Source organism: Lathyrus oleraceus, chromosome 6 (assembly GCF_024323335.1).
Source record: "Lathyrus oleraceus cultivar Zhongwan6 chromosome 6, CAAS_Psat_ZW6_1.0, whole genome shotgun sequence".
Classification (NCBI taxonomy): domain Eukaryota; kingdom Viridiplantae; phylum Streptophyta; class Magnoliopsida; order Fabales; family Fabaceae; genus Lathyrus; species Lathyrus oleraceus.
This window is the reverse complement of record NC_066584.1, coordinates 24,595,085-24,667,173: the sequence shown is the minus strand read 5'-3', so window position 1 is coordinate 24,667,173 and position 72,089 is coordinate 24,595,085. Positions and strand designations below refer to the sequence as shown.

General features: G+C 31.9%; 2 protein-coding genes across 3 annotated transcripts; one reads left to right on the top strand and one right to left on the bottom strand.

Annotated features, from left to right (window-relative positions):
• Positions 1–24,402: 24,402 nt before the first annotated feature.
• Positions 24,403–25,955, bottom strand: LOC127091607 (zinc finger protein CONSTANS-LIKE 4). Its single transcript, XM_051030293.1, has 2 exons — positions 25,063–25,955; positions 24,403–24,980 (listed from the first exon to the last, which is right to left on the bottom strand). The coding sequence occupies exons 1-2, from the start codon at positions 25,681–25,683 to the stop codon at positions 24,663–24,665; spliced, it is 939 nt and encodes a 312-aa protein (XP_050886250.1). The 5' UTR covers positions 25,684–25,955; the 3' UTR covers positions 24,403–24,662.
• Positions 25,956–50,776: 24,821 nt separating this feature from the next.
• Positions 50,777–52,281, top strand: LOC127093330 (B3 domain-containing protein At3g18960). 2 transcript variants are annotated; one of them, XM_051032241.1, is made up of 5 exons: positions 50,777–50,914; positions 51,056–51,440; positions 51,544–51,656; positions 51,743–52,005; positions 52,111–52,281. In XM_051032241.1, the coding sequence occupies exons 1-4, from the start codon at positions 50,828–50,830 to the stop codon at positions 52,001–52,003; spliced, it is 846 nt and encodes a 281-aa protein (XP_050888198.1). In that variant the 5' UTR covers positions 50,777–50,827; the 3' UTR covers positions 52,004–52,005; positions 52,111–52,281. The 2 variants fall into 2 exon arrangements, with proteins under 2 accessions (XP_050888198.1, XP_050888196.1); XM_051032239.1 differs by having other exon boundaries at positions 51,541–51,656.
• The last annotated feature ends 19,808 nt before the right edge of the window (positions 52,282–72,089 follow it).

Genomic DNA, 72,089 nt, shown 5'->3' with positions numbered 1-72,089 from the left:
AAAGTAATTGTACACATAAACATTATCACGTAAAGGTTTTGCAAAATCACATGACATTTTTATGACTTAGGTCGAAGAGACGTGTTGCTAGATATTGTTCCATATTTATTATATTATATTTATAATTTTGATATAATTGTCAATGTCACGAGAATCTATAAGATCACACACATAAGGACAAATTTACGAGAGAAAATAAATAAGTGAAGTTTATTCGATTGTGAGGTCTTGCAATGCACAATAGTTAATTAGAGAAACGTGGTACACCATAAGGTACGGTATAATCAAGTGCAAAATGGAACACCATAAGGTCAATGTACTTAAGTGAAATAAGGAATACCGTAAGGTACGATGTACTTAAGTAAAACATATAATAACATAAGATATAATACACTTAAGTGAAATAAAATACATTATAAGGTACTCTATGATAAGTGGTCTTATTTAGCTTTCAACCCACACACGTGGTTCTGTAAATAGAATCCTTGTGCTCAAGTATTTGATTCTTGACCAAATTTGACTTGTGAAACCCTAGCCACACTTTCTCCCTCTCAAAGTCTTCATTCGTAGTGGCTAGTACTGAGATTGACGACACTCTATTGTGGACTAAATAAAGGTGTTGTTCTTTTTCATCGCTCATGATCATTCTCTTGATTCTGCATCAACGATTATTTGCCACAAGAGATAAACACTTTATCACTGATCATGTCAATTAGTAAGGATCAACTTAAGAGAATTTTTTGTTTTCTTCCGCATTTCATATCGCGATTTTCCTACATTACCCACCCGTCTCTTCTGACTTTTGCTTGCTCCATCATTGATTTTTTGTTGTGATACTGATATAGGGTCCATTATTTCTACATAAATAAGATCAAAAGAGTTAGAAGAAGGCTAATATGTAGAAAAAGTAAATGATTACAATAAAGTGATGTAAAAAACTATCAAGATTTTGTTTATCTTCTATATAGTTAATCAATTCTCTAACACTTATATATTTGAATTGCTCCAAAAATTCGACACCATATTTTTCTGCCTCACTAAAAGTTTCAAATTCATAACCCATGTTGACATGTGCTTGCTCATCCAATAAAGTGGAAATCGATGACTCGTGGCCTTATTAATGATGACATAAGAGTACTCGATGTTACCTCAAACTCAAACAAACCTTTCCTTTCAATTTTTGTAGTTGGAACTGTGAGGATTGAAAATCTTTCTACCACTTATTGAAACCGAACCACCCTTATCAACAATTTTTGTCTTGTAGAAAGAAAATAATGTGCCTATAATAGGCCTAATTTCTATATCTCCAAATAGAGTATTATAGCCTTTTATAAACGCCCAACTATTTGGATGTAACTAAGACGGGGCAACATTGATAGCCTTAAAAACCTCAACCTCAAACACAGTAAATGAAATACCTATTCCAAAGTTTTCTATGAGACCATATAATAATAAAATAAATTGTTCCTTACTCCTTGCGAATGCATCATGCAAGCTCTCTCACCTTCCACACAAGGTTCAACCAAGACATCATCTTTATCTCTAGAATTTGATATGTATAAGCCTGAGAGAAATGATCTTCATGCTGGGGCATCACTATTATACAATGAGTTGATGCTTACTGCCTCTTTACAAAAATGTTATCATTCTTCCATTCGAAACCATCATAAGAGGTATAACTGATCATGTGCAAGAAGATGCATAAACAACGTCATTATTCTTAGGTTGGTCCCTACCAGAGATGTTACTATAACTCCCAAACATCTCTGTTTCCACAAATATAAGGGTTCAAATAAGTTACACTTGAATCAAAGTCTCTAATAAATACCATCCTACCAAAATGAAATGAAACATAAAAATGATGAATGAGATATCTATAGTTAGGCTTTGTGAATGGTCTATAAGAAAAAAGTTGTAGAATATGAAACAACGAGAGGTAATGTTGGAAGAAGAGAACTAGTTACTCCCTCCGTTCCTTTTTAAGTGTTATTTTTTGATTTTTTACGCATATCAAGAAAACTAATTATTATTATTATCTTTTCAACAACAATTCTCTTTTTACCTATAATACCCTTAACTATTTATTATATTCATTTTACTTTTTCTCTCTCTGTAATAATTATCTAAGGGTAATTTTGACAAAATAGAATTAATACTATCTTGAAGTTCGTAAATGTCGATTAAAAAGAAACAATTTTTTTCCAAAAAAGAGACACTTAAAAAGGAACGAAGGGAGTATTACGCAAGAGAGTAATGAGAGAAAAAGGAAAATGTTCTAATATTTATATGTTAATGATTGTGTTTCTCTACTATAGTTTCCATCATTAGCATGGAAGAATATGAGGTCTAACCGATCTTGTGCAAGAATATGCATAAACAACATCATTATTCTTACGCTAGTCCCAATCAGAGCTACTACTATAACTCCCGAACATCTTCGTTTCCACAAATATACAATTTCCCTTACCAACTAATTGCCCAAAATTCTCAATAGAATGACACAATAACTCCCATTTTCCTCGTGAGTATTGGGCTCAAATATGTTACACTCGAATCAAAATCTCGAATAAATACCTGTTGGTGTAAGCCCTAGAGGCCAATACTTTTGGTACTTGTATCGAATAATAAAAGGCTTTTTCTTTATTACGCTTGTTTAATAAAGTCCCTAGAATAGCTAGTCCGTTTAATGTATCAAGTGTGACTTGATCATGAGATCACATTAAACATAAGGACATTATTCTTAAAGTATCCGTAGTCGAGCTTTATTGTGAAGTGGGATAACACTAAAGCATAAAGACTATTATGTATATAGACTGATGATCACATCTCATGGATCATGGATAAAGGAGTTATCAAGTGTTAAACATAGGTATGAATATTAAGAGTAATATTTATACTGGATTGACCCGCTATGAGAATACTATATAGAAAGTTATGCAAAGTGTCATAACTTATTCTCATGGTGATAATGGTGTATACCACTCTTCGACCTGAAACCACTATGGACCCTAGATGTAGAGTCGAGTGCTTTATTGTTGATCAAACGTTGTCCGTAACTGGATAACCATAAAGACAGTTGATGGGTACTCCACGAAGCATGCTGAGGGACATGAGTGACCTAGATGGAATTTGCCCATCCTGCATAACAGGATAAATGTCTATGGGCCCAATATTGAACTGGACAAGGATGACACGGTCTATGCCTTGTGTTCAATATAGGCATAAGAGCAAAATGGTAATTATACACATAAGTATTATCACATAAGGAATTGTCAGATCACATGACATTTTCGGGTCTTGGGTAGCAGTGATGTGTTGCTAGATACCGCTCACTGTTTATTATGTTAAATACGTGATTTAATATAATTGCCAACGCCGCGAAAACCTACAGGGTCACACACAAAGGACGGATTGATGAGAGATAGAGTAACTAAGGAACACCGTAAGGTACGGTGCACTTAAGTGAGTTGTAGAACATCGTAAGGTACGGTGTACTTAAGTAGAATACGAAATATGGTAAGGTACCATGGGCTTAAGTGATTTTGGGCATATTATAAGATATGGGCCAAAATACACTTAAGTGGGCTTTTAGCTTGAAGCCCACACAAGTGGTTCTATAAATAGAACCCTTGTGCAGAAGCACTAATTGCGGTTGCATTATTTTCGTTTTCTCTCTCTCTCTCTCTCTCTCTCTCTCTCTCTCTCTCTCTCTCTCTCTCTCTCACTCAAAGCCTTCATTCGTACCAGCTAGCACTGAGATTGAAGGAATCCGTTCGTGTGGACTGAGTAGAGACGTTGTCATCGTTCAACGTTCGTGATCGCTCCGTGGATCTGCATCAAAGGTTTTGATCGTCACAAGAGATCTGCACCAAAGGTTTCAATCGTCACAAGAGGTAAATATTCTATCACTGATCATGACCATTCGTAAGGATCTCTAAAGGAGAAAATTTTAATTTCCGTTGCATTTTGGATCGCAATTCTCCTTCAATACCATCCTACAAAAATGAAATGAAACATAAAAATGATGAATGAGATACTTATAGTTAGGCTCCGTGAATGGCGTATAAGAACTAAGTTGTAGAATATGAAACAACGAGAGCTAATGTTGAAAGAAGAGAAATAGTTAATATGCAAGAGAGTAATGAGAGAAAAAGGAAAATGTTCTTATATTTATACATTAATGATTGTGTTTCTCTATTATAGTTTTCATCATTAGCATGGAAGAATATGAACGATTCTACTTGCAGACATTCAAACTAATGGGTGGCCTCGATTAAAAGGTCATTCTCATGGAAAACTTAGTCTTCACAACATTAAAAGTGAAGTTTAAAGGATTTTATAAATCTTTCCCATTTAAGAAATTGTAAAGTGTCACTCGAATTAAACGAATGGAATGGTAATAATGTGATGCTAGCAATCTTGATAGGCCTCCTTACTAAATCACTTCACCCTTATATGCCTTCTGCATGAAGGACTATGAACTATCAATTATTTCTTAAATCAATTCTCCCTTACATGCCTCATGCTTGGGGATTAGACTTGCTGGATTTTTCTTGATTCTTAAGCAATTTCCTTTTCTTTTTAATTTTCTAGTTTAGAATAAGATGTAGGGGCTGTTTCGAATGATGAATAACAAAAAAAATTAAAGTACATAAAGTAAATAACACAAAGATGTACACTAATTTCCCTTTCCAACCAAGGATACATCTAGTCTCCTCACACCCTGTGAGAGGTTTTCACTATTGTTAGATCTTTGTACAAGACTACTACTAAGAATTATCTTACAATTTTATAACAACAACAAATAAGCACACCACTTCCTTGATTTCCAAACACCAACAACTATGATGGACTTTGAATCAACCAATTCAAATGACCTTTTTACAACAATCATCAACAACTTGATGATCACACCAAAAAACAATAGTGAACAAACAATACAACCTTGTATAGAATTTTGAGTAATTTTTGAAGACTTGACTTGAATTCCAAGAATAAAAAATTGATCTTCTTTTTATCTTGATCACAATCCAAAAATATATACTTAAGTGTGCAGAATAATACGAATGAAATTGTTTTCAATGAAATGAAAGTTATTCACAAAGTTTAATTTTTGATGGATATATGAACACTTGAAAAATTTGTTTGAATTATGTAAAAATGATGTATGAAAGAGGTAAATTTGAATTCTGATTTTTTAACCTTTATATACATCATAAAATACTTGTATGAATTGATACATATGTTTGGAAACATTATCATGAAGATTTGCAACCTTTTAGACTCATGCTGGTTCAAGTAAAAACATTCTACTTTAGGTGTAATTGGTTACCAAAAACCTGTAACCCATTACAACTCAGAAACGTTAAAATTTTAAAGATTTTTTCGTACCTATAACTTGTTACAGGTTTTGTGTAACCGGTTACACTTGTGCTGAAAATGATAAAAACTTGTTTTTCATGGCATGGATCAAAAGGCTTAATGCAATATGATGTAAGAAACTTTGAGATGAATATGCATGATAATTTCTTAGCCATTAAGATATATAATATAAATTGTAATGCATACTTTAACCATCTAGATTCTTTCCTTTAATTTATAAAAATTATGATGACTTAAGCTTGATTGTGCTAGCCTTCAATATTTTCTTCTTAGATAAGTTTTTATCTTCTTTTTGTTGATGTGTTTATCTTTATAAAAAATTTAACCAAAAACAAGAAGAACTTTTCTTCTCATTATCAATTATTTTTTAAATCACTTATCCTTATAGGTCTCATGCTCGAGGGATTATAAACTACCAATTATAGATTTCGCCCTTACATATCTCGTGCATTGGGGATGTGTACAAATATTTTCGTAATGGCTCAAATATTCCTTGAATCAATATATGCGAGGTGATTCTAACATAGGACTGTAGTTACTAGCTCGCCGCAGTATGACGAGAGGTGAGATCACCCAACTACGTGATCAACTCAACTATAAAAATAGGGAGTTGAGTCAACCATGAGTCACATAACAATTTATTAGGTATTATGTATCGAAATATCAAGAAAACAAACACGATAGTGGTTTCATGAATATGCAATCATCATTACAAATATAAACAACCATAAGTAGTAAACACCATGAATGTATGTCGTGCAATCAACTCTCTGATATATACTGAACTGGATATTGAAAGACAATAATTATGTAATGGAATTTTAATAACCATATTAGGTCGGAGTGGCTATAAGTAGGAATGTCAGTGGTCAAAACAAGGTATCATTGATTCACATATTTATACAGATTAACACTTTACTTATCCTAGACAGAAGGATTACACTCACCTCCTGATCAGTCACCATGTTCATTAAGTTTTCGTTACTGATCCGATAAGAAACCGAGGATTTTGAGACACTGTGCAAGCATTCTAGTACTTTTCAAGGCAATTTTACTTCCATTCTAATAATCAAGCATTTCTATTCATTGTTATATTTTACTTATATTTTTGTGATTTTACGCGTGAGATATCTGTGTTTTTGTCCGACAGGTCCAGGTAGATGAACCGAGGAACTCAGAGCGGGACAGTGCGGAATTCCGGAAAGCAAAGGAGTGGAAAAACCCCAGTACAGGAGGCCTGACACGGGCCGTGTCAGGTAGAAGGAGCTTGAAAGGAAAAACAGTAGCCTGACATGGCCACCCGTGTCAGTTGACACGGGCCGTGTCAGGCAGTAACCCCAGCCGTGTCAAGGAAGCCATGGGCGTGTCACAGAAACAGTAGGCTGACACGGGCCGTGTCATCCCAGGACCGAAATTTTCCCTTTTCACCGGGCTTTTAAGTATCGGGCTTGCAGAGAGATTTTTGGACATGTCCACCTGTTTCTTGGAATTTTCATTATAAAAGAGGACCTTCTACCTAAGAAAAGATCATCTTGGAACGAGGAGAAACACAGTATTGTCAAGCAATCAAGTATTATAGAGAGCAAGGCGTTCAGAGAGCTGAAGGTTTTCATGAGCGGAAGCGATTGAAGATCGAAGTCATCCAAATACTTATAATGTGTAATTTTTATCTTGCATTCATTTTGAACAATATGAGTAGCTAAACTCCCCAATGCTAGGGGGTGTCGCTGATTTAGATTTGTAATGAATTTGAGTATACTTTTGCATTTATAATATTATTCTTACGGTAACCTTGTGATGTGTTTAATGCTTTCTCTTTCGGACCAATCGAGATTGTTTTGTGGTTATCAATTAGGCTGGACCGCCATTGGTAAGGTTTTCATAAAGTTACTCTGCAGTAGATATCACCTAGGACTATGAACCAGAGTGTTCTTGATATAATAAAGTAACTCCACCTTAATTGCCTATGGACATAGAAAATAGGGTAAATTGATTAAAGGTTTTCTCACCAAGGACTTGGGAGAAAATACCCTTGAGAACTGGTAGTAATTGATATTTGTTGTTGCAATAAGTGACTTAGAGTTGTTACAGGGATAAATCATACACCTTCCATGGTATTGTTCCTCTTACCCTGCAAACCCTTATTTTCATTCTTATTTGCCTTTGCCTTTATTTTTATATTTCTACATCTAAAAACCAAATTCATACTTTTTGTTTAATTGAATGATAATTTGAACTCGATATTGACGTGCAGTCCTTGAGATCGACATTCGGGGAATTTCCCCATTATTACTATAATAGGCAAAATAGTACACTTGCTATTTTTCCGATCAAGTTTTTGGCACCGTTGTCGGGGACTTTCAAAATAAAGAGTTTAATTTTAAATTCAATTAAAATTTTGTTGCTCTGCAATAAAATTATTTTTCTGTCATTTATAATTTATTAATTTGTGTATGCGAGGAGAACCCTCAACTGAATTTCTTTTTGACGCAGAGATCGAGAGAACCCTTCACCGAAGACGTAGGAACCAAAGAGTGGATTCCAAAGAAGAAAGCACCTCTGATCAATCCAAAGTCCAAAAACCAATGGCTGAGGTTCCTCCAATTCCATCTCCTCCACCTCCGAAGAGACTCCTAGGTGACTATGGAGGTGCAAACGCAGCGGGTGGTCAACTGACCATTGTCAACCAACCGGTGAATGTGACAAATTTTCAACTAAATCCTAGCACAATCAATCAATTGGAAAGAAAACCTTTCACCGGAAAGGTTAATGAAGATGCCAACAAACACCTACAAAGATTTCTGACCATGAGCACCACGTTGAAAATTGATGGTCATACTGATGAAGCAAAAAAATTAAGAATGTTCCCGTTCACTTTAGTTGAAGATGCGGAAGAATGGTTCTACTCTCTTCCAGCCGGAAGTATCACATCATGGGAAGAGATGGAAACTACATTCTTAAATGAGTACTTTCCAGCATCAGTATTCCTGAGAAAAAGGTATGAAATCCTTAATTTCAAATAGAAGGATGGTGAATCATTGGGAGACGCCTACAAAAGATTCAAAAGGGTCTTAGTAGCGTGTCCAACTCATAATATGGATCAAACCGAACAAATGCAGATGTTCGTTAACGGGCTGAAAATAAAAACAAAACAGTTGATTGATACAACAGCTGGTGGCTCAACAAATTTCTCAACAACCATTGGTATTAAGAGGATTATTGAAGCAATAGCTGCCAATGAGCATCTAGAATTATACGATAGGTGTACTAGTCAGCCAAAGGGGGTGATTGATCTAAAATTAGAGACAAATAAAATCCGTCTGGAAGACACAGTTGCTGCCGAAGTAGACAAGAAGTTGAAAGCTATGAATATAGGTACTCAACAGATAGCTCAGGTCTAGCAGGCTAGAACTTGTGAAATCTGTAATGGACCTCATCACACAGTCTATTGCTTTGCTACCCCCAAACAAATTGAAGAGATCAAATTCTTGAAGCAAAATAATCCCTACTCTAACACTTACAGCCCAGGTTGGAAGAATCATCCGAATTTCTCCTTGAAAGATCAGAGAGGGAATGTTTCGCAATAAGGTACAGGGAAATATCAGACTCAGTATCAACAGCAGCAACAACAGGCACCTAAAAAGGCTGAATGGGAAATCGCCATTGAAAAATTAGCCGCCCACAACATGCAATTTCAAGAAGAAATTAAAACGAATTAGAAAAACACCACTGCCTCCATAAAAAATCTCGAAGTCCAAATGGGTCAGATAGCACAACAGTTAGCTTCAAACTCTCAAGCCCCGGGTACCCTACCCAGTGGTACGGTAACAAATCCACGGGAACCTAACACTGTTAACGCTGTCGTAACTTGAAGTGGGAAGTCAACAGAAGAAAATAGTATGGAGAAAGATGGATTGTTAGAAGTGGATTTAGAAATCAAGGAAACCAAGGACCAAGATGAAGAAGGGGTACTACCACCTGTCAAGGAGAAAGAAAAGGTTCCAAAACCAGTCATCAAACTCGCTTACCCTCCAAGACAGAAGAAGAAAGATCAACATGAATTTTTTTTTGAGAGGTTCCTGGAAATGTTCAAAAAGCTTGAAATAAACATCCCTTTTTCTGAGGCATTAGAATAAATTCCAATATATGTCAAGTTCATGAAAGACATCATCTCCAAGAAGCGTTCCACTGATATAGACCCGATCATCCTAACTGAAACATGCAGTGCCATCCTTCAAGATATGAAAATCCCAGTGAAAAAGAAAGATAGGGGATCGGTTACTATTCCATGCACTATTGGTGATAGAAAATTCAAGAAGGCTCTGATTGACTTAGGAGCAAGTGTAAGCTTGATGCTGCTATCCATCTATAAGAAATTAGGCATTGGCACCGTTCAAGATACTCGAATGACACTTCAGTTTGTGGATCGCTCTGTTAGGCGACCTTACGGGCTGTGTCAGGCAGTAACCCCAGCCGTGTCAAGGAAGCCATGGGCGTGTCACAGGAGCAGTAGGCTGACACGACCAGCCGTGTCAGCCCAGGACCAAAATTTTCCCTTTTCATCGGGCTTTTGAGTATCTGGCTTGCAGAGAGATTTTTGGACATGTCCACTTGTTGTTTGGAATTTTCATTATAAAAGAGGACCTTCTACCTAAGAAAAGATCATCTTGGAACGAGGCAAAACACAGTATTGTCAAGCAATCAAGTATTACAGAGAGCAAGGCGTTCGGAGAGCTGAAGGTTTTCATGAGCGGAAGCGATTGAAGATCGAAGTCATCCAAATACTTATAATGTGTAATTTTTATGTTGCATTCGTTTTGAACAATATGAGTAGCTAAACCCCCCAATGCTAAGGGGTGTCCCTGATTTAGAGTTGTAACAAATTTGAGTATACTTTTGCATTTATAATATTATTCTTACGGTAACCTTGTGATGTGTTTAATGCTTTCTCTTTCGGACCAATCGAGATTGAACCGCCATTTATAAGGTTTTCATAAAGTTACTCTGCAGTAGATATCACCTAGGACTAGGGATACCCTGTATGAACCAGAGTGTTCTTGATATAATAAAGCTTAACTTCACCTTAATTGCCTATGGACATAGAAATTAGGGTAGATTGATTAAAGGTTTTCTCACCAAGGGCTTGGGAGAAATTACCCTTGAGAACTGGTAGTAATTGATATTTGTTGTTGCAATAAGTGACTCAGAGTTGTTACAGGGATAAATCATACACCTTACCTGACATTGTTCCTCTTACCCTGCAAACCCTTATTTTCATTCTTATTTGCCTTTGCCTTTATTTTTGTATTTCTACATCTAAAAACCAAATTCATACTTTTTGTTTAATTGAATGATAATTTGAACTCGATATTGACGTGCACTCCTTGAGATCGACATTCGGGGAATTTCCCCATTATTACTATAATAGGCAAAATAGTACACTTGCTATTTTTCCAATCACCTCCCCTGAGGTATATTAAAATGGAACTAACACCTCTTATAATTTTAAAATATGCACTATATATGTAACTATGGGCTTGCATGTATGAATTTTGCATCAACCTATTGATCTAGTTTTGATGTTGACAACATTCTTAAGAGAAGTCTTAATCAATCTTGTAGTACAAGGCTTAGTGGTTCATATAATATAATCTGATATTTTGATTAAGTAGTGGTGCTTGATATGTTCAAGTGGTAGTGCTTAAAGATCTTGTGTTGGTCAGTTGTAGCTGAAGTATCTGTAGATCATCTGATGTAGTGATCATGTGAGTGTGCTTGAAAATCAAGTTTTTATGATCTAGATGGGTTAATCAAGTTGCGTCGATCAAATTGTGTTAATTAAGTTTTGGTGATCAAGTTGGTGGTGCTTGTAGATTAACTCATCTTGCATATATGTGGATAACAGCACCTGATGTCAAGCAGCATTCGATGAAGCCAACGAAGATCTTTGATCATGCAGTTTATTTCATGATAGAGGTTATCATGAAGAGTTATCTCGAGCCTTACCAGAAGAAATTTCAAGGTTCCAATGAAGTGCTAAAGTCAAAGATGAAACATGAAAGTTTGTCGAGTTTGTGTCGAGTGATCAAAGTCTGTAAAAATATTAGACTAACTCTTGCTTTAATTAGGGTAAACCACACACGCACTTAAAAAACTTTGGAAAACCTTTCTCTTCTAATTAAAATCACCAAAGAGTGTTTTTGTGCCTAACTAATTGGCCAATAACTTGAAAAGTTGTTAATTAAGGGTTTTTGCACTGGATAATCGATTATCTCTTAAGCATAATTGATTATTCCTTTTGTAATGCCTTAATAATCAACTATTAGGGTTAATAGTCGATTATACAATGGCTCTTTTGAAATCCTTCCACTTTTGTATCTCATAATCGATTATTGAATATGCATAATTGATTAGGAGATTTTAAAACCCCATGGTTTGTTTCCATTTTTGAGTCACATCTTATATTATAAGTATAGGAAGCCTTTCTTGTTTCTCACACACCAGAAAACATATTGAAATACCTTTATCTCACTCTCCACTTTCTCTCCTTATTCACATTTTCCTTAGTACTTTTGAGAGTGAAATCTTTATATTAGTGAAGTGTTTTTGTATGATGCAATCACATAATTATAATTTCTTATTGGGGGAAATTTGAATTGGTTATGAGTTAAACCAATTAAAAATCTCTTGTTTGGTTGTTGAGGTAAACCAAGTAAAGCATCTGATTGTTTTGGGAGGTCTCCATATTTAAAAGTCTCAGTCTATTCGTGAGCTTAACCAACTGTTAAAAGCTCTTAATCAATTTGTAAGCTTAGCCTAATTTTAAAAAGATCTCAGTTGGTTGTGAAGTACTCTATAGTTAAAACTAAATATAGGTTGGGAAGTTAGCCATTGAAAAACTCCAATCCTTATATAAGGAGTTTCTTAGGCATAACATGTCGAAAGCTCTCATCATAGTGAAAATTATCAAGAAGGAATTCTTCACTATAGGAGTATGTCACTTCATTATACCTAACCTCTATAATTATGGTGATTCTATCTCATCCCTTAACTCTTTACTTTCCCATCACTTATTTCTGTTGCAATTCCACTATCTTATTTATGCAACTTTTATCGGTTTGTTTTACAAAAGCCTTTTAAATTTTGTTTTTGTGACAAATTTTGTTTTGAAAATGTAGTTTCAACCCCCACAATTCACCTCCTTGTGTTTGGAGTCTCATGTCCAAAAAGTTACATCAGAGCCTAAATCTTGTTTAAAGACTAATTGACTTAGGAGAAATATGATGACTACAAAAATTTCTGCTTTTAGCAAGAGTCATTTCATGTATACACCTCCACCATTTGATGGTGATAGATTTTACTTATCGAAAGCAAGTTTTGAAACCTTTATCTAAGCTAATGATTTTGAAACGTGAGATATTTTAAATAATGGTCCATTTATTCCTACCTTATCCTTTAATGATAAGGTAGTAAATAAACCTGATTTTGATTGGAGTGAAGAGAATTTGAGAACAATCAAACTTGGTTTTAAAGTGCAACATATTTTGAGAAATGCTTTAAGTTTCAAGGAATTATATCTTTTGTTTACTTGTGATCCATCTAAGAAAGTGTGTGACACTTTTGAAATAATTTATGGAGTCTTCTAAGGTATCAAGTAAGAGGGAATGAGCATACAAATCCAGGAAGTTGAAATATCAAATGAAGGTAAAGGTTATCTTCACAAATGATGCTCAACCATTGGAAACTTTGGAGGATATGTTAGAACTTTCATATCTGATAGATATCTAAGAGTTAAGATTTGGAATGAAAAACCTGATCCAATCCTTAAATAGAGAGATGAAAATGTTTTTTATTTTCAAGAAAAATCTAAGAATGAAGAAATCTTTGAATAGCTCAACAACTTGATTCAACTGTTGAAGGATGAAGGAATGAGTTAAAAATCCCTAGAATAATCTTCATCAAATTCATCAAGATATTATTTTCAATAAGAAATTGTGAAAGCAACCTTAGTAGTGGTTTCGTTTGAAAGAGTAACATCAGTAGATGAACAATCTTCCTAGGATTTATCTTCTGATAATGAAGAAGCTTCATCAAGTATAATATTTTTTTCAAACTATGGAAATGATGAAGAAGCCTCAGTCAGTAGAATCTTTGAAAGGAGAAATGATAAACGAGCTTCATCAAGTAGAGTCTTAGGAGATTCATAAAGCAAAGAAGATGAAGAATCATGTAAGAACTTCTTTAACAACATCCCAAATAATACTTCTGAAGACTTATATAAGGAGTCTTCAAAGGCGTCTGAAGAGTATGAAAATGTTTCCTTGAAAACGATGAAGAAGAAAAAGGTAGTGAGGTAATAACTTTAACTTACAAACAATTATTTAAGATAAATGCTAAGTTAATTGAGTAACATGATAAATTGGAAAAGAGTAAAGTAGAACTTAAAGAGTATATTGAGTTTCCGGAAAATAGAAATCAAATGCTAGGGTATCAAATCATTGATATTAGAAACCAATATAAGAATTTCGAGACTTGTGTCTCAATGAAGAAGGAAATGAAATATTTGAATGAAACCCTAAGTAGATTTATAAAGGGGAAATACAATCTAGATTTGATTATATCAAAGCAAAGGTCTTCCCTTAATAAAAATGGATTAGGTCTTAACCCATATAGATCATTTGGAAAGATAACTAAAAATAAGAAGAAATTGAATCACCCTATTTATAAATTCTCCTTATAGAATAAGTTTGGTCATTTAGAGCCTTTTTTCTATGATAAACTAAGACAGTCTAAGGGAAATAAATGTAGACCTCTTAGAGCCACTGACGCACCAGGACCCAAAAAGATTTGGGTACCAAATGTGAAAACCTAAATTCTATTTTGCATGGGTCGCTTTATAGCTATGAAGGTGCTTATTGCAAATCTAATAAATCTGTGCAAAACAATGTACACTATAAGTATAAAATAAATGTTTGGTTCTGACTGTGTCTGGTTAAAGTATAATGATGTTCAACAATGACTTATTGATCAAGGTGTTTTTTTTCATTGACGGTAGTGCTTAAAAGACACAATTTTGGCATTGATGGAAGTGTTCGACAATCATGTTAGATCAATTTAGGTGTGTCCCAACTATTCGTTGACATTGATGGTGATGCTCAGTAGTCATGGTGATCTTGATGATTTTGGAGTCTGAGGATCTTTGGAAATCATATAACTCCTAATGCTGTTAGGTAGCTTCCTGATCAAGGGATCAGTAGAGAATGGTCTTTGACGGTTGTTCACTATTCCCTCATGATAGGGAGTTTTCTCAAGTTATCTTGAGGATTTGAGGTGGTACACTAAATAGAGGTTGAAAAAAAACTCTGATTGGTCCTCTATAATGTTGTTTGTTAAATGTCTAGTCTTTTAAATTTATTTTTACTAACCTTTCAGTTGAGATTAAAGTGTTTATTGACCAACATGGTACAATATGAAAGCAAAAGAGGTGCCAAAAGCAATTTGCCAAGGCTCAATATCAATCCAAGGCCCAAAAGGAAGCAGGGAAAGCTAAAAAAATTGTTTGATAATCGATTAGAAGACCCGATTTTGGAAATATTTTTCAATCATATCGTTTATGGAGCAATTCACCATTAATTTCATATACTTTCTCGTGAAAATAAGCCCACAAGCTGCACTATATAAATATATGCTCTCATTCATTCTTTTGAACCCCTTTCATTCTTCTTTCTCTGTATTATCTTATTAGTTTCTACTATATGCCATTAGTATCATCATCTATTGGTAAAATAGGTAGTCTCCTTATTGGAACCTCTTCTTCAAGAAAGTCGTTCTTGGAAGGATCGTGTTGGACATGTGACTTCGCACATAAGAGAAATGGGGTGAATTATGTGTTTCAAAAAAACTTTAATTTGAAAAAATTTGAGGATTAAAATCAGAGTTCTAAAACATTTTAGAAAAGTTTAGAGTTATGCAGCGGAAAATAAAATTGCAGAAGATAAAATGCGAAAATGTAAAGAGTTAAGGGAAGAGAGAAAACACCCGAAATTATAGAGGTTTGGTCGAAAAAGAAAAAGACATACTCTTCTCCCGAAGAACTTTTATTGAGAGTGTCCAATAAAATTAATAGCTTTTAGTAGGTTGAAACTCTTGAACCCCTTATAGAAGGAAAAATGAAGTTTATGGCTAACTTCCAACCAAACAACAAAAATGGGAGAGAAGTAATGAGTCTTCCTTCCAAATGATGGATTAAAGCGGTTAGTATTCTTTCCATAAGAAACTTGGAACGATTAGTCTTAAAGCTTCAAACAAACCTTGAGAGCTTTTAACACCGAGATAAGCTCACGAACCGAAACTTGGTTTTATACCAGGCTAACCAAAAAACTGTGAGATTTTACCACCAGATTGATCTTGAACAGAAACAAGCTTTAAACACTAGGTTGAGCCTTAACTGAAACTTGGTTTAATCACGGGTTAACCAAGAACCTATTATATTTTATCACAGGATGATCTCAAAATTTGAAAGCTTTTGAATGGACTAAACTTTCGAACCTAATTGGAGACTTGATCACACAATCCCCAAACCAAAACTTATTATGAGTTTAACCTAAAACCCAAAAAAATAATCCCTAAGTGGATAAAATGTTCAACCAAGGTAAAAATAAAACTTCCTTAGTGAACTTACAAAACTACCCATCCAAAATTACAGATTCCTCACTCGCAAAATGACTTTCTTAAAAAGTAGTACGACTAAACTTTTAGTGAGAGAAAGTAAACAAAAAGATTTTTTTTAGAGAGAGAGTAAGAAGTGAGAAATGAAATCAAGGCACGTTTCTAGATGTTGAAGAAAATGGGAAGAGACCTCTATTTATAGGCTAAAGTTTGACACAAAAAAAGAAAAAGAAAAATTAAGGCCAATAATGATGTGCCAATCGATTGGTATCATGGCCCAATTGATTGGTAGGCCTGAGTTAATTGATTAGTAAGCTCAAAAAGGTAAGAAAAGATATATAGTCATTACCAATCATTAAGGCGTTTTCCTAATCGATTAGGGAGTATTTTTTAACTTCTCCAATTGATTTCATAAGGTGTGAATCGATTGGCAAAAGCAAAAATTTACCCATATCTTTTCTGACAGTTCCTAACTTGTCTGGCATGACTTCAAGGAATTTTTAGATATTTTTTCTTGATAAAATAAGTTTTAAAACTTGTTTATGTGTGTGTGTGTGTGATTTAGCCATGCACTTTTATGAAAAAGCCCTTATGCTTTTACAATGTATTCACTCAGACGTATCGAGGCAGACTTTCATATACTTCAAGACTTGCCAGATGTTTCATCCTTATAGACACTTTCTTAAGTTTAATTTGAGATGAGGCTTGATTTATATTCCATTTAGCCTCCATCATCAAAGAGTCAACTTCATCAAACCCTAATATCCTTATTTGCATCTTTAACCGCTTAACCTCTTTATGCTTGACTTTAGTTGTTGTCATTATCAATGGTGATAACGCGAAAATGTATCGTATATTTGACTTGACTTGCATTGATTTTTACTTGATTTTCATAGCATTACGCCTTACTTTGTGTTTCATTTCAGGTATTTATCGAATAAGAAGTGTTTATGCAAGCAAAGCGGGAAAAGAGCAAAAAGGAAAGAAAAAACTGAAGAAAATGAAGCTAATGAAAGAAGGTGGTGCCCACCACCACAAAGCAAGGTAACGCCGACCACATGAAGCCGAAGTGGTGCCCACCACCAAAAGAAACATGGGGTGGCGCCCACCACATGAAGCAAGGTGGCACCCACCACCCAATGAAAGGTGTGGCGCCCACCACCAAGCAAGAGTGGCACCCGCCACCAAGCAAGGTGTGGCGCCCACTACCTAGGGTTGTTGCAGCCGCCACCAAACCCATTCCTCCTTGTTTTTCTCCATGTTTTTCTCCACCTCCCGTTTAGCTCGTTCAACCAACCGCTCTCCACTAGGAGATCTTAAAGGCTACTTTCAAGGAAGGAGTGGGGAGTATATATTATGGCTTTGGTCTTCAAAGACCGGTATGCACTTTTAGCCAGATTTTGTTGTTAGCATTTTAAGAAGATATTTACTTGTAAAGTGATAGATTCTCCATATCGGGGACTATTATGACTTTAGTTTTAGCAACTGAATTTGATTGTAACTATGTACCCGATTTGTCAAGCGTGTCAGCATTATTTGAATTCAAGAACCAGCATTAATTCCAGTTTTTCGGTATATATTCCAGGTTCTATTTTAATTGCTATTTTAATTGCTTATGCCTTGTCTTATGCTTAATTATCATAATATCATGTTTGTTCTCGAATCCATGTTCGGCTAAACCAATCGATATCGGTATGTAAAGACCGTCGAAACGACAGGATTCGTAAATAATTGGTGTTGACTTTTATAAAATATTATTTTCTGGTTATAGTTTCTTGTTCCAAATTTAAAACTGTTTTCGTACGAGAGTACAAAGCAAACAAAGGTTACGGTCAATAAAAATGAGAGTTTGAGATTTTAACCGGATAGCTGAAACTAGGCATTAATTCTAAATACAGCAAGAGCGCTTTAGGATTAATTAGACTCTATTTATTTCCAAAAATTACTTTTAATTCAAATGAGACAGCGAGAGAGAAGCATTCTGGTTTAAGAGTATAGTCAGAATCAATAAACACGAGAGTGTGAGATAAAGTCTTTTAAATAAATAGTTTCTACTGAAGAGTATTTTGACGTTTAAGATTACACCAACTATTTATCAAATCCCCGAAGTTTGATGCGTTACATACCGATATCCCACTATTAAATATTTTTATTAAAATTCTATTTTCGTTAGTAGTTATTTTTCATCGTCCCTAAACCCCTAGAGAAATCCACAGCCTTAGATTTATGTAGTAACATTAGATAACGGTAAGTTCGATTATTAGTCCTTTGGGTTCGATAATCTTTAAAACTACGCGATACGACTGTGCATTTGCAGTCACGAATCCTATAGACATACTAGTCACGCGATCAAATGACATGTTCATCTTTAATAGTTGACATCGACAAAAGCATGTTCTATGACCTGCAAAATAAGGTTCCATATATCATTTTCAAAAGAGAAAGAAAAAATATGTCCAACTGCAAGGTTTTGCATCCCATCGTCATGAAAGGAACTTTCCTTAGAACCATGAGAACAACTGTTAAGGTCTACTAAGAGAATTCTTCACTTAAATACCATACCAGTCTTTCCATATCTTGTTAAGGAATTCTACACATATCTCAAAATTGAAGATTTGTCCCTGAAGACTTCAGTGAAAGAAACACATATTTCTATTCATAGAGATCAGTTTGGTGGAATGTTTAAATTACCCTTCTATGGAGTATCATATCCCTATGATGGGCCAATAAAGTTCAAAATTTTCAAACTCTTTTCCTCCATCTTTACCTTCGCCTTGAATCTTATGGGAGAAAAAAAGCTCTCTCTTAAAACAACATTGTTGAAGGCCAAGATCCGTGTGGCACATTATTTGCTCACAGACATATTCCTCCCAGACAAGATAATCTCGAAGTCATCTAGAGAACATGTGATTCCTTTGTGGCTTATAACCCAACAATTTTAGACAAATTGGATCAAAAAGATGCTTCTCCACATGGTCTTCTACAAGCCATCACAATCTACAGGGTTACTGTATAAAGCATTGATCACTAAGATTTTGGCTGCTGTCGGAGTCGACACATTGGGGGAATCAGTGGATCCAATTCACTATAAGGTTAACCACTTATCTCTCAGCTATGAATGTTTGTCTCTTTTGAGGAGAGTCGAGGAATGACTCCATGGATGAAGTTGAAGATTTGGTCTAGCCAACTGCAGCAAATGATGAAGTCATCAACAATCTTATGGAAATCACTCAGCAAAACACTTTAGAAATTTAGAACTTGGTAAAGGATGTGGCTATCATATAGAACAACACATATAAAATCCATAATCAGAGATGATGATATTAATGACAACAAGGAGTTGCTCACTTATGTGTTTCTTGATTTTTAGAGTTTTTGATTCCTAGTTATTTCCCTTTCTGTACTTTGAATTCTAGCATTTAAGTAATGAAGTATGTTTTGTGCTTATTATTGCCTTTGGTGATCTATGTGCTTGAATTCCTTCCATATTTGTTTATTTTTCTTGCCTTTTTGATAATGTAAAAGGGGAGAAGTATACTCTCAAGGGGAGTATGATATCCTCTCTATATGTGTCAAAGGGAGTTTAAACACTCAAATTTATCACACTTGTTTATTATTTTTGTCCACCTCCCTGAGAGATGCATTTTCATCCTTAAAAGGAGGGAGAATATGGACTTATGTGCTTCCATGTATGAAGTCTGCCGCAACATGTTAATTTGGTTTTGATGTTGACAACACTCTTAAGATAAGTCTTGACCAATATTGTTGTTCATGACTTAATGGTTTAGATAAAATCATCTAATATGTTGATCAAGTAGTGGTGTTTCATATGTTCAAGTGGTGGTGTTTGAAGATCTTGTGTGTGTCAGTTGCAACTGAAGTATCTAAAGATCATCTAATGCAGTGACCAAGTGAATGTGCTTAAAGATAAAGTTGTGGTGATCAAGATGTGTTAATCAAGTTGGGTTGATCAAGTTATGTTAATGAAGTTTTAGTGATCAAATTAGTGGTGCTTGGAGATCAAGTCATCTTGCCTATCTAAGAAGGACAACACCTGATGTCAAGAAGAGTTTGGTAATGTCAGCAAAGATCTCCAATCAAGCGATTTGTCTAATGATGGAGGTTATCATGTACAATTATCTAAATCCTTATTAGAATAAGTTTCAAGGTTTTAGTGAAATGCTAAGGTCAAAGATAATGTGGCAAGAAATCAGAAGCTTCAGAGTTGTGAAAGTGATGAAACGTGAAAGCTCGTTGAGTTTTTGTTGAGCGATCAAAGTCTATAAATGTATTATACTAACTCTTGATTCTACATACACACGCATAACACACACACACACACACACACACACACACACACACACACACACACACACACATACACGCACACACATATGGACGCGCATGCGTGCGCATGCACACACACGCACACACACACACACACAGACACACACACACACACACACGCGCATGCACACACATACACACACTCACACACACTCACACATACACACACTTTGTAAATTCTCCCTCTTCTCATTGAAATCACCATGAAATGTTTGTTTTTATTCCTAGTTAATTGGCTAAGAGCTTGGAAAGTTGTTTATGACGAGTTTTTGCATTGGATAATCAATTATCTCTTGGGCATAATTGATTATTCCTTTTGAAATGCCTCAATAATCAACTATTAGTATTAATAGTCGATTATGCAATGACTCTTTTGAAAAACTTCCAATTTAGTATCTCATAATCAATTTTGAATGTGCATAATCGATTAGGAGACTTTAAAAGTCCATCGATTATTTCCATTTTTGAGCCACCTCTTGTCCTATAAATATAGGGAGCCATTCTTATTTCTCACACACTAGAAAAATATTGGAATATTTTTCTCTTACTCTCATATTTCTCTCCTTATTTCTCACATTTGTATTAGTGCTTTTGAGAGTGAAATATTTATACATGTGAGGTGTTTTTGTATGGTGTAAGGGCATAATTACAATTTCTTATTTAGGGAAAATTTGGTTTGGTTATGAGCTTAACTAAGTAAAAAGATATTGTTTGATTGTTAAGGTAAACCAAGCAAAACATTTGTTTTGTTAGAGAGGTCTTCATATTTAAAACTCTCAGTCAGTTTGTGAGCTTAGCCAATTGTTAAACGCTCTTAGTCGGTTCGTGAGCTTAACAACCTGTTAAAAAGATCTCAGTTGGTTATGGATTGCAGCATAGTTATAACTCCGTATTGGTTGGGAAGTCATCCATTGAAAAGCTTCAATCCTTATATAAGGAGTTTCATTGGCATAACCCGTCAAAAACTCTCATCATAATGGAAACTCTAAAAAACGTTTCTTGGGGAGAGGAGTATGTCACTTCATTAGACTGAACCTCTATAATTCTGATGCTTTTCTCTCACCCCTTAATTCTTGACATTTGGCTAGTTTATATCCTCTACAATTTCATTTTCTTATTTTCGCTTCTTTTACTCTGTTTGTTTTACAAAAACCTCTTAAACTTTGTTTTTGTAAAATATTTTATTTTGAAAATAGATTTTCAGTCCCATATAATTCACCATTTTCTTGTGTTTGAAGTCTCGTATCATACACTAACCTCCTCCGATGTCTATTAAAATTACAATGACTCCTTTTCTAATTACTAGTTACAGGGGAAAACCGCAAGTATAAATGACATTTATCTACCATTATTTGTTTGACGCTAAATTTTTTCGTTGATATATATAAGTTTAAGGGAGATTAGTGCATTTTCTAAGTGTGTCATTTTAATGCATTTTCTAAATGTGTCATTTTAAGAAGATGAGTATAACTGATTTTTGATATACTAAAGTAGACTCGGATAGACTCACACAAACTCTTATAGACTCACGACTCTATGGAGACTTTACGAGTTTATATATTTTTATTAATTTTTTAATAAAACCCAAAAAATGGCCCAAATTTCCAATTTTTATTTTAAAAAAACCCTTAATTTAGTACTTGTACAATAATCTGTTTAGAATTAGAAATGCACCTCTTTTAGTCTCTTCCTTTAGCAACGACGAGTCAACAACGTCTCAGAAGATTCTCCCCCTTCATAGATGTTTCTTCCTCCCTTCGTTGACGGTGTCGTCACACTTGTATCTTGTTGTGTTCGCAATCGCCTCTCATCCTTCATATTTGCATTATGTTCTCTCTTTCTCTTGTGTTCTCTCGTTGTCTTTCCTAAAGTTTTTTGTTGTTGCTCTATTCTATTTGTTTCTTTACTATTCTTTTCATAAAGTTGTTCGTTGTTGATCTATTTTGTTCATTTGCGATTATTTATGTTATCGCTCCGTTCGTTGTGTTTGTTATCTTAAATCAATCATTCGTTGTGTAAGTGTTCTCTTGTATGTTTCAGTTGGATGTTTTTTCTCTAAGCATATATGAGATTATTTTGGTTTACTACTTTCATAAAGTCATAACCCTGCATATAAAGTATGAATAATGAAATCCACATTATAACATGAAATTGAATCTTTTAGTTGTTTCTTTTGTTGTGTGTTTTGTAACACCCTAAACTCACAGTAAAAAAAATTCTTTTTATTTAAAAAATATCGAGAATATAATAGAATGTGATAAGGGCGCCACATAACAAAGTACTCGACTTTTATTTAAAAATGGAAATTTAAAATAGTGAGTCAAATCCAAAACGTAACAATAAGAGATAATAATTCAGTTTAAGCCAAAGTAGAGAAAATGAAAAAATATCATAGCCTGATATTACAATATCAGAGTTACTATTCATAATGAAACCACTAGCCGACTTAAGGTCCATCAAAACATAAATTAGAAAGCAAAGCAATTGAAGATGTCATATACGCCATCTTTCATAAATAATCAGTTGCTAATTGGCTAAGAACTTGAAAAGTTGTTTTATGACGGGTTTTGCATTGGATAATCGATTATCTCTCAAGCATAATTGATTATTCTTTTTGTAATGCCTCAATAATCAACTATTAGGGTTATCAATCGATTATGTAACAACTCTTTTGAAAAACTTCTAATTTTGTATCTCATAATCAATTTTGAATGTGCATAATCGATAAGAGACTTTAAAAGTTCATGGATTGTTTCCATTGTTGAGCCACCTCTTGTCCTATAAATAGAGTGAGCCCTTCTCATCTCTGAAACACTAGAAAACATACTTAAATACTTTTCTCTCATCTCCTCTTTCTCTCCTTATTTATCACATTTGTCTTACTGTTTTTTAGAGTGAAATCTTTATATATGTGAGGTGTTTTTGTATGGTGTAAGGGCATAATTATAATTTTTTACTGATTTTTTTTTGGCTTGGTTATGAGGTTAACTAATTAAAAAGTTATTGTTTGGTCGTAGATGTAAACTAAGTAAAACAATTATTTTGTTGGAGAGGTCTCCATATTTAAAATTCTCAGTCGGTTTGTGAGCTTAGCCAACTGTTAAATGCTCTCAATCGGTTCATGAGCCAAGTCTGGTGTTAAAGCTTTTAGTTGGTTAGTTAAAACTCCATATTGGTTAGGAAGTTAGCCATTGAAAAACTTCAATCCTTATATAAGAAATTTCTTTGGATATCTTGTCAAAAACTCTCATCATAGTGAAAACTCTAAAAAGAAAACTTCAGGTAAACGAATATGCACTTTATTAAATTGAACCTCTATGATTACGGTGCTTTTCTCTCATCCATTAACTATTTCCATTTCGGCCATTTATTTATGCTACAATTCCATTTTCTTATTTCCGCAATACTCTATTTGTTTTACAAAAGAGTTTATTTTAAAAAATAAATTTTCAATCTCATACAATTTATCATCTTCTTGTGTTTGAAGTCTAATATCCTACACTAACCTCTTCCGATCTTCTGAAGTCCACACCAACATATTTTTTTAATTATTAATTTTAGGAAAAACCACCTGTATTAATGACATTTAAATTTTTTAAAATGTGTCATTTTAACTAACATCAACGAGATGAGTATAATTTTTCCTATATTTTTTCATTATATATATTGTTAGTGTAAAAATAATTATGCATTTACACCTTATTCAAATTTGAGTGACATTTTTATTTCGTAAGGCACAAACAGTTGTATAAAGTATAAACCATGGGACCCATACAAATTATTAAAGGGATACATTCCCTTCCAACCGGAAATCTGAGGAAACAGAACCAATGAACCATAGCTATTAAAAAACTATTTTCTAATCACACAAAAAACTGTTTCTGTATTTCAACAAGATCTGATATTATAATATAAATTTCCATATGGTTTTTTATCACGTAACCATGCATCAATGGCGTTTCATATCTAATAATCACATAACCAATATAGTCGCATAATCAAAACTTAGGCAACAAAATTCATTGATTATTAACATCCACTACATCTACAAGACTACAACAAACATCAAGAAATTAACATACTATCCTGCATATCCTTCTCATCCATAAGAACAAAAAAAATATATACAGAAGCCTAAAAAAAATACAAAACCATATTACATACTATACTATATTTATCATTAATTCATAGGTTAATGAAATTCAAGAGCCCTATACTATACTCAAGATTATTATTATTAATTAAAACACTTGAAATCAAATCATTCAACAGGAAGGAACGACGCCGTATCCATCATAAGACTCATCCTCAGCGATTAGATTCACATTCATATTCAAATCAGTGCGTTTTGCGAACCTTCCTTTAATTCTAGGTCTAGTTTCTGCATACGCTTTTCTCGATGCGTAACGAATTGTCTTCTCGAACCTTCTATTCTTTCTCTTCTCTCTGTACCTCATAACCCTAGCTTCTCTATCCGCCGCCGTGATTTGCACCGCCTCCGTCCTTCCGTAACCGCAGTATGACATCTCCGACATCACGTTTCCGTCTGGTACAACTCCAACCTCCAGCGAAGGCGACGATACCTAAACAACATGAAAGAAAAAACGAATCAGATTTCAAATCGAAGAGGTAAATTCAACATTTAGTTTTCGTTTTCGTTCTTACGCTGTGATTGTAGTTGTAAGTAAAAGGTTTAGAAGTAGAGAAATCGTTGTTGATATCGGAGTAGTGTTCGGTGACGGTTTTGCTATGAGATTGCACCGGCACAACTCCGTCTGGGGTGCCGGGACTATGTTGCTCCGGCGAGTCAGTTTTGGCGTCAACACAGACGAAATTGAGGTCGGTAGCGTCGATTTCGGTGAATGAGTAGTGAGATGAGTTGAGATCGGGGCCTTTAGGGTTGGCGGGAGTTTGGAGGAGCCAGGAAGCAGCTTCGGCTTCTTCGGTGCTGACGTCAGCATCTGGATCGGATTCGGAGAAGAATTGTTGCTTGCTGTTGTGGTGGAAAGTGTTGAGCGGGATGCGTTCGTGGCGGCTAGCGAGGGGATTGGCGGAGTGGATGTCGTGGTCGCAGGAGACGCAGAGAGCAGCGGCGTCTGCTTTGCATGTGACGTGAGCAGGAGCTTGTTCACAGACTTCGCAGAGTGTGACGCGGTGATGGCGGGAGGCGAGTTTGTTGGCGGCGTGGATGTTGGAGTCACAGGTGATACAGAGGAAAGCTGAGTCAGAACGGCAGAATAGTGTTGCTTTTGTTGACTTGCAGGAATCACAGAGCTTAGTGGCCATTTGTTGTTTATTGAGTTAGTTAGAAGTTTGAGAAGTTGTGAGTGTATTGGCGAAGTGTTTTGGTTGGATTGGTAGTGTGGGTAAGAATGGGAGGTATGTGTGGTTGTGGTAATAGAGGTAAGGTATCACTATCTGGTGGGGTAGGGGTGATCTACAGAGTGGCTAATTGAGGGATGACGCGTGGGTGAGCCTTAGCCAAAGACATTTCACTGTGTGAAATGAGGGGATAGGGATGAAAGGACAGACATAGAGTATTACACAATACAGCACAGCGTAGCACAGTGATTGATAATTACAGTACAAGCAAATTATTTCTTCTTTTCATATCTATCTTTTCTTTTATCAACTTTATTTCTTCAATTATTTGTCTTTTATTCTTATGTTCTAGGAATATGCTACTAATTTACTAACAAAAGTTGCACCAAATGGAGCTCAAAATAAATAAGCATCAGTATGAGCAAGAGAGGGAGAAAGGTACGAGAGACTAGAGAGAAGACAAGGAGAATAGAAAGACGAATTTGAATTATCTATAATTGGGGTTTTCACAAATTGCACTTAGGGTTTAATATTGATAGTACATCTCACACAAAATAACTTTAATGTTTTCAAAATCACCTATTTTAAATCAAAATCGTTCGATCTTAATATGCAATCGATAATTTAAACGGTTATAGATGAGTTGACTTCGTCACTTAGTCCATCACTACTTAATTGAAATCCTTTCTTCCCTTACACATTAGGTAATCCAACTATAAAATCTTGAAATTCTTTTTCTGCATTCACTTAATACTTCTCGTGATCATTGTATGACATCCGATTGTGGTGTTCAACCTTTATTAGAAAAATATCAGATTTTTAGAATTCTATTTAACACCATCTTATTTTCGTGCCAAGCCACCAGCCTATCTTATTCGACTCATGGGACCTTGGTTATTATGGTAGGAAACTTCTTCCATTTGATTATCTGGCTGTCTAGGATTTGGTGTTCATAAGTGTTCCATTATTCCTATTCAATTGCAAATTCTTGTCACTTTACTCCTCCGAACATTAACGCTTCTTAAGTTATTTGGTGGTTGTCGCTCTCACTTAGTCCCGAGGTTTCCTTCTCCAAAGTTATTGAACTTAAGTAAATCTACTCAATCCCACTACTCCCTTCGGAGTATGGACTATGTGATCCCTCTTACCACACATAAATCTTAAGCTGATTAGACTTATGATCTGGTAGTAGAAATTTCATAATCAATTCCCAAAATTTGGTAGTAGAAATTTCATAATCAATTCCCAAAATCTTACTTGCAACTTGACACTAATGATCCATGGCTAGGTCGTGAACCCACCTCCTTTGATACCAATTATAATACCCAATGGAAAGATACTAATGATTGGTACTTGATACATCAATGTACATATCTAAAAATGGACCAGATTAAAATTTTTACAACGAGCATCAGAATAACTAATACATCAGTTATTAGACAAATTCTTCGACACAACGGAAAGACGCTCCATCAAGTTTTAATGCCAATTTTAAAGTTGCGAGTACACTCTGAGTACATGCTTACCTGGAAATATTATAAATCATATATTTATCTCTTTGTACTATAAGTTTTCTAATGCTATAAAATAGTCACTATCATGGTTGTCAAACTCGCAAGTAACGAGTTAACGAGTGTAGGAAGAAAAATAAGTAGAATCATACATAAAATCTTTTTTTTGATATACTCAAGTAGACTCGTATAGACTCGTACAAACTCGTATAAACTTGTGAGTCTATGGTGACTTTACGAGTCTATATGTTTTTATGATTTTTTTAATAAAACCCAAAAGGCCTATATTTCCAATTTTTTATTTTAAAAAACCCTGATTATATTACTTGTACGATAATACGTTTAGAATTAGAAATGTACCTCTCTTAGTCTCTTCCTTTTGCAATGACGAGTCGACGACATCTTGGAAGATTTTCTTCCTTCATTGATGTTTCTTCCTCCCTTCATTGACGATGTGGCCACGCTTGTCTCTTTATGTGTTTAAGATTGCCTTTCATCCTTCATGTTTGCATTATGTTGTCTCTTTCTCTTGCGTTCTTTCGATGTCTTTCCTAAAGGTGCCAATTGTTGTTTTATTCTATTTGTTCTTTCCTATTCTTTTTATAAAGTTGTTCGTTGTTGCTCTGTTTTGTTCATTTGCGGTTATTTGTATTGTTGCTTTATTCACTGCGTTCGTTGTGTAAGTGTTATCTTATATGTTTCTCTTGGATGTTTTTTCTCCAAGCATATATGAGATTATTTTGGTTTACTACTTTCATAGAGTCATATCCCTACATATAAAGTTTGAGTAATGAAATCCATATTCTAACATGAAATTGAATCTTTTAGTTGTTTTTTCTTGATGTGTGTTTTGTAACACCCTATATCCACGATAAAAAAATATTTTTATTTAAAAAATATTGTAGAATAGAATAGAATGCAATAAGGGTGCCACACAACAAAGTACACAAATTTTTTCAAAAATGAAAATTTAAAATAGTGAGTCAAATCCAAAACGTAACAATAAGACATAATAATTTAATTTAAGGCAAAGTAGAGAAAATGGAAAAATATCCCAGACCGATGTTACAATATCAAAGCTACTATTCATAATGAAACCACTGGCTGCCTTAAGGCCTGTCGAAACATAAATTAGAAAGCAAAACAATTGAAGAGGCCATATACGCCATCTTTCATAAATAATCAGCCGTTATCATTCATCAAACTCAACATGAGAATCGTCTGCATAGGTTCACATATATAGCAACATAGAAACAAGGAAGGGGTGAGAATAAATTCTATAAATTAAATGGAGTAATAACAACAACTATAACATACAACACACATTTACAAGTTATACACAAGCAACAAGATCATACAATACCATGAAACATGTACAAAATAGTTATGTAATGCTCATCTCCTATACTCTCATGCATGTGGTACCATCATCAGATTTTAGAGTTATTTACTGAAAATCCTAAAACATCAGATGAAAGTCCTAAACACCAGACCAAAGTTCTAAACATCAAACTGAAATCCTAACCTAAATCCGGTATATATGATGCATGGATGCTTTCACACAAATGTAGGTCTTCTATTAGAACCTCCAACACCAAGTTTTAACATCGTCGATTAAGGCTAACACGGATTCTTGCAAACCTAATAATACCACCAATTAGGTTAAAACACTTATCCTTACAAACCTTATAACACTACCAATTAGGTTAAACACTGATTATCTCGAATTTAAACACGAGCAATACCAGTTCTTATCGAACCTCAGGGTATTAACATAACCATTCACAACACACCATGATATCATATCAACACCGAACTTGCGTCTTAACTTTAACCAATTAACTCATATACACATTATCAAGACGTGCATCATTATATCATATCAACATCGGACTTGCGTCCTAACTTTGACAACTTAAATCACATAACTCTTTATCAAGAAAAACTCATATCTCACAACATTCAAAACTCACAGCACACCATGATATCATATCAACACTGAACTTGCGTCCTAACTTTAACCAATTAACTCATATAAACATTATCAAGATGTACACCATTATATCATATAAACACCGGACTTGCGTCCTAAATTTAACAACTTAAATCACATAACCCTTTATCAAGACAACTCATATCTCACAACATCCACAACTCACAACACACCATGATATCATATCAACACCGAACTTGCCCTAACTTTGCCCAATTAACTCATATACACATTATCAAGACATACATCATTATATCATATCAACACCAGACTTGTGTCATAACTTTAACAACTTAAATCACATAACCCTTTATCAAGACAAAACTCATCTTACATCATCCACAACTTATGTTACACATGTATTCATCAAAACACTAGACTTACGTTCCCAACATTACGTCACTTGCTCAGCTAATCTTTTCCTACATCATTCACCCTATAAATATCATAAGTAAAGAATTATATTCATGACCTCATTTACACATTTAAATATCTTGGGACATTACTATAAGGTATTCATATGCATTAGCTTTCCAACCTTTTAAACTGTGTCTCAATCGGAGTCACAAAACTCAATTTATAATGAAAACATGATATGAACAAAATCCTCTTCTTCTGATTCAAATCATGTTGTTTTCCTGACTCGAATCATATCTGTCAGAAGCGTTTTCTGCTAAAATTTAACCTCTGATTTGAATCATGTTGAAACCTTGATTGAAATCAAACCAAGCAAAAATGTTTTATGCTAAATTTTGACCTTTGATTTGAATCATGTTGAAACTATGATTCGAATCAAACTAGACTGAAGCATTTTCTGCTAAAAATTTCGCAGAAATTTCACTCCTAAACTCAATTTCTTTAACCTGGACATATATCAATCCAATTTTGAACATGAATGATCATACCTAATCATCTATATATATTATTCAACATATAAGGTTGTAACTATCATTATCATCAATCATCAAAAACAATTCACACCAATTTGACAACATTACTAAATCAACCATGACATTCAATATTTAGCATCAGTCACATGCATTTTAACACAACACTAGCATAATAGTTGCCCACAAATTTCACATCATAATCATGGCATCACATAACAATATACATGGTTTACAATCATGAAAGTTTTGTACAAAATCTTAGCATCAAAGATCAATAAATCCTAATAAGGGGTTAAGGGAAAGCCCACTATCCCATTTCTAAAACACCAAATATAGAATAATTTTCCCCTTACCTCGATTATGCAGAATTTTCTTGAATTTTGGTGATGGGAGAGTCTCCTCTTGACACTTCTTGCTGCTAGGGCTTGCCTCCTTTTCTCCTCTTTCTTAATAATAATACATGTTTCTCATTTTCTCCCCTTTATAAACTAACCCTAATTTAATTATTTTTTCCCTAACTAACCCCCCTTATTTTCAATTATCTCTTTTTACTCCCCTCTATTTTATTAATTCTCTAATAGCCTCTTAATTTCTTATTAAATTATAATCCTTCCAAATTTGATTATTTTCAATATTTTCTCACTAGAAAATTCATAATTTATATTATTATTTCTCTAAATAATAACACATAATACTCAAGAAACACACCAAAAATAAAATTTAAGAAATGAAATTAAAAATACATTTTTTTTGGGTGTTACATGTTTCCCTTATTTCATATCATATCTATCATTGTATGTACCTATTTATTCATTAATTTTGTGTGTGATTAAATTGCGATTGTTTGAATTATGCATTTTTAATTTGTGATTAATCATTGATTTTGAGTTGCAATTTTTAATTTGCATGTGTGTAATTTGATTCACTTTGTAGGTTCATAAAAAGAGAAGAAATATATTTAAAACAGAGATGAATAACTTAGTTTATGTCATGTACAATTTGAAGTTGAAAGGTAGAAAAGGAAAATAAAAAAGTCTTGTTCTTTCATTTGAAGATATTCATTCAAATGATGAATGGGTAATTGAATATCCTAATGAAGAAAATGTGCAAAATTGAAGTTAATGTTGAGCAAGATGATGTTACAGTTAACAATGTTGGGGTAACTGATGTTGTTGTAACTGATGTTGTGCAAAGTGGTGGTGGTGGTGGTGACAATCTTGAATTAGGTGGAAATAGAACTACAACTAATCCATCTTTGGTTAATGATGAATGTGTTTCATTCGGGATAGAGTTTGATGATAATAGTCAAGATACCTATTTTGGGCCGACCATATGGATCCCCGACTGACCAACTGCAATCCTTCAAAAAACTTCTCAAAATACGAGAACTACCCTACAAATAAGTGTTGAGGATCCAAACTCCAAATGCATCCGACGACTCTCCACAATTCACGGCTAATAAATAGTAGGTTGTTATCTCATTTCCCATGTATATAGAGAACACGCCATTTCAGGTACTCAATTTCAAATTCAGTTTGCATTCACTTTTTCCCGTCACATACTAACTTGAGTGTTTGAATGCTAACCTTGCAGGTTAGCCCCTTCTTCATCTTACCGGAAGCTCAGATCAACTGTTATCTCCGATCCTTAATATATTTTTGATTCCAGAATGAAACAGTGACGCTGTCTGTGGGAGTCGACTTCTAATTCCTGCGTTTTCCACGATCTCACATTCATTATTCGATTCATCAGTTCAAAATATTTTTTAGGTTATCGAATCAAGAGCTCTAAAAAACGAATACGAAGATTTGTCATGTTTGATCCAATCAAGTAACATACCAATTTTGATTTCCTGAATTTCCAGATCTCTTATTCCTACGCTTTTCGGTAATGGCTAGAACTAAAACTACTCGCTCCGACATAGTGTGAGAAGTCGTTGTCATTAAAGTAGCTCAAGCATAAACAAATTAACCACCTCCATCTCCTTTGTAAGGCATTGTGAATCTAGGAGAAGAGGTTCCGTTGCATCCAGATTTGTTCCAAGCTTATCATATAGTTGAATATGTCTAAGCACCTTTGATTGGACCTTCGGTTCCACCACCAGTTTCACAACATGAATCCTTAAACTACTTCTAACTATTGTGAGTTAACCTTTGGCTTCAAGGTGCCAATGAATTATTGAAAAGAATCTACAACATCGTTCGACAACAAAATTTGCAAGCAATAAAGGAAATGTTACTTCGTCTCAAAGAAATCCTGCTGCCATTTATGAGCTGACTGCCACAAAGAAAGATGAAGCTCCAAAGTTGAAGAATCATTAGAGGAGCGAAAAGCGCCAGAGTCCTCCCCAAAGTTCTGAGGGAGATCAAGGTAGCCACGCTCTCCCCCAGATCAGGCAGAAAATTAGTTGTGAAAGAATCAACAGAAAAGGGAGATGCATGCAAGCACATGCAACTTGTTGAAAAGTATATTTTCGGCAAATATTTTTATATCGTATCCACAGAGATTGGTTGTTATTACCGCCGTTCTATAATCCAAATTGTTATAAGTTTAGAAAGTAACAAAGTTGTTTTGTTTGGAAAGTTATCGTGTGAGTAAATTTCACTAAAAATAGTAGAATGGTTTTAATCAAATGTAAAAGCTTGGCAAGATTGGAGTTCACTATTCCAAATGTTTATGATTCCTTATGATAACTATACAGATTTAAGATTATTGATGATGTTCAAGTATCCTCTCAAAGTCATTTATGTCTAAATGATATTGTGATAATCACTATATTGATCCTTAGACGATCTCTCCACCTAACTATCAATATAGCAATCTTTAATGTTTAATACCAAAGAAGAGTAATGAATAAATCTATCTCTACAACTTATTCACTACTTGAAAATCTATTTTATGTCAAGACTCAAATAATCTCTTTCAACAACTACTCAAATTTGATTTTCAACTTAGGGTAAAAATAGCATTCAATACATCAACAATCTTTTATCATATATATATATATCAAATGGAATACATAAACAAATGAGAATAACTACTATCTCCAATCTTGACAAAATGGGGTTTAGCTCCTCATCATCATTTTGAAAGTAAAATGCAATGGAGGAAAAAATTCTGTTTTCTCTCCTCCAAAAAATATCCAAGTATCAATGTGTGAATAATAATGATATTAGAATAATGTGTTCTCCTATCCTAAAAGGGTTGACAGTTCCTTAATTGATCATTTTCATCCAAAGCAGAAAAGCTATCCCAAGGCAGACACCAAAATGGCAAAAACAGCTGGTCTTGAAAACAACACTCTTGACCAAAATTAGCTTGCTGGATTCGCAGCCTTCGCGGCGCGAAGGTGGATCGCGACGCGAACTGAAGCTATCTCAGCTTCCTTGCTTTGCAAGCTTCAACCAAAATCTTCCAAGTGGTAGTCTTCTAAAATTGGGCCTCCACATTGCATTCAACCCCTCTTCCAAATTATGATGTTGCATTCCAAAAACTCTCTCATCCAAAAATTCTACAAAACTAACAAATATGTGAAATAACTATTCAAAACAAAATAAATTAAACCTAATTGCATTTATACACAATAATGAGAATAAAAGTGTGTAATTACATCAAAACTTGGTAAAAGGGACCAATAAAATGATATAAAAAGTAGTACTAATTGGTCCCTAACAACTCTCCCTAACTTAGCATTTTGTTTGTCCTTAATCAAAAGTTTCCACCCTCACAACCAAAGCAATGACACAAAAGATTGAAACAAGGATTTACCAAGGACATTCAAATGGTTCAAAAGTGTTTGGCAATTTCTCAATCCACCTATCTCAATTCTAGACAAAACATGAATAAGAGAAATGGTTGAGTGCAAAAATCATTCCAAGGAATTCAAAGCCATATATGTCAAAATTGAATCAAACTTACACACACATCATAATAATGATGAATAACATGAAGGGTTACTTTCACTCATCCAAGCAATTAGATCAACAACAACTCAAATCATGCGGTTATCACAACAAATACCAAATCATGTGAAAAATAAGAATCAAGAGGCCTTTCAAAGGTTGTAATGTGGCTTAGGTTACAAGAAAGGATATGATTAAGAGAATTCAAAAAAGTTGTCTATCCTAAGGGAGCATTCCCAAACATTCAACTCTACATAATTTCCCTTTCTTTGATCCCTATTTGTTTTTTCTTTTTACATCCACACAATCATGAGCATTTTCTTTGCTTTTTTCTTTGCTCTATGGTTTCAAGGGTGATTTCTTTTTCTTGTTTCTTTTCATATTTTTACCCTTTCATAAAAACTCACTTTTCCAAGTTTCTAATCAACTTTTCACTTTACTCTCCCAAACTTTAGATTCAAAAACCAAATTTATTCAATAATGCTCCCTACTTAGGCATAAGCAAAAGACAAAATTTGCAAACAACTCGGTTTGAGGTTTCAATTGATACGAAAGAAATTAGGATTCATTTATTCCAAAATTTTCAATTGATTTTATAATGATCAATCAAATGAATCCTAAAATAAGCTCAAAGGGGTTTAACTAGGGATTACTCCTCACAAGGTTAGTTGATTCAAACTTTTTGGTCAAGTGGTTTTTTTCTCACAAACAATACCTCTATCATTTTCAAAATTTTCACACAAAAATAGATTGATGCATGATTTAGCATGATAAGAATGAGTTTAAATAATGCTTGGTTTCCCGCTTTTTAGTGTACAATGGAAAGCTTCCTCACAATTGGCTAAGTCCTATTTTGATTCAAAGATGACATACATTTCAATGAGTTTATGATATGGAATTTGCACACACCATCAAACTACTCATGTTAAGTCTAGAAAACGATAAAGTGCATCTTGAAATGCCGACACTAATTCTTATCATCACCACTCGAAGTGTCCTATGCTTCTTTCTTTGCGATCATTTCTTGGTTGCTTTAAGCTTGACTTGAGAGTAAGAACAATTTAACAAAAAATATTGGTAAACCAATTTAATTGTAACACACTTAAATCTCAAATAGTATTCATGCAATTATTAAAACAACTAACAAAAAAACAAAGTTTTGGTGAACTAGAGCCACCCAAAAGTACATCAAAATTTTTCCAAAACAAAAATAATACAAAGAAAACTCAAAATGACAACAAACTCCTCAAATTCACCAACTCCTCAATCCTCCTCCTCTTGGCCACCACCAACAGCTCCAAGGACATCCTCCATCTCATCATTAGGGTTTGCACCACCTCCTGCACCCCCCATAAAATCTGGCCTGCCCTCAAGCCAATTAGCATAAGCCACATATTCCGCCTGAGAAGGAAATGTGCGGGCTTTGGGTGCAAGGAACGTGTTCTAGAATTGTTGCTGCATTGCATCGAAGATAAATGATTGAGACCTCCTAGAGGCCTCAAAGCTCTCGCAACAATAACTGGCAAACGCCATCTGGTCAAAAACTGGAGTAGTGCGGGGTCGGGGTCGGGGTCTGGATGACGAAGTCCCAGCTCCTTCGGTTCTATCCATTTGGCTTTGGCAGAACCTATTCAGATAGGCATCGTTAATCACACTGGTGATAGAGAAGTGTACTTCGTTCGGAATGACAACATTCGCCCGACGACAAAGTCCCATGATCAGCCCCGGGTATGCAAGCACACCTGCTTTACCACCAAATTTGGTTCCACTTATAGCCATCTTCCTCATTTCTCCCGCTATGATTGATGCTACATCCACAGATTTTCCGATCATAATGTAGTACAACAAATATCCTACATCCAGAGGGATTGTGGTTGTATGGCTCCTTGGCCGAATATTGCTCAATAGCAGCACCAGAAATGCCCTTGCTTCCAGATTTAAATTCTCTCTTTTCCAAGATTTTGGAAGTCCTTGATCATTTAGGTCAAATGATTTTCCTTTAAGGCATAGGGTAGCATTCACCGCTTGAAGATCCCACACATTAGCCAATTCCTGGGTACGATACTCGCACCTCTCGTTCTCTGAAAGGGTTAGAGGATTACCAAGATATGAGTTAATTGCATCTCTCCCAAAAGAAATGATCCTGCCTCTTACCCTTGTTTGGTAGTTGAAAGCTACCCCATCTTCTCGATGCATGACGTTTGCATAGAACTCCCGAACAATATCATAGTTGATTGTCGCTTCTGGTTCACAAAGTTTCGTCCACCTTCGTCTCTCAAAATTTGAAACCACGTTCCGATAAGTCCCACCCGGTAATAAACGGATGAACCTTTCCGGCTGGATGGTTCTCTTGATAAGGTTTTCGAATCGTTCCTCGTGTTCGTCACTTGTGAACCTTCTTAATGAACGAGGTTGAACGAAAGCCGTGGTTTTGGTTCTCTTAGACATCTGCAATAAACATCAAAACACCCATACAACAAAACATGAAGAGAGTTAGCAATCAATCAGCATAAAAACATGACCCTGGAATTTCCCAGTTCGCGGCGCGAAGGCCCGTTCGCGGCGCGAACCCTGCGAACCAGGAAATCTCCAAGAGCCTCCTAGGGTTCCAAAGATGTGAAGTTTGCTACTTCCAACAGTCATGGTCTCCAACTCTATCCTATTCCTAATCTAAATCAGACATGCAAAGCGATTTCAAGTGTCAATTTTCAAAAAAAAAATTCAATCCCTAACCATACCTAAATGTGAACCTAAAAGGAAATGGAGAAGAGGATATGAAAAGCATAACATACCTTATTGAAGCACTTGATTCTTGTTAGCAAATGAAGATTTGGGAGTTGGGAAAGGAAGATTTTTAGTTTTGGGAAATTTTGGGAGTGGGAGTGAAAAAGAGGGAAAGTTGCTGTTTTGAAAATGAAATAGAATGAACAGGAAAAATAAGCTAAACAGAACTTAAGTGGCTCTGCCACGCACCATTCGCAGGGCGAACCTTGTTCGCGGCGCGAACTGAAGCTTTGCATTCAGTTCACGGGGCGAACGATGGTCGCGGGCCGAACGACAAAAAACAGAACCCAATTTCACAACATTTAACACAGCAGAAAATCAACACAGCAGAATTGAAATAAAAAATGTAAAATGCAGACTTACAACGTTGGGTTGCCTCCCAACAAGCGTTTTGTTTAACATCGTTTAGAGCTCGACGGTCCAATGATTAGCCCGATCCAGATAGAGAAATGACACACACATCCCGATTTACGTCGCCACTATGGTAGACTTTGAGTCTTTGGCCATTTACAGTCCAACTCTCTTGTGACTTTGGATCCTCGATCACAATGGCCCCATAGTTGCGCACCTCTTTGACAACGAAAGTCCTGACCACTTCGACTTTAACTTACCAGGGAATAACTTCAACCTTGAGTTGAAAAGCAATACCATTTGTCCAACATGAAACTCCTTATGACGGACCTTTCCATCATGGTATGCCTTTACCTTTTCTTTATACAGTTTATTCGAATGGTAAGCATTATTCCTTGATTCCTCCAATTCATGGAGTTGTCCTTTTCTTCTTTCTCCAGCTAAAGTGGAGTCGAAGTTCAAGAATTTGAGAGCCCATAATGCCCTATGCTCCATTTCCACTGGAAGATGACAAGTTTTCCCATACACCATTTGAAACGGAGTTAGCCCAATAGGTGCTTTGTAGGCAGTACAATACGCCCACAAAGCTTCATCCAGTTTCAAGGACCAATCTTTTCTTGAATTCGAGACTGTTTTCTCAAGAATCCGCTTGACTTCCCGGTTCGAAACCTCCGTTTGACCATTCGCTTGTGGATGATAGGGAGTGGTCACCTTGTGCTTTACACCGTAATGTTGCAAAACTTTTTCTAGAGGTGTATTGCAAAAGTGTGAGCCTCCATCACTTATCAACACCCTAGGCACACCAAAACGTGAAAATATGTTTTTCTTTAAAAAATTAATCACTGTTTTGGCATCGGCCTTAGGTGAAGCAATTGCTTCTACCCACTTCGAGACATAGTCAACGACCACTAGTATGTACTCATTTTAGAAAGAAGAAGGGAATGGGCCAACAAAATCAATGCCCCAACAATCAAAAACTTCTACTTCTAGCATGTTGGTTAGAGGCATTTCGTCCCGTTTTCCTATTCCTCCACTCCGTTGGCATGTATCACAACTCTTCGCATGTTCATGCGCATCTTTAAATAAAGATGGCCAATAAAAGTCCGATTGGATCACCTTAGTGGTTGTTCTCAAACCGCTATAGTGACCTCCATACGGAGAGTTGTGACAATGCCAAAGGATGTCTCTTGACTCCTCACTTGTTACACACCTTCTCAAAATATTGTCTACACCCACTTTAAACAGATACGGATCATCCCAAACATAATATTTTGCATCCGCCAAGAATTTCCTTCTTTGATTGCAAGTGAGGTCTTCCGGTGTTAAACCGGTTGCTTAGTAATTAGCAAAATCAGCAAACCAAGGCCTCACTTGAATCGCATACAGTTTTTCATCCGGAAATTCTTCTCTCACTTCCTCTTCTTTGTTTGTAATGTCCACATTGACCAACCGAGACAAATGATCCGCCACCAAGTTTTCAGAACCTTTTTTATCCCGGATTTCCAAATCAAACTCTTGCAATAAGAGAATCCAACGAATCAGTCTTTGTTTGGAATCCGGCTTGGTTAGCAAATATTTGATCGCCGAGTGGTCAGTGTAGACTACAACTTTTGACCCAATCAAGTAAGCTCTAAACTTTTCCAATGCGTACACTATAGCTAGTAACTCTTTTTCAGTTGTCGCGTAATTGACTTGTGCTTCATTTAACACTTTACTAGCATAGTGGATAGCATGAAAAACTTTATCTCTTCTTTGACCCAACACCGCACCAACCGCATAATCGCTAGCGTCACACATAAGTTCAAAATCAAGTTTCCAATTTGGTGCCACGATTATGGGTGCGGTGACTAACTTTTCTTTTAAATCAAGGAAAGCTTTGAGACATGACTCATCAAAAAGAAAATGCGTACCTTTGTTGAGCAAGTTGCTCAATGGCTTTGCTATCTTTGAAAAATCTTTGATGAATCTCCGGTAGAAACCGGCATGCCCGAGAAAGCTCCTTATTCCTTTTATATTTGTTGGGGGTGGTAATTTCTCAATGACTTCCACCTTGGCTTTGTCAACTTCTAATCCTTCGGAGGAGATCTTGTGACCGAGTACACCTTCGGTGACCATAAAGTTGCATTTTTCCCAGTTGAGCACTAAGTTGGTCTCCACGCATCTTCCCAAAACCACATCAAGGTGTTTTAAACACAAATCAAAAGATGATCCGTAAACGGAGAAATCATCCATGAACACCTCAATGCATTCTTCTATTAAGTCCGAGAATATAGCTTGCATACACCGTTGAAATGTGGCCGGTGCATTACATAACCCAAAAGGCATTCTTCGGTAAGCAAAGATGCCTAAAGGACATGTAAAAGCTGTCTTCTCATGATCCGCCGGATTGACCGAAATTTGGTTGTACCCCGAGTACCCGTCCAAGAAACAGTAGAAATTTTTGTAGCTTGGTTCAACCTTCGATAGTCAATACACATCCTCCACCCGATTACCGTTCTTGTCGGAATCAACTCATTTTTATCATTTTTGATAACCGTCATGCCACCTTTCTTGGGAACTACTTGTACCGGACTCACCCATGCACTATCGGATATAGGATAAATCATTCCGGCTTCCAAGAGTTTGACAACTTCTTTCCGAACTACCTCTTTCATCGATGGATTTAGACGCCTTTGATGTTGTGCAACGAGTTTGAAATTCTCCTCCATCATGATCTTATGCATACAATAGGCCAGACTAATACCCTTCAAGTCGGATAACACCCACCATATTGCACCTTCATTCTTTTTCAACACTTGAATCAATTTGTATTCCTCTTTTATGGACAAGGTGTTGCTTATAATCACCGGTTTAGTACATTCGTCACCAAGGAACACATACTTCAAGTGTGAAGGAAGCATTTTCAACTCTAATTTTGGTTCTTCCGTTTTCTTCGTCGCATCCAAGTCCTCCTTTGTTTCTTCTTGATAAGTAAGCTCACCACAAGATTCTAACTCATACAACACTGCTTCAATCTCTTTCTCCTCATTTTCGGTCAACACATTGTAGGCTCCGATAAGAGATCTTTCTAGAGGATTAGAAATATGAACTTGGTTTGGGACCTCCACTACTTCCTCTTCGATTGCATCAATTCGGAAAGAATCATGCTTGTCATTTGGATGCTTCATAGCTTCAAAAAGATTAAAGGTCACCTCTTCGTCTTGCACTCTCACCTTCATTAGTCCATCATCTATGTCAATCATCATCCGAGTTGTTTTCATGAATGGTGTTACAAGAATTAGAGGAACATCACGATCCTCATCCATCTTTACTATCACGAAATCTACCGAAAACAAGAATTTATCCACTTTCACTAACATGTCTTGAGCAATTCCATATGGTGAAGTGGTAGACTTATCGGCTAGTTGTAAAGTCATCCTTGTCGATTTGATCTCCATATTTCCCAATCTTTTGACAATGGATAGGGGAATTAGATTGATGCTAGATCCCAAGTCAATCAAACCATTACCAATGTATGTGCTTCCAATGGTCACCGGTAAAACGACTCGGCCCGGGTCGGATTCCTTCCCTGGGAGAGTCTTTTGAATGATGGCACTACAACGTGCATCAAGCAAGATGGTTTCATCTTCCACGTGTCTCCTTTTCTTTGTAAGAATGTTCTTCATGAACTTTGCATACCGTGGCATTTGTTCTAATGCGTCGGCAAATGGAATATTGATTTGAAGTTGTTTGAATATGTCCATGAATCGTGCATAATGCCTAACATTGTCCTTTTTTCGATGGAGCATGTGGATAAGGTAGATGTTGGGTTGGAATGACGCTCACACCTTTCTCTCCTTTCTTCTTCTTCCTTGGTTCGGCATCCTTTTTCACCTCCAATTCAGTCTGTTGCTCCTTTGGCAAATCCTGCTCTTTTCGCGGCGCGAAGGGGGATCGCGGCGCGAACTGAAGAGTTCCAGCCACTTTCTCCCTTCCACCAACCATGTCCTCTTTTTCCAGCACCCCATCCTCATCATTCTCTACTGTAATTTCCTCACTTTTTCACTTGTCAACTCTTTACCGCTCCTCGTGACAATTGCTTTACAATGCTCCTTTGGATTGGTTTGAATGTTAGCGGAAAAGGAAGTTCCTGCGTTTTGTTCCGACAGTTGCTTCGCAAGTTGGCCTACTTGGTTTTCCAGATTCTTAATTGCTGCTTCGTTACTTTTCTGATTTGCCATGGAGGCTTGCATGAATTGTTGAAGAGTGTCCTCTAACTTGGAATTCCCTCCTTGCGATTGTTGGCCTTGAGAGTTTGGGTGTTGATAGGGACTTTGTTGCTGAAAATTTTGATTGTTGAACCTTGATGGTTGATAGCCTTGACTGTTTCTTGGTTGATAACCTTGATTGTTAGGAGGTTGCCTTTGATAGCCCTGATTTTGATTGTTCACATAACTCACTTCTTCTAGTGGAGGACAAAAACCAGTAGGGTGATCCCCTTGACATAATTTGCAACATGCTACTTGATGTCGAACTTGAGACCCTTGAATTTCTTTCATTTGCTGTGGAAGCTTGGCCATTTGTTGAGTGAACAACTCCACTTGTTGAGAGAGTAGCTTGTTTTGAGCAAGAATGGCGTCATTGGTATTCAACTCAAGAACTCCCGGTTTATGTTGTGAAGGGCTACGGTCATGTTGACTTTGGCGATCATTGAGTGTCATCCGATCAATAATGACTTTAGCTTCTTCAACATTCTTTGACATAAGAGAGCCACCCGCGGTAGCATCCAAAAGTGTCTTGTGAGTTGATTGGAGCCCATTTAGAAAAATATGGATTTGAGTGAGCTCATCAAAACCATGACCCTTGCATTTTCTCAACATTGACTTGAATCTTTCCCAAGCCTCATTTAGAGACTCGTTGCTTCCTTGAGTGAATACCGCAATAGCCGTTTTGGCTTCCATGAATCGGGATTGAGGGAAATATCTTTCTAAGAATTTTTCTTCTAACAAATTCCAATCCGTCATCACTCTCGGTGCTTGATCAAGGTACCACTCCTTTGCCTTTCCCACTAAGGAGTGTGGGAACATCCTTTTGAATAATGCCTCTTCACCCGTTTCATCAATTCCCGTAGAACCCGCAATCTCATAGAATTTGATGAGATGGGTATACGGATCTTCATGGTCCATTCCGGTGAATGGATTTGCATAGAGAAGTTGGAGGATTCCGGTCTTCATCTCCGTATTTCTTCCTCCACGGGCAAATTGAGCATTTCTTCTTGGACTATTGGCGGACATTTCGGTACGATTGTCATCCACCATGTTTCCTTCACAATCCTCTACCACCACTTCTTCAATTTGAACAAGTGCGGAAGTAGATGCTTCTTCTCTCCGGTTCCTCTCTTCGGCTAGTTTCCTTCTTCTTCGTGTTTTGCTATTGAGCTTCCGAAGTGTTCTTTCAATTTCGGGGTCGAATTGAAATTGCTCCTCGGTAGCTTTTCCTCGCATGCACTAGAATCTACAAAACTAACAAACCAAGTGAAACAAAAGAGGGATAGTAATACAAGTAATAAAACTTAAAACAATGAATTATTGCAATGCTTGTAGTATCGAACACCAATCCCCGACAACGATGCCAATTTGTTGAAAAGTATATCTTCGGCAAATATTTTTATATCATATCCACAGAGATTGGTTGTTATTACCGCCGTTCTATAATCCAAATTGTTATAAGTTTAGAAAGTAACAAAGTTGTTTTTTTTGGAAAGTTATCGTGTGAGTAAATTTCACTAAAAACAGTAGAATGGTTTTAATCAAATGTAAAAGCTTGGCAAGATTGGAGTTCACTATTCCAAATGTTTATGATTCCTTATGATAACTATACAGATTTAAGATTATTGATGATGTTCAAGTATCCTCTCAAAGTCATTTATGTCTAAATGATATTGTGATAATCACTATATTGATCCTTAGACGATCTCTCCACCTAACTATCAATATAGCAATCTTTAATGTTTAATACCAAAGAAGAGTAATGAATAAATCTATCTCTATAACTTATTCACTACTTGAAAATCTATTTTATGTCAAGACTCAAATAATCTCTTTCAACAACTACTCAAATTTGATTTTCAACTTAGGGTAAAAATAGCATTCAATACATCGACAATCTTTTATCATATATATATATATATATATATATATATATATATATATATATATATATATATATATATATATATATATATATATATATATATATATATATATATATATATATATATATATATATATATCAAATGGAATACATAAACAAATGAGAATAGCTACTATCTCCAATCTTGACAAAATGGGGTTTAGCTCCTCATCATCATTTTGAAAGTAAAATGCAATGGAGGAAAAAATTCTGTTTTCTCTCCTCCAAAAAATATCCAAGTATCAATGTGTGAATAATAATGATATTAGAATAATGTGTTCTCCTATCCTAAAAGGGTTGACATTTCCTTAATTGATCATTTTCATCCAAAGCAGAAAAGCTATCCCAAGACAGACACCAAAATGGCAAAAACAGCTGGTCTTGAAAACAACACTCTTGACCAAAATCAGCTTGTTGGATTCGCAGCCTTCGCGGCGCGAAGGTGGATCGCGGCGCGAACTGAAGCTATCTCAGCTTCCTTGCTTTGCAAGCTTCAACCAAAATCTTCCAAGTGGTAGTCTTCTAAAATTGGGCCTCCACATTACATTCAACCCCTCTTCCAAATTATGATGTTGCATTCCAAAAGCTCTCTCATCCAAAAATTCTACAAAACTAACAAATATGTGAAATAACTATTCAAAACAAAATAAATTAAACCTAATTGCATTTATACACAATAGTGAGAATAAAAGTGTGTAATTACATCAAAACTTGGTAAAAGGGACCAATAAAATGATATAAAAAATAGTACTAATTGGTCCCTAACACAACTCGTCAATGATCGGTTGAATTACTTCAGTGTTAATGAAGCCTCCAAATGCAAGTTGTTTGTGCCAACTCTTGTTGGGTCGACCAGACTATGGTTCAACGGTTTGTCGGACGAGAGTATTGAATCATGGAAATATTTATGCGGAAGATTCACTGCTCATCAGCAAGATCGCTTCCTCGTCTAACTCTACCTCATATATGCTAGAGAGTATAAGGTCCGCATGACTGCTTTGCCAACCTCTTCTTGTGAGAGCACACTGCATCAACTCTCTCATCTTTGTCAGTCTATCTATAAGCAATAGTGTTGTCCCGTCCTTTGATCCTCACTACAAAAAAAACATAAATATGAACTACCAAACTTTTTAAATATTTGACAATCAACATGAGTTTCCCAGATTTTTTTAAAATTCAGTTACGATCTCAACCTCTTCTTCTACTGGAATTTTTGAAATATCTGGTTAACATGTATGCAATTTTATCCGACTTTTCAAAAATGGCGATAAAAATGTACGAGGTATAACCAAAATTTTCAAAAATTCTAATAAAATTGTATGTAAATTATGGATCTTTATTTCAAAATATCAGTAAAAATGCATGATTTAACAAAACATACAATATAAAACTTAAATTGTTGTTAAAAGCACAACTTTATTCGACTATAGTGCATATTTCTGAAAAAAAACCCCTTCCAATCTTTAAAGTTGTGATATATAATTAATATCACTATCTCATATATATATATATATATATATATATATATATATATATATATATATATATATATATATATATATATATATATATATATATGTATTTTTATGTGAGAGTAAGAGAGATGAATAATATCCATGAAATACAAACTAATAGATGAGATTAAAAGAAAAGTTAGTGGCCTGGCATGTTTTGTTTGATGTTCCTTAATAGTATATTTTTGTAACAATTATCATAGACATGATGACTTTAATATAGGATAATGTTAACTTTTGTCCTAATGATACAAATTAAAAAATTTATAAAAATTCTTTTTTTGAAAAAATATTTAAATTCTTAATTATAAATTTATATTAAATTCACCGCATAATTTTCAATATTTTTATTTATTTATATTTTAACTCGTGCCCTTGAGCACACATTGATATTAACCAAATAATCAATAATTCATCTTGATTTAGTTTGAGAAGCTAAATCAATTATAATCATGGAATAATATAAAATCCAAAACTAAATGATAGCACTCTCAATCAATACATCATAATTGATAAATTGCCCATTTCAAAAATTAAAATGGCTTTCCTAAATTTTAATCAATATTAATTTTATCTTCTATTTATTTTCAACTATTACATATTTGTAAAAGTATTTTTTTTGGTGTTTATTTAGAAAATTATTTTATGTTTAATTAATTTTAGAGATTAATATCATGTATTACGGTGTAAACACTTTTTACACATACATCTAATTCAATAAATGCAAATAAATATTTATAGAGATATTTTGTAAACTAAGCTAAAATGTGGTATGAAACCGTGATTCGATTGAATGTATATGTAAAATAAGTTTACAGTTAATACAAAGATATGAATCCCAGAGTTTTAGTAGCAAAATAAATAAACCATCACTAAAAAGATCACTACAATATTTAAGTGTTTTCTTTTGCCACTAAGATTATCTTTATCAAATTGAATGAAATTTTAATTGATTTACGGCTTCATTATTTACTTTTAAATATAAATGTATATTCTCTACTAACTCTTGTTTTTCTAATCCCTTCTTTCTCCAAATTCTGTATCTATATACTAACCCCAAAACTCTCTATTAAAAATCTAACTCTCATAAATTAATAATTTCCACCATATTCTTATTTACCAACATACCCTTTTTAAACTCTAATTCTATTTTAATAATAATAATTCTCATTATTCTCTAATTTTTTATTTTTCCATCCAAACTCTCATTTTCTATTTTATTTTAATTATCAATATAAATAATATAATTTTAATTATTTTAATTATTTTAAACTACTTTAATCCTTATACCACCCAACCAACATTCTCACTACATGCCACCAATGTCCCAAATACACATAGAAATCTCCATACATATTTTAATTAAAAGGAACACTAAATACTAATTAATTAATTAAAATATAAAATAATATGATTAAATAATTTAATTAAATTTTAGGGTATTACAATTTCTGCGATCAAAGCAATAAAGTGCTCATCGGTCCTGTTAATTTGTGCATTATTAAGGGCAACACAAGATTCAAATTTGACCTTATATTTCTTAATCATATGACCTGGTTTTTCACAATTGAAGTAAGAGAACCCACCAGTGTTATTTCTTTGTGGTGGTGGTTGTTTCATATCAATTGGAGTAATTGGAGCCCTTGAAAGGTTCTTATCTTTAATTTGACTCACAATGTTGTAGTTATGATTCTTTAATCATTTGTCAAATGACTTCAGAGTTACACCGAATTTCTTTTTTGTTGTTTGAAACAACCAAGAATTTTTCTTTTTAATCTTATTTTTTAGATTCTTCTTCCATTCAAAGGAGAATAATTAGATTTTCAACTAAATTTTTTGTTTGTTTGTGGCAAAGCAAATTATTTAAAACTTTCAAACTAGGGGCAGTTTATCAATAATAACAACAATTTGAAAATTTTCATCGAGGGACTTACTTTCTATAACTATTTCATGAGCAATCTTTCGAAATTCGTGGCATTGTGCTCCTGTGGATCTTTCATCTACCATCTGATACTTTAAGTAGCGACTTATACCATACTTCTTTGTTCTAGCTTCCTCGGTGTCATACTTCTTTTGCAGAACTTCCCACACAGATCATCAACAAGACCGTTTAAAATGTAATTTTTTTATAGAGATAGTCATTCTCTTGCCGTATGGAAATTTCTTTCCTGAGCTGTAAATCACTTGTAGCAAATTCAGTTTCAGCAGTTTTAGTATTTTCATATGAATCCTCGAATTTCTTACTGTTAATTTGTTCGGTTGATTCAGAAGAAGCAACGTGATTGTCCTCAGTCAACGTTGACAACCTTCTTTAAGGTTAGAAAAAATTTCATTTTAGATTGTCAATGTTTGAAGTGAACATCCTTAAACTTTAATAGTTTGTTAGAGGCAACAGCCGCAGTGTTACCACCAACTTCTTCGGTATCCATGGTAGTTTTCAAATCGTCTTAAAATTGCTGTTTTTAAAAATATCCACAAAAGAAGTTATCAGGATGAGTCGCGAAACAATTTGTTCTTTTTAAGACGTTTCACGGTACTACCCAAATATATATGCAAAGCAGTCTAACTAGCAGGACGGCTCTAGGATAAAATAACACAATTCTATATTGTACTATTACTACTTGTATGGTATATAATCGGTCTAGAAATACACATTCTGATGGTACAAAGACCATTTGAATATGGTATAAAAACCGCTCATAGTATCTGGTATATATATATATCAGTCATAATAATTTCTCAAACGATGAGAAATTAAAATAATTCTCCAAAGAGAATCCAATAATGGTCGTTTGACCACTCAAAAAAATGTCTCAATGAGAAATTCAAATAATTCTCTAAAAATAATCCACAAAATTAATACTTATAATTTCTTAACTCAAACAAGGAGAAATTAAAATAATTCTCTAAAGAGAATTCAAGAAAATATTCGAAAAATTCAATGAGTAGAAAGAAAAGGTGATTCAACAATTTTTTTTGATGTGTTTTGGAATGAATCAAAGAATTTTTTTATATAATAAAGCGAGTTAGCTAAGACATCTCACTAAACAATGTAAGATTAAGAAATTATTTCAACTAACTAATAATACAGAATTTAAGGAACTTTTTCAAATCTATCTTCCTATTAAAATATTGACATGTTCCAAAATAACAGTAAAAAACTAGTGATAATTTATGAAATGAATTATTTCATCTATCCATAGTCTTGATTGTAGATTTAGTGTCGTTGACATTAACAATATAACATGCATAAGTAACTAGCCATTAACTCAAGTTCATTGGCGGAACATAGTTAGAATTATTTTTTTCTTTCATATAGTGAAAATGCCAAAGTATCCCATTTAAAATAAAAAACTACAAGTTTGCCACTAACAATTCCATCTTTCACTTTTACTGAAACAAGCCCTAACAATTTTCTCTTTCCCCATAACCCACTAGAGAATAAAAACACACCATCTCTTATGTTAAATTATAATTTCTTGTGTCGAAACATGTTGTTCGACAAAAATAAGGAAGTGTTGAACCATCTAATATGTTGAGTTGTGTTAGTGTGTCGAAGTATATTGCTTCAAATATGATTTCGACTTAGGCCTAATTTTAGTAACGTTAGTTATTTTGAGTTTTTATACTTTTGCCTTTTGGTTTGAGGTCCAAGTTAACTTAAATCTATAAATAGAGGGAGTATTCATAACATTATATTCATAGTATTTTGCAGTTGCAAAATGAATAAGAAGTTTTCCACAGTTCTTTTATTTTCGTTGTTATTGTGTGGGTGATAATAATATTGTTCATCAAGATTGATTGAAATTCTTCATAAATTTTGGTGGATTTTTATCTCTCTCCCTCCCTCTCTCTCTCTTTTCTTCTTCATTTTTGTGTGCATTGTTAATAGAGGTTCATTGTTGGACTCCAACAACATGTTCAATATCTGCACCCTCTAAAAAAAAGAAAAATGATAATATGATACCAAATCATTCACTTTACACCATATTTTCTACCATAAATATATATATATATACACGTCATTTTTTAAGTAAAGTTTTTATTTGATTTTGGTATCCATGCAAGACTGAAACCATTCTATGCATACGGTGTAATTGCATCTAGTGTAATAATAGGGTGTCATCATAATAGCTCATTTTTTTATCACTTGCATTCTTCTATGCTATTATGTCTTCTTTTATCACATACTCCCTATGTTCTTTTATAAATATCATGTTTTTTAAAGATTAAAGATTTTTTTAATTGTAACTTGCAAAATTTAAGATAATATTAATTGTATTTTTTTCAAAATTATTTCTAAATAATTACTACAGAAAGAAAATATAAAATAAATATAATTAATAATTAAAGATATTATAATTAAAAAAAATATTATTTAAAAAGTAATAGTAATAATTAGTTTTTTTTGGATAATGCTAATTTGTATCTCAAAGGTACAAGTTAAGAGATAAATATAAAAACAAATTCTTTGAAATTGTGTATTGAATTTATTAGAAACTTATAATTAATAATTTTATTTATTTTTTCAAAATAAATTTTTTATTTGTTGATTTCTTAACATGTGTCATTGGGGAACAAGTTAACATTACCTTTTTTTTTAATATATATACAAAAATAAAACACTTAACACTTAAAAAGAAACCGAAAAAAAAATACTTTTTTTATTTATCTATTTCTTTCTTGTTTAGTTATTTATTATTTTCAAAGGAGGGCTGGATAAATATTAAAGTTATGAATTAATGATCAATCTCCCATATGCTAACTTTTTTTATATCCGTCATTCTAAGTTTCTAACCATGTAATGTTTTATTTTATGTTTTAAAGTTGTTAAAGTACGCCATTCATTTACACAATTGTTAACCAAACTTTCTAATGTCATGTAATATAACTTATTGTTCTTAGGGCTATGCTATGATGACACCCTATTATTACACCATATATAATTACACAAGAGACATGAATCACGATTCTGAACAATTATACCTCATTTATAAGGGCTTATATAATTTATTTTGTATTGAATACAATCTAATTAAATAGCTTTTTCCAGACTACCTAGAAAGTAAAGTTGGTTCAGAAAGTTAAGATACAGGTAGTTGAGAGAATTGAATAATACCAGTAGTTGGTGAGAGATAAAGACTCGCATTACATGCTTAATAAAAATTTGGCTTAATTGTCGTTTTAGTCTTCCATTTTACTTTTTTTTTTTATCCTCATTAAAAAAAATCATGTTTTTGGTATTCTTTTTAAGTTTTTTGATTGAATTTTAATCCCTAAAAAATTAAAATTCAATTTAAAAAAAATCCTAATTTTAAAAATGGGAGATTAAAACTCAAAAAAGATAAAATAGAAAGACCAACATTGTAATTAAACCTAAAAAATTTATTACTCACTCTAAATCTAAAAGTAAATATTTTAGTTATATATAATTTTAGAAAATATATAATTAAAAAAAAGAATAATATATTTTTTGAAATGTCAAATATTGAATTGGAAATAATATAATTAATATGTTATATGATTAAAAAATAATTAATATTAAGTTAAAGTTAAAAACTTTTAATTATTTAAAAAAAATTATTCACAAGAAAGCGAGTAAAAAATAGCTTTTATAGACATGCTGACTTAAAACAAAACAAAATACTTCTACATTTAATATTTACCTACCTAAACAAATTAACATAAGAAATAAAGATTAAAAAATGAGCAAAAAAATTGTCTTCTTAAATAAAATTATTATTAGCAACTAAAATCATCATAATTGCTCTTTAAAAATAGGATCCAATTTTATTTAAAGTTAAATTAATATAAAATAAAATCACCCAACTATATAATCAAATCAATTAACAAATAAAATCAAAATTTTCTTTTTATATTGCCTCCTATAAATATATATAATAACATTGTATTTCTTTTTATACTTACCATTGATATATCACATTCTTCTTCTTTAAAACACTATTTTGGTTCTTCTAAAACAGTTATAACCATGTCTTCTCAAGAGCTTGATCATTGGAATAATGGTGTTCATTTTTTCAAGATTATTCTTGAAAGTATCCTCCAAGAAGAAAAACTGGTAACCATCTTGATTTTTTTAACTGTTATTTTTATTTATTTAAATATTTTGCTTAGGAAAATCCATACTTATAATAAAATGTCTTTTTATTAAAAAATAACAATATTCTTGTATTAATGTTGCTTTGTTTATGTGTATCAGAGAGTTCCTATAAGTTTTGTGAGAAGGTATTGGAAAGGAATAGAAAACCCAGTTACCCTAAGGCTACCAAATATGATTCAAAAGAAAGTTTTTTGGGAGAAAAATAGTGATTATGATGTTTTGTTTTGCAAGGGTTGGAAAGAATTTGCAAATTATTTATCTATGGGTGATTCACAGCTTTTGGTCTTTCAATATCAAGAAAATTCTCTCTTTAATGTGATTGTATTTGGAAAAAACGGATTAGAAATTAAATATCCTGTCATAGAGATTAGTGAAGATTCTATTGAGATTGAAGCTCGTAAAAATTCTTTGGGAATGATTGAAGATCCTTCACAAAAGAATGGAAAACCTTGTGATCTTATAGATGTGAGCTATGAGGACAATGGTAAATTTATTCTATCATCTTATTATGTTATTTTTTGGTATTATTTTATGGAATTTGTTATTTATTTATTTATTTATTTTTTTCTATTGAACTATCTAAGAAGATTTGAAGGAGAGAAGTAGGGTTTTGTATGACAAAGTGAAGAATACATTTCACTCTAATAAGGACTTCTTCATATGCATGATTCAAAAGACATACATTGAAAGAGATCTCTTGGTAACCAACTTTATTGTTTGATTATTTCCTTTTAGTAATAAATTTTGAAGTTAGAAGTTGCACTCATTTAACTATTTTGTGTTTAGGGCATACCAATTGAATTTGGTAGGAAATTTTTGCGTGGATTACAAGGAAAAAATGTTACTCTTTTTGTTAATCCCAAGAAAACATGGATTGTTAATTTGAATCTCACTTCAAAGCATCAATATACACTAAGTGGTGGATGGAGAAAATTTCGTGTCGATAATAATGTAAAATTCGGCGATGTTTGTGTTCTTATATTTAATAAAAGCAAAGGAAAAATTTCATTTAAAGTTACTATTTTCTCTCTAGAAAATGACATGTGAAGGTAATTTGTTTACCTTTTTTTCTTCATTTGATAATAATTTTAGAAATGTTTGTATTGTATATTTTGATTTGTAATTATATTTATTAATTATTTATGTTGGTGCAGGGAATAGAAATAAAGTTTCAGCGCAAGATTTGACTATTGAAGAAGAAAATGGTAATGAGGAAAAAGCTTTTAAATCAGACTTATGTTTCTCATTTCAAATTACATGGATTGAAATTGCTTTAAACAATTTTGATTATGAATATGTTGGTCATTTGTTTTGATTTTGAATTAATTGGAAGATTTGTTTATTGGCATAATCTAAAGTCAATCGGATATATTCTTACTGATATTTGACAAAATCACTATTATTTGTGATTTATATTTTATTAAAAAATATTTATGATAACTAAATTAAAATAAGATTTATCATAGTAATTGACATTCAAAATAACCTGCTCAAATGGACTGACACGGTTATTAGTAATTCTTATTGTTTATATATATTTTATTTGAAAATATTTACAAAAATTATGACTAAAAGAAAATTTAATATAATAATTATGAGTATTATAATTTTAAAACTAACAAGTTATTTCAAAACTCATAATTAAAAAGATTCTGTATTTAATTATGTATTTTTAAAATTTAAAAAAAAAATTTAATTTTTTTTTAAGACAACTTAAGAAAGGACAATTGGTCATATTCACAAGTGTTAAACATATATCTAATATAATAAACTATTTTAAAATAATTGTAAATTTAATGAGTTAAACATTTATACTAAAGATATTATATTCATTGTTGTGCTCCCTTTTCTAAAACAAATTAATTTTTTTTTTACTTAAGAAAACAACGTAATAAATTGATTTTTAATTTTTGATATAGTGCAAATTTGACAAAGATATAGCTTTTTTTCAGAATTATTAAAGCCATGGAAAGGCGGAAGTATATAAAGATTAAAATAAATATATATAAAGATTAAATATATAATTTTAAAGGTCTAGAACGGATTTATAACTTGTCTAAGGATAATGAAGATAAACAATCACTTAGCAAAATTGTCATTAAGTGCCTAATTTTCATTTAATGTTGGCTTTAAATTCCAAATTTAATAGCAAGTAATTCAGTGGTGTTGAATCCGTTATCTTAAAAACATAGCAGTCCGATTATAATTGTTCTGCTTTTTTTTTTCTTCAGAATTTGTATATAGGGTGGAAATTAAAAAATAAGTATATATGGTTGTGGTTGTTTAGTTAAGTAACAAAATTATCGATAACCTTTTTTTTATTTATAAATTCCCTATAAAACTAGTAAGCTACATATCTTCATAGTCACATAAAGACTGAGAAAATTACTTTTTAAACAAAAATAAGCAAGTAGCATTTAGTAGCGCGAAAAATACTCGAGCGAGAAAATATTAGAAACAAATGAAATTGTTATTAAAATTTATTTTTAAAAGGGAAAAATATTGATAAAATCTTTAAAGAATAAAAATAGGATCATCGCAACTAAATTCAAGTTGGGGAGTCGATTATGCATAGAAAATATGTTAGCACCCACGATATCCCTTTAAATAACGATTACCCCTATTTAATTTTGCAAAAGATAGTGATAACCCTAATGTATTTGATTTCTCCTAATTATTATGACATATTTATTGTGTTTGGCTAGATTTTACTCTTGCTCTTACGTATCTCCTAGTGCGACGAAGAATTCAACGCAACGTAGTTCTTAGTAGAAAAATATTGTGCGTTGGTTGATTTTAAATAAAAATGATTTAATCGCGTTAAGACGGAAAAAAAGTTGTTCGTTGGTCGAAAATAAAATTAAAAAAAAGATTTGTTCGCGCTAAGGCGGAAGTTACTTGTTGGTTATAATTGCTTATTAGGAGGAAGACAAGTATTTGAACTAACAAGTCGTACGACACATGTCCGCATACTAAAGAATAAAAGGTTGTACATCCGGTTAATCATTTTTAATCCGATTTTGGTTTATCAGAAAACGATGAGAATTGAGACGATCAAATTGTAAAACTTGCGTCTCGAGAACTCAAAGATCATAAAAGATGTACATCTATTTAACCGATTTTTTTTTTATTTTTTACGCTTTGGGTGACTATTAATTTATTAAAAGACAAGAGTTAAGACAATTAAGTTCGGTTCGAGAAGGAACACAAGAGTTAGAATGAGCAAGTTGTACGACTTGTGTCTGAGCCCTCGCGGATAAAAGGATGTATATTTGATTAATCCATTTTTAGTCAAAATTTGCTTATGAGATTCAAAACGGTCAAGTTGTACAACTTGTGTCTTGAGCTCTCGACAATTAAAATAGATATACATCTATTTAATCAATCTTCATACGACAGGTTTGTTAAAGCAAAATTTGAAACGACTAGATCACATTCAAGAAGAAAACCGAGCATTCTAACCAACAAGTTGTATGACCCGTCTCTGATCACTCGAGGGGTTAATAGGGTGTGCACCCGATTAATAATTTTTGTTTTACATCAAAGACGAGATTCAAACGGTACATCTATTTAACCATTTTTCTTCACAATATATTGGAAAAGAGAACAAAATGATTTTTTAAACTTAGTTACCAAATTGTCTAAAACTCAAATTTCTCAAATGTCATGAATAAATGAAAAGAGACACGAGGTAACTAAAAACAAATCGAAATTTAAATCCATAAGAATTGGATTGGAATTCGACAACTTAACATAATATATAAACATACACATAACACATATACTAAATAAATAACTAAATGGATACCAAAATTTTCCTTACTTTATATTATAAAAAATATGAAAATTTTTATTTTTATTTTTTTAATTATCTTTTATAAAATAAAGCATTTATTTTAATATAAAGTATAATAATAATAAAAAACACACACAAACACAAAAACATCAATTACAAATACACGGAATTGGATCCTCTCCAATTTTTTTCTCTCATGCTCTCTCTCATGTGCAATTATGTAGCGTTGGATTAATCTAATAATTAAAAAATAATAAAGAAAAAACATATCATTTAAAAAAGAGAAATATATATATATATATATATATATATATATATATATATATATATATATATATATATATATAATTTTCTTTAATTTAATTCATTTATTTATAATTAGAGAATACAAAATACGATCAAAAAAACCACAACACTCATATAATTTGTTGTTCCATACTTGTCTTGTTTTTTTCATTTTAATATCTCTTATTAAATAAATATTTTTATTTGGTAATAATTAAAATATTTGTATATATATATTTAATAAAAATGAGAATAATCAAAACAATAATAATTTATTTTTAAAAAAATCATATGATAAATGTATGTAAGTAAAAAATAATTGAATTTAATATTTTATAATATTGTCAAATTAAAATAATTATTATTATAAATTAATTATAATTTACCATAGTTTATTGTTTAAATATTATTTTTCTGAAAATCTGTGGCTAAGATAGATGTTAAAGAGTATATTTTATATTTGGAAAAAGCATTTTTCAATAATGTAATTAGTTAATTTAACTTTTTTTTCTATTTTTTAAATAAAAATAATCATAATTATAATATTATAAAAATATATACAAAATACATATTTGTGGTTAAAGAATAAAATTAATGTCTTCATTTCATATTGTCAGCATAAAAATAAAACAAAAAACTTATAATATATCAATTTTTATTTTTACACATGTAGCGGGGTATTCGTTACCTTTAGATTTATTGACTAAATCAAAAGTAAGCATACAATTCGAGTCGCCACCGCACTTCTATTTATCCAAAGGAAAGGTTAGAAAGTGAACAAAAATCAAGTAAGAAGTTTTATCAAATCAAAAACTAATAAAAATGTCAGAGATCTGGCTAAGGGGGTTGGTTATGAAATGAGAAGGTTTTAAGCACCAAAAACATCCTTAGCACTCTAAGGGAGCCCTTTTTGCAAATGTGTATTGTAGGTTGATATTTGTGAAAAGATTTGTGCAAACAAGATTGGGGAGATGAGAAAAGAATATACATATTATTTACAATTTTGTTGTTTGAATGGATGAACCCATTGCCTATGTACCATCACAAAGGTAGGATCAAAACCTCGTAGTTCGGGGTAAAAATCTCAAAAGGTTGGTGAATTGATTTGGTCAAAAGCCTTAAGGTCTTTTGCTATCAAAGGGAGAAAACTCAACCTAAACCACAATCCACCATGTGAGGAGAGCTTCAACATACTAGTGAGGGATGCACCCTATAATAAGTATGGAAGACTTATAGTCCAATCACTAAGGATAAGGTGAGGTTTACATCAACCACTATGATAACTCAAACCTATGACTAATGTTTATGAAAAAGGTTTTAATAAAAGGTGGCCATTGGAACCACAAAAACAACTTGAAGTGAGTTGTATTTACAAGTTAGAAGTATTCACAAAATGAGGTCAAAGTTGACTAAAGGTTCATTCATAATGAGTATTAATGAAAAGAGTTTTAAAAATCAAAGGCATAAGGCCTAGATTTCTAATTTGAAAATAATGTCAATGTTTGCACAAAATGAGTTTGGCTTGGGTTAGAGTGAGGAGAAGAAGAGAAGGGCTAGTCCTAAACATGCAAAGATGAGAGAAGAGATAAAACCCTTGGAGTTCCTTTTCTTGAGATCATAAAAATGAGTCAAGATGCTTCTTTCCTTTGGACTTAGCAAGCAAACAAGCAATCAAAACAAATATTATATTCAAGATCCTAGGATCTCCATTTGGCTTGTCTCTCTTAACTTGGCTACTCATGACAATGGTCCTTCTTACTATCTCAAGATGGAATCCCTATCACACAAGAGCAAACAATCAAAAAGTTCACAACACAATAAGAGAAATGGACAAAGAATGAGTTTAGATTAGGGGTCATTTGAAGTCAACTTCAAGATTTAGCATTCTAAAGGCATGAGGCCTAGTTTCTCTTCAACAAATTTAGCATTCTAAAGGCATGAGGCCTAGTTGCTCTTGAACTCCTTTAAGCATAGGTAAGGTCCTAATTCTAAGTCCTTTCTCCTTTTTTGCATTGGGTTCACACAAACAAAGACAAAAAAAACACAAAGCAACAATATATTTATTCACAATAATGAGCTCAAGTGAGCAAAAGTAAAATGACATAAACATAAAATATGTGCTCAAATGAGCAAAGGGAAAAGCAATATGAATAAATGAGCATGAAAGTAAATTGCAAGAAATTAAATGCTTGAATTAAAGTTAGTAGTTAGTAGTCAATGTTAGTGTGTCATAAGACAATTTAACGCTATGTTAAGCAATCGTAAGTGAACTAATATAGTAGTCACACCTATTTGAGGCCGGTCAATAAAACTATAGGCAAATAAACACAAGTTAGAGACCATGACTAGTAAGCCAAGCTCCTACAACTTGCCATGCCAAAAGAAAAGAAGGAAAGGCCTTGTATGGATTTTAGGTTTTTTGCTTGACCAAGAAGCAACCTATCTTGGACACAAAGCAACTCACTTGATCTTTGATCAAGTTGAGTTTGATTTGGATCAAAGAAGGTTAAGCCTCTCATATGTCAAGGCTAACCACAAATCATTAACTTATTGACCAAAATAAAAAGAAGAAGATGAAGAAGAAATGAAATGGATAAAAGGAGAACTCAAAAGACATATACAAAACACAATGATCAAATGTGAATCAAAATCAACATCAACCAATGTAAAACAGAAGAGAAATGGATATTAGAAGTCAACAAAGTCAAACATATTTTTTGGTATTTTTAAAATTAAAATAAATGCAAAATTAAAATGGACAAAATATGGTCAAACCTCAAATTCAATTCAAATCAACTTCAACAAGTCCAATTGAATCATCATAGGTCTAACATGGTCAAACAAGGTTTGACAAATTTTCTCAACATTTTTTGAAAACAGAAACTATTTTAAAACAATTAAAAAATCAAGAAAAATAACACAAATGGATTAAAATCTCAAATAAATCTCAAATCAATTAAGAAATTGATGAGACTATTTTTCATAGACTTATCATGATCCATATGTGTTAAGAAAATATTTTTGGAATTTTTGGATATCAAAAAGTAATTAAAATGAATTAAAAACTATCAAAAACAAAATAATTCACAAAAAATGTTAAATGGAATCACAAAAATAATTAAAAATCAGATTATGAAACTAGATTTTTCAAGAATTTTTTTTCCATTGGTCTCATATTTTTGTGATTCCAAATAAAATAGTTATGAATTTTTGAAATAAAAAGGAATAAAAGAAAATAAAACAGAAATTAGAAAAAGAGAAAAATCAGGGAGCGCTGGATCTACTTCATTAAATAACATGGGCACATCCAATGGCACAGAAGCGCTGGAGTACCATAGTCATTAGTCAAGCGCGAAATAAAACGAATTAAAATAAGTCAACTGAAACAAAGGCTAGGATTCGAACGTGCAAGCGAGATCCAAAGGCCATGGTGCATCCACGTGGGGATGGTGGTGGAAACCACCATCTTCCCTGGTGGACCAACTAATTCTGGCCACCAGTTGCAGGTTTTTGAACCTCAACCAAAATGCACAAACGTGGTATCAAAATGAAGCTGGGGTGATGTACATCACCCCTGTAACCTTGGATTATTCTCAAGATCTCTATGTAAGGAGAAATCTGAGCTTGAAAATCCAGGTGTGCAAACTGAAACTTCTCAAAACACAAACTCAAGACCACCACTGGCCTGCCTCTTGCTCGAGGACTTCAGAAAACCATTTGAACACAAGCAATTCACATTGTATGATGAGATTCAGATCAAAACAGTTGAGCAATATACCTTTGAAGAGCAGCTTTGTGCAGCACGATCTACTCAAACTCTTGCTTCCAATTTGATCAGGAGATGGTGAGGATGCAAGGCTTAGGAATTGAAACTTGAAGATCAACTGATTGTGTTGAAACTCAAGTTTGAAAGTGAGAAATAAAAATCAGAATTCCTTTGGTATAGTTGGGTTTTCACTTCTGCAGAGTTTCAGGTTGCCTTGAGGTTGAGATTTGAATGAGGGAAGCATTGTATTTATAGCTGAAGTGCAAGCAAAGCAAGGCAAAAACTCGTGTGCATGAAGCTTTGGGTCCTCCATGCATGGGCCTGTACAGGCGCATGTGAGGCCCAAACTTGAGTGTAATCACAAGCTGATATCATACCAAATTGAAATGGACGTGCAATTTGAACTGCAATGGCTTGTGCATGAAGATTCAAAGTGAAATGCATAATTGGGCATAAATGTTCACCTCTTTGAAAGTCACACATAAAAACTCCAAACATAGGCATGTGAGTAATGGTTGGAAAGGTCTTGACATAAGGAACAAAAGTTATGTTGGGCAAAAATCCATTTGGAGTTTGGAAATTTGTGAAAACTGGCCTTGAAGTTTGGGGTACAAAACATGTCTTTGAAAAATTTGCCAAAAGTAAACAAGTTCAAGCCCTTCTGTTTCAATGATGCAAGCCTCAAATGGAAAAACCTCCAACATCAAAGTTGTATATCTTTTCAATATGAAAAATTTGGACTTAAAGTTTGCATCATTTGGATTTTTTATGAGAAAGTTATGGGCACTTGAAGTTGGACTTGTTTCACATTCAATGGTTTTGGTCCAAAGTGACCTATAAGGTTTTGTATTATCGCACGTGTTTATTTTAGGATTATGAAATTTTGTCCAACATAACATTTGAATTATACATCTTAAGATTTCCAATGAAATTGGTCTCACCTAAAAATCATAAAAATAAGGAAGTTAGGTCCTTGGGAAGTTGACCCAAAATTAGGGTTTCAGTCAAAGTGACCTATAATATTTTGAAATGAATGATGGACTTACAAGTTTCAAATGAATTTTTAATGAACATGAAAGTTTTTAATATGGTTCTTAAGAACATTGTTTATCTTGGGGTAATCTTCATTTGACAAACACATCAAAAGTTAGGTCTCAGTGGATCTCAGAATAGTCAGATGACTTGACTGGTCAACCTCTCAGGTCCAAACTACAAATCTTGATGAATGATTGATTAATGACACTCACATAATCTCATATATGCATAAAATAATGAATGAAAGAACTTCCCTTGATTTAATTTGATCATAGGTTGAGGTTGCTTCATGAGTAAGGCACAGTCAATGCACAGTTGAATTAGAGTTTCCTTGGGAAACAATCCTCAAGCCCTTTGGGTTATCTTGATCATATTGGCAAATTGATATACTTGGGAGACATATATGATGATTTGGAACTTTGTGGACCATTGTCATACTTGCTTTCATCTTCATCTAGCCACTTCATTGAGCATAGGAGCCTCCTAGGAGCAGGGGATCTCATGATTGCTTGAGCTACAAAACAAAAGAGGTTAGTGACATATTTTTATGCTTTTGGTTAGTAAACAAATAAGAAAAACAATAATATACAATTCAAGCATGCTTCGTGGTCTCAAACCACTCACACAAGTCCCAACCCAAGGGTAAAGGAGCCACACATGCTATGATCCTTGAGGCAATGCAATGAGCAATGATATGATGCCATGATTCCTTATCAAATGTTCTTCTCAAGATCACACACAACAACATGGCTTACTTAAGATCCCATTCACTCTTTCCTTTTAGCTTGGAAGTTCCCTAAACTTTTTATCCCATGATTAATAAAGTCAATTTTTTTTTCTGTTTAGGCACAAAAGAGAGATACTCTCCGCAAATTTCCACTCATTATTCTTAATGAATATAATCTAGTTTATTTATTTTTATTAAATTTTAAAAATATTAAGAAATTATTTAAAAAACATGATTACAAAATTTATATTAGAGTAATTTATTTTGAATTATAATTAAGACAATGACTTGAATTAATCACATATAAAAATATACAATTTATTTGAAAGGAAAATATATGTTTGTAAATTGAGAACGATATTCGTAATTAGCTTTGCAAATTTAAATAACTATAAAATAATTTTTGTTTTATTTTGATTCCCATGTCTCTTTAGTAGTTATCTTTAATTTGTATATTTGATTTTAAGTTGTTAAAGGTGTGTATTCTAAGTGTTAAACCAAATTAAAAGTTTATTTACAAATATTATCAAATAAAACTTTATTAGCTTTATAAAATTAATATTTATTTTTGTCAAACTTTAGTTATCTAATGAATAAAGGGTTGAAAGTGATAATTCATATATTAATTTAATTGTTTTTTAAATAAATATTTTAACTTTATTAATTGGATTATAAAAATTTACTGATTTTGTCGGTGATATCAATTCAATCATGAGTTTTCTTTTCGTATTTCCCAAGGTTCGAACCCGTGACCTCCAATGAAGATTAAATATTGTATTTGCCTATTTGAAAAGTGAAAATAGGATTTTGGAGGTGTCACATAGGATAATAGGATGATGTGGCACGAATTAAATAGAATTATTAACCCGTGTCGTAATATAATCGGATACTTCAAATTTAGTATATTATATAGATGTGTCGTAATATAATCTGATGCTTCAGATTTAGTATATTATATAAATTTTATATTTCTTTTTTGTCAAACTTTAGTTATCTAATGAATAAAGAGTTGAAAATGCTAATTCATATATAAATTTAATTGTTTTTTAAATAATTATTTTAATTTTATTAATTGGATTGTCAAAATTTATTAATTTTGTCGTTGATATCAATTCAATTATGAGTTTTCTTTTCGTCTTTCCAAAGGTTCAAACCCGTGACCTCCAATAGAAATTAAATATTGTATTTGTCTATTTCAAAAGTGAAAATAATATTTTGGAGGTGCCACATAGGATAATAGGATGACGTGGCACGAATGAAATAGAATTATTAACATGTGTAGTAATATAACCTCATGCTTCAGATTTAGTATATTATTGAAAAAAATTATATTTATTTTTGTCAAATTTAGTTATCTAATGAATAAAGGGTTGAAAATGCAAATTTATATATTAATTTAATTGTTTTTTAAATAATTATATTAACTTTATTAATTGGATTGTAAAAATTTACTGATTTTGTGGTTGATATCAATTCGATTATGAGTTTTCTTTTGCTCTTTCCCAAGGTTTAAACCCATAACCTCCAATGGAGATTAAATACTGTATTTGTCTATTTGAAAAGTGAAAATAAGATTTTGGAAGTGCCACCAAGGATAATATGATGATGTGACACGGATTAAATAGAATTATTAACATGTGTTGTAATATAAATAGAATTATATTTATTTTTGAAAAAACATTAGTTATCTAATCAATAAAGGGTTGAAAATGCTAATAAATATATTAATTTAATTGTTTTTTATATAACTATTTTAACTTTATTAATTTGATTGTAAAAATTTACTGATTTTGTGGTTTATATCAATTTAATTATGAGTTTTCTTTTCGTCTTTCCTAAGGTTCGAACCCGTGACCTCCAATGGAGATTAAATATTGAATTTGTCTATTTGAAAAGTGAAAATAAGATTTTGGAAGTGCCACATAGGATAATAGGATGATCTGGCAGTATTGAAATAGAATTATTAACATCTATCGTAATATAATTTGATGTTTCAGATTTAGTATATTATATAAAATTTATATTTATTTTTGTCAAACTTTAGTTATCTAATGAATAAAGGGTTGAAAATACTAATTCATATATTATTTTAATTGTTTTTTTTAATAATTATTTTAATTTTATTAATTGGATTGTAAAAGTTTATTGATTTTGTCGTTGATATCAATTAAATTAAGAGTTTTTTTTCCGTCTTTCCCAAGGTTCAAACCCGTGACCTCCAATAGAGATTAAACATTGTATTTGTCTATTTCAAAATTGAAAATAAGATTTTGGAGGTGCACATAGGATAATAGGATGATGTGACACGAATGAAATAGAATTATTAACATGTGTAGTATATTATTGACAAAATTTTATATTTATTTTTGTCAAACTTTAGTTATCTAATGAATAAAGGGTTGTAAATGCTAATTCATATATTAATGTAATTGTTTTTTAAATAATTATTTTAACTTTATTAATTGGATTGTAAAAATTTACTGATTTTGTCGTTGATATCAAATCAATTATGAGTTTTCTTTTCGTCTTTCCCATGTTCGAACCCATGACCTCCAAAGGATATTAAATATTGTATTTGTCTATTTGAAAAGGGAAAATAAGATTTTGGAGGTGTCACATAGGATAATAGGATGATGTGGCACAGAATAAATAGAATTATTAATATATGTCGTAATATAATCTGATGCTTCAGATTATATAGATTATATAGATTTGTGTAGTATATTATATAGATGTGTCATAATACAATTTGATGCTTCATATTTAGTATATTATATAAAATTTATATTTATTTTTGTCAAACTTTAGTTATCTAATAAATAAAGGGTTAAAAATGCTAATTCATATATTAATTTAATTGTTTTTCAAATAATTATTTTAACTTTATTAATTGCATTGTAAAAATTTATTGATTTTGTCGTTGATATCAATTCAATTATGAGTTTTCTTTTCGTCTTTCCCAAAGTTCAAACTTGTGACCTCCAATAGAGATTAAATATTGAATTTGTCTAATTGAAAAGTGAAAATAAGATTTTGGAGGTGCCACATAGGATAATAGAATGATGTGACACGAATGAAATAGAATTATTAACATGTGTCGTAATATAATCTCATGCTTCAGATTTAGTATATTATTGACAAAAATTTATATTTATTTTTATCAAACTTTAGTTATCTAATGAATAAAGGGTTGAAAATGCTAATTCATATATTAATTTAATTGTTTTTTTAAATAATTATTTCATTTTTATTATCGGATTGTAAAAATTTACTGATTTTATCGTTGATATCAGCTCAATTATGAGTTTTCTTTTCGTCTTTCCAAGGTTCGAACCCATGACCTCCAATGAAGATTTTGGAAAGTGCCACAAAGGATAATACGATGACGTGGCACGAATTAAATAGAATTATTAACATTTGTCGTAATTAAAATAGAATTATATTTATTTTTGTGAAACTTTAGTTATTTAATAAATTAACGGTTGGAAATGCTAATTAATATATTAATTTAATTTTTTTTAAATAATTAGGTGAACTTTATTAAATTAACTGTCAAATAATACTGATTTAGTCTTTGATATCAATTCAATTATGAGTTTTCTTTTCGTCTTTCGCAAGGTTCGAAAATTGTAAATAAGATTTTCGAGGTGCCACATAGGATAATAGGATAATGTGGCACGAATGAAATAGAATTATTAACATATATAGTAATATAATTTGGTGCTTCAAATTTAGTATATTATATACAATTTATATTTATTTTTGTCAAACTTTAGTTATCTAATGAATAAAGGGTTGAAAATCCTTATTCATATATTAATTTATTTGTTTTTTAAATAATTATTTTAATTTTATTAATTGGATTGTAAAAGTTTATTGATTTTGTCGTCGATATCAATTAAATTATGAGTTTTTTTCCGTCTTTTCCAAGGTTCAAACCCGTGACCTCCAATAGAGATTAAATATTGTATTTGTCTATTTGAAAAGTGAAAATAAGATTTTTGAGGTGCCACATAGGATAATAGAATGATGTGACACGAATGAAATAGAATTATTAACATGTGCCGTAATATAATCTCATGCTTCAGATTTAGTATATTATTGACAAAAATTTATATTTATTTTTGTCAAACTTTAGTTATCTAATGAATAAAGGGTTGAAAATGCTAATTCATATATTAATTTAATTGTTTTTCAAATAATTATTTTAACTTTATTAATTGGATTGTAAAAATTTATTGATTTTGTAGTTGATATCAATTCAATTATGAGTTTTCTTTTCGTCTTTCCCAAAGTTCAAACTTGTGACCTCCAATAGAGATTAAATATTGTATTTGTCTAATTGAAAAGTGAAAATAAGATTTTGGAGGTGCCACATAGGATAATAGGATGATGTGGCACGGATGAAATAGAATCATTAACCCGTGTCGTAATATAATCGGATACTTCAAATTTAGTATATTATTGACAAAAATTTATATTTATTTTTGTCAAACTTTAGTTATCTAATGAATAAAGGGTTGAAAATGCTAATTCATATATTAATTTAATTGTTTTTTTAAATAATTATTTCATTTTTATTATCGGATTGTAAAAATTTACTGATTTTATCGTTGATATCAGTTCAATTATGAGTTTTCTTTTCGTCTTTCCAAGGTTCGAACCCATGACCTCCAATGAAGATTTTGGAAAGTGCCACAAAGGATAATACGATGACGTGGCACGAATTAAATAGAATTATTAACATTTGTCGTAATTAAAATAGAATTATATTTATTTTTGTGAAACTTTAGTTATTTAATAAATTAAGGGTTGGAAATGCTAATTAATATATTAATTTAATTGTTTTTTAAATAATTAGTTGAACTTTATTAAATTAATTGTCAAATAATACTGATTTAGTCTTTGATATCAATTCGATTATGAGTTTTCTTTTCGTCTTTCGCAAGGTTCGAAAATTGTAAATAAGATTTTCGAGGTGCCACATAGGATAATAGGATAATGTGGCACGAATGAAATAGAATTATTAACATATATAGTAATATAATTTGGTGCTTCAAATTTAGTATATTATATACAATTTATATTTATTTTTGTCAAACTTTAGTTATCTAATGAATAAAGGGTTGAAAATCCTTATTCATATATTAATTTATTTGTTTTTTAAATAATTATTTTAATTTTATTAATTGGATTGTAAAAGTTTATTGATTTTGTCGTCGATATCAATTAAATTATGAGTTTTTTTTCCGTCTTTTCCAAGGTTCAAACCCGTGACCTCCAATAGAGATTAAATATTGTATTTGTCTATTTGAAAAGTGAAAATAAGATTTTTGAGGTGCCACATAGGATAATAGAATGATGTGACACGAATGAAATAGAATTATTAACATGTGCCGTAATATAATCTCATGCTTCAGATTTAGTATATTATTGACAAAAATTTATATTTATTTTTGTCAAACTTTAGTTATCTAATGAATAAAGGGTTGAAAATGCTAATTCATATATTAATTTAATTGTTTTTCAAATAATTATTTTAACTTTATTAATTGGATTGTAAAAATTTATTGATTTGTAGTTGATATCAATTCAATTATGAGTTTTCTTTTCGTCTTTCCCAAAGTTCAAACTTGTGACCTCCAATAGAGATTAAATATTGTATTTGTCTAATTGAAAAGTGAAAATAAGATTTTGGAGGTGCCACATAGGATAATAGGATGATGTGGCACGGATGAAATAGAATCATTAACCCGTGTCGTAATATAATCGGATACTTCAAATTTAGTATATTATTGACAAAAATTTATATTTATTTTTGTCAAACTTTAGTTATCTAATGAATAAAGGGTTGAAAATGCTAATTCATATATTAATTTAATTGTTTTTTTAAATAATTATTTCATTTTTATTATTTGATTGTAAAAATTTACTGATTTTATCGTTGATATCAGTTCAATTATGAGTTTTCTTTTCGTCTTTCCAAGGTTCGAACCCATGACCTCCAACGAAGATTTTGGAAAGTGCCACAAAGGATAATACGATGATGTGGCACGAATTAAATAGAATTATTAACATTTGTCGTAATTAAAATAGAATTATATTTATTTTTGTGAAACTTTAGTTATTTAATAAATTAAGGGTTGGAAATGCTAATTAATATATTAATTTAATTGTTTTTTAAATAATTAGTTGAACTTTATTAAATTAACTGTCAAATAATACTGATTTAGTCTTTGATATCAATTCGATTATGAGTTTTCTTTTCGTCTTTCGCAAGGTTCGAAAATTGTAAATAAGATTTTCGAGGTGCCACATAGGATAATAGGATAATGTGGCACGAATGAAATAGAATTATTAACATATATAGTAATATAATTTGGTGCTTCAAATTTAGTATATTATATACAATTTATATTTATTTTTGTCAAACTTTAGTTATCTAATGAATAAAGGGTTGAAAATCCTTATTCATATATTAATTTATTTGTTTTTTAAATAATTATTTTAATTTTATTAATTGGATTGTAAAAGTTTATTGATTTTGTCGTCGATATCAATTAAATTATGAGTTTTTTTTCCGTCTTTTCCAAGGTTCAAACCCGTGACCTCCAATAGAGATTAAATATTGTATTTGTCTATTTGAAAAGTGAAAATAAGATTTTTGAGGTGCCACATAGGATAATAGAATGATGTGACACGAATGAAATAGAATTATTAACATGTGTCGTAATATAATCTCATGCTTCAGATTTAGTATATTATTGACAAAAATTTATATTTATTTTTGTCAAACTTTAGTTATCTAATGAATAAAGGGTTGAAAATGCTAATTCATATATTAATTTAATTGTTTTTCAAATAATTATTTTAACTTTATTAATTGGATTGTAAAAATTTATTGATTTTGTAGTTGATATCAATTCAATTATGAGTTTTCTTTTCGTCTTTCCCAAAGTTCAAACTTGTGACCTCCAATAGAGATTAAATATTGTATTTGTCTAATTGAAAAGTGAAAATAAGATTTTGGAGGTGCCACATAGGATAATAGGATGATGTGGCACGGATGAAATAGAATCATTAACCCGTGTCGTAATATAATCGGATACTTCAAATTTAGTATATTATTGACAAAAATTTATATTTATTTTTGTCAAACTTTAGTTATCTAATGAATAAAGGGTTGAAAATGCTAATTCATATATTAATTTAATTGTTTTTTAAATAATTATTTCATTTTTATTATTGATTGTAAAAATTTACTGATTTTATCGTTGATATCAGTTCAATTATGAGTTTTCTTTTCGTCTTTCCAAGGTTCGAACCCATGACCTCCAATGAAGATTTTGGAAAGTGCCACAAAGGATAATACGATGATGTGGCACGAATTAAATAGAATTATTAACATTTGTCGTAATTAAAATAGAGTTATATTTATTTTTGTGAAACTTTAGTTATTTAATAAATTAAGGGTTGGAAATGCTAATTAATATATTAATTTAATTGTTTTTTAAATAATTAGTTGAACTTTATTAAATTAACTGTCAAATAATACTGATTTAGTCTTTGATATCAATTCGATTATGAGTTTTCTTTTCGTCTTTCGCAAGGTTCGAAAATTGTAAATAAGATTTTCGAGGTGCCACATAGGATAATAGGATAATGTGGCACGAATGAAATAGAATTATTAACATATATAGTAATATAATTTGGTGCTTCAAATTTAGTATATTATATACAATTTATATTTATTTTTGTCAAACTTTAGTTATCTAATGAATAAAGGGTTGAAAATCCTTATTCACATATTAATTTATTTGTTTTTTAAATAATTATTTTATTTTATTAATTGGATTGTAAAAGTTTATTGATTTTGTCGTCGATATCAATTAAATTATGAGTTTTTTTCCGTCTTTTCCAAGGTTCAAACCCGTGACCTCCAATAGAGATTAAATATTGTATTTGTCTATTTGAAAAGTGAAAATAAGATTTTTGAGGTGCCACATAGGATAATAGAATGATGTGACACGAATGAAATAGAATTATTAACATGTGTCGTAATATAATCTCATGCTTCAGATTTAGTATATTATTGACAAAAATTTATATTTATTTTTGTCAAACTTTAGTTATCTAATGAATAAAGGGTTGAAAATGCTAATTCATATATTAATTTAATTGTTTTTCAAATAATTATTTTAACTTTATTAATTGGATTGTAAAAATTTATTGATTTTGTAGTTGATATCAATTCAATTATGAGTTTTCTTTTCGTCTTTCCCAAAGTTCAAACTTGTGACCTCCAATAGAGATTAAATATTGTATTTGTCTAATTGAAAAGTGAAAATAAGATTTTGGAGGTGCCACATAGGATACTAGGATGATGTGGCACGGATGAAATAGAATCATTAACCCGTGTCGTAATATAATCGGATACTTCAAATTTAGTATATTATTGACAAAATTTATATTTATTTTTGTCAAACTTTAGTTATCTAATGAATAAAGGGTTGAAAATGCTAATTCATATATGAATTTAATTGTTTTTTTAATAATTATTTCATTTTTATTATTGGATTGTAAAAATTTACTGATTTTATCGTTGATATCAGTTCAATTATGAGTTTTCTTTTCGTCTTTCCAAGGTTCGAACCCATGACCTCCAATGAAGATTTTGGAAAGTGCCACAAAGGATAATACGATGATGTGGCACGAATTAAATAGAATTATTAACATTTGTCGTAATTAAAATAGAGTTATATTTATTTTTGTGAAACTTTAGTTATTTAATAAATTAAGGGTTGGAAATGCTAATTAATATATTAATTTAATTGTTTTTTAAATAATTAGTTGAACTTTATTAAATTAACTGACAAATAATACTGATTTAGTCTTTGATATCAATTCAATTATGAGTTTTCTTTTCGTCTTTCGCAAGGTTCGAAAATTGTAAATAAGATTTTCGAGGTGCCACATAGGATAATAGGATAATGTGGCACGAATGAAATAGAATTATTAACATATATAGTAATATAATTTGGTGCTTCAAATTTAGTATATTATATACAATTTATATTTATTTTTGTCAAACTTTAGTTATCTAATGAATAAAGGGTTGAAAATCCTTATTCATATATTAATTTATTTGTTTTTTAAATAATTATTTTAATTTTATTAATTGGATTGTAAAAGTTTATTGATTTTGTCGTCGATATCAATTAAATTATGAGTTTTTTTTCCGTCTTTTCCAAGGTTCAAACCCGTGACCTCCAATAGAGATTAAATATTGTATTTGACTATTTGAAAAGTGAAAATAAGATTTTTGAGGTGCCACATAGGATAATAGAATGATGTGACACGAATGAAATAGAATAATTAACATGTGTCGTAATATAATCTCATGCTTCAGATTTAGTATATTATTGACAAAAATTTATATTTATTTTTGTCAAACTTTAGTTATCTAATGAATAAAGGGTTGAAAATGCTAATTCATATATTAATTTAATTGTTTTTCAAATAATTATTTTAACTTTATTAATTGGATTGTAAAAATTTATTGATTTTGTAGTTGATATCAATTCAATTATGAGTTTTCTTTTCGTCTTTCCCAAAGTTCAAACTTGTGACCTCCAATAGAGATTAAATATTGTATTTGTCTAATTGAAAAGTGAAAATAAGATTTTGGAGGTGCCACATAGGATAATAGGATGATGTGGCACGGATGAAATAGAATCATTAACCCGTGTCGTAATATAATCGGATACTTCAAATTTAGTATATTATTGACAAAAATTTATATTTATTTTTGTCAAACTTTAGTTATCTAATGAATAAAGGGTTGAAAATGCTAATTCATATATTAATTTAATTGTTTTTTAAATAATTATTTCATTTTTATTATCGGATTGTAAAAATTTACTGATTTTATCGTTGATATCAGTTCAATTATGAGTTTTCTTTTCGTCTTTCCAAGGTTCGAACCCATGACCTCCAATGAAGATTTTGGAAAGTGCCACAAAGGATAATACGATGATGTGGCACGAATTAAATAGAATTATTAACATTTGTCGTAATTAAAATAGAGTTATATTTATTTTTGTGAAACTTTAGTTATTTAATAAATTAAGGGTTGGAAATGCTAATTAATATATTAATTTAATTGTTTTTTAAATAATTAGTTGAACTTTATTAAATTAACTGTCAAATAATACTGATTTAGTCTTTGATATCAATTCAATTATGAGTTTTCTTTTCGTCTTTCGCAAGGTTCGAAAATTGTAAATAAGATTTTCGAGGTGCCACATAGGATAATAGGATAATGTGGCACGAATGAAATAGAATTATTAACATATATAGTAATATAATTTGGTGCTTCAAATTTAGTATATTATATACAATTTATATTTATTTTTGTCAAACTTTAGTTATCTAATGAATAAAGGGTTGAAAATCCTTATTCACATATTAATTTATTTGTTTTTTAAATAATTATTTTAATTTTATTAATTGGATTGTAAAAGTTTATTGATTTTGTCGTCGATATCAATTAAATTATGAGTTTTTTTCCGTCTTTTCCAAGGTTCAAACCCGTGACCTCCAATAGAGATTAAATATTGTATTTGTCTATTTGAAAAGTGAAAATAAGATTTTTGAGGTGCCACATAGGATAATAGAATGATGTGACACGAATGAAATAGAATTATTAACATGTGTCGTAATATAATCTCATGCTTCAGATTTAGTATATTATTGACAAAAATTTATATTTATTTTTGTCAAACTTTAGTTATCTAATGAATAAAGGGTTGAAAATGCTAATTCATATATTAATTTAATTGTTTTTCAAATAATTATTTTAACTTTATTAATTGGATTGTAAAAATTTATTGATTTTGTAGTTGATATCAATTCAATTATGAGTTTTCTTTTCGTCTTTCCCAAAGTTCAAACTTGTGACCTCCAATAGAGATTAAATATTGTATTTGTCTAATTGAAAAGTGAAAATAAGATTTTGGAGGTGCCACATAGGATACTAGGATGATGTGGCACGGATGAAATAGAATCATTAACCCGTGTCGTAATATAATCGGATACTTCAAATTTAGTATATTATTGACAAAAATTTATATTTATTTTTGTCAAACTTTAGTTATCTAATGAATAAAGGGTTGAAAATGCTAATTCATATATGAATTTAATTGTTTTTTTAATAATTATTTCATTTTTATTATTGGATTGTAAAAATTTACTGATTTTATCGTTGATATCAGTTCAATTATGAGTTTTCTTTTCGTCTTTCCAAGGTTCGAACCCATGACCTCCAATGAAGATTTTGGAAAGTGCCACAAAGGATAATACGATGATGTGGCACGAATTAAATAGAATTATTAACATTTGTCGTAATTAAAATAGAGTTATATTTATTTTTGTGAAACTTTAGTTATTTAATAAATTAAGGTTGGAAATGCTAATTAATATATTAATTTAATTGTTTTTTAAATAATTAGTTGAACTTTATTAA

Coding starts and splice junctions, on each gene's coding strand:
- LOC127091607 (XM_051030293.1), bottom strand. CDS start 25,683: ATGGCCACTAAGCTCTGTGATTCCTGCAAGTCAACAAAAGCAACACTA. Junction 24,981..25,062: donor CTTACAACTACAATCACAGC/GTAAGAACGAAA, acceptor CATGTTGTTTAG/GTATCGTCGCCTTCGCTGGA.
- LOC127093330 (XM_051032239.1), top strand. CDS start 50,828: ATGTCTTCTCAAGAGCTTGATCATTGGAATAATGGTGTTCATTTTTTC. Junction 51,441..51,540: donor TGTGAGCTATGAGGACAATG/GTAAATTTATTC, acceptor GAACTATCTAAG/AAGATTTGAAGGAGAGAAGT. Junction 51,657..51,742: donor ACATTGAAAGAGATCTCTTG/GTAACCAACTTT, acceptor TTTTGTGTTTAG/GGCATACCAATTGAATTTGG.